The sequence below is a fragment of the Homalodisca vitripennis genome, chromosome 1 (assembly GCF_021130785.1).
Source record: "Homalodisca vitripennis isolate AUS2020 chromosome 1, UT_GWSS_2.1, whole genome shotgun sequence".
Taxonomy (NCBI): Eukaryota; Metazoa; Arthropoda; class Insecta; order Hemiptera; family Cicadellidae; genus Homalodisca; species Homalodisca vitripennis.
This window is the reverse complement of record NC_060207.1, coordinates 191,007,164-191,079,252: the sequence shown is the minus strand read 5'-3', so window position 1 is coordinate 191,079,252 and position 72,089 is coordinate 191,007,164. Positions and strand designations below refer to the sequence as shown.

At 33.3% G+C, this 72,089-nt stretch overlaps 3 protein-coding genes across 9 annotated transcripts; 1 reads left to right on the top strand and 2 right to left on the bottom strand.

Moving 5' to 3' along the window:
• Positions 1 to 13,353: 13,353 nt before the first annotated feature.
• LOC124352954 (protein UXT-like) lies at positions 13,354 to 25,356 on the bottom strand. 3 transcript variants are annotated; one of them, XM_046802699.1, is made up of 3 exons: positions 25,112 to 25,345; positions 16,789 to 18,635; positions 13,354 to 13,850 (listed from the first exon to the last, which is right to left on the bottom strand). In XM_046802699.1, exons 2-3 carry the CDS (start codon positions 16,805 to 16,807, stop codon positions 13,372 to 13,374), a joined length of 498 nt encoding a protein of 165 aa, XP_046658655.1. In that variant the 5' UTR covers positions 16,808 to 18,635; positions 25,112 to 25,345; the 3' UTR covers positions 13,354 to 13,371. The 3 variants fall into 3 exon arrangements, with proteins under 3 accessions (XP_046658655.1, XP_046658656.1, XP_046658654.1); XM_046802700.1 differs by lacking the exon at positions 16,789 to 18,635 and having other exon boundaries at positions 25,112 to 25,344; XM_046802698.1 differs by lacking the exon at positions 13,354 to 13,850 and having other exon boundaries at positions 16,936 to 18,635; positions 25,112 to 25,356.
• A 4,935-nt stretch (positions 25,357 to 30,291) lies between these two features.
• On the top strand, positions 30,292 to 70,898 carry LOC124352951 (palmitoyltransferase ZDHHC16B-like). Of its 4 annotated transcripts, XM_046802692.1 has the most exons (11): positions 30,292 to 30,467; positions 34,847 to 34,957; positions 35,069 to 35,179; positions 35,290 to 35,437; positions 35,795 to 35,986; positions 36,315 to 36,432; positions 37,238 to 37,440; positions 41,711 to 41,816; positions 42,606 to 42,727; positions 54,340 to 54,410; positions 67,993 to 70,898. In XM_046802692.1, exons 1-11 carry the CDS (start codon positions 30,445 to 30,447, stop codon positions 68,108 to 68,110), a joined length of 1,323 nt encoding a protein of 440 aa, XP_046658648.1. In that variant the 5' UTR covers positions 30,292 to 30,444; the 3' UTR covers positions 68,111 to 70,898. The 4 variants fall into 4 exon arrangements, with proteins under 4 accessions (XP_046658648.1, XP_046658650.1, XP_046658649.1 ...); XM_046802694.1 differs by lacking the exon at positions 34,847 to 34,957; XM_046802693.1 differs by lacking the exon at positions 35,069 to 35,179.
• LOC124352952 lies at positions 54,270 to 60,788 on the bottom strand. Of its 2 annotated transcripts, XM_046802697.1 has the most exons (3): positions 60,702 to 60,788; positions 59,129 to 59,413; positions 54,270 to 56,543 (listed from the first exon to the last, which is right to left on the bottom strand). In XM_046802697.1, the coding sequence occupies exons 2-3, from the start codon at positions 59,132 to 59,134 to the stop codon at positions 56,064 to 56,066; spliced, it is 486 nt and encodes a 161-aa protein (XP_046658653.1). In that variant the 5' UTR covers positions 59,135 to 59,413; positions 60,702 to 60,788; the 3' UTR covers positions 54,270 to 56,063. The 2 variants fall into 2 exon arrangements, with proteins under 2 accessions (XP_046658653.1, XP_046658652.1); XM_046802696.1 differs by lacking the exon at positions 60,702 to 60,788 and having other exon boundaries at positions 59,129 to 59,644.
• Positions 70,899 to 72,089: the final 1,191 nt, after the last annotated feature.

Below are 72,089 nucleotides of genomic sequence, written 5' to 3'. Positions count from 1 at the left end.
TTCTTTTACTTTATCCTTAAGAGCCATTTGGCCTGATCTGAATTATTTGAAACTGGTAATGCATCTTTCTTTAGTATGAAGTGACTTTACCAGGTACACTTATTATCACTGGGAGAAAAATCTTCTAATATATATTACATATATTATTAATCAACACTTTTTCGGGACTTTGTATTTGCAAGGCAAAATTGTCAGTGATTCCTACTTTTGCTTACATGGAAAAAACAACCATTTCAGCAACAGAAAATGTTTTAACCTTATAATTACATGAAAACATCTCATGCAATGTTTCAAAAGAGAAATCATTGACAGAACTGGGCTTACACAAATTAATTCCTACGACATTCAGGCTTAATCAATGTATGAACAGTAATCTTTTTGTGACATCAATTAATGTAGTGTGGGATAGTGTAACCAGTAATGAATTCAGTATACCAAACCTCAATGGTTTTCCAAATCGAACTGTTCACAATTTTGAACCTTGGGAACTGACAATCCTCATAGCTTTTTCCAAATCACTCTGGTGTTTCTTTGGCACTTTATGTGGAGCAGATCATAAATTAATTGAATATTCATCCCCAACTGAAGTGTATTACACCATTAAATAACCATACAAAGTAGAAACTGTATATTTTTAAAGGTATCAACAAAGAATGTAAACAATAACAGAAAAACATGTGTTTACAATGATACTTTATGAACTATATGTTGTCCTCCTCTGAAGACTAGTGGATAGTCTCGGCTCTCTAACTGAGAGATCACGGGTTCGAATTCTGCAGAGGTCCAATGTAATAATAACAAAAAACCAGTGCACTTTGAAGCCGGCATAGCTGACGCTGAGGCTTAAATGAGATAAAAAAATACAAAAAAAAGAACTATATGTCACAACATTTTTTAATTAACTTGATCTCTTTAATGTGACCATTTCCTCCAACAAATCAGGCTTCCTTCTAAAAGTCAATATTCCAACAGTTCAGCAATTAACCAAGAGCACATGAAAAACAAAACTGTAAGTAACTTAAATCAACAACATTGTCCATTTATATAAAATTATTGTTGAAACCGTGCCTAAGTTTAGTGGTGATCATGAAAAAGGTTAAATAAAGTAACAACGAGCTTTTATTAAAGTTCTGACTATTATTTTTAGACATATTAGACACTGTTTTTTGTATTATCAGTTTGCATATTCAGATGGTCGGGTGTCTGATGCAGTCACCCACCTTGTCAATACATCATTGGCTTCTGGACTGTTTCCGAGTAGCTGGAAGTGGAGTGTGGTTATAAACACTACATAAATCCTCTCATCCTACATCACTACCCCAGTTTCATCCAATATCCACTCTTCCAGTAATCTAGAAAACATTGGAAAAGGTAGTAGTCGAGAAGGTAGCTTTTTTCTTGATTCAAAATTTACTTCCTAAAAGATAAGTATGTTTCAGATAGAGATTCAGCACTGACTGATGTGGCTAATAAGTTTACTCTGTTAAGGATGTCTTGTAAGTATAATGACTGCATTAGAGTATTCACAGGCTTTTGATTCAGTGAATGCTGACCAGCTGCTAACACGCTACAGCTGCTGAATTGGAGTGTCCAATCTGTACTTTTTACATTAATTTATTGTGCTCTGCCAATTTTTTGAAACAGCTTGACTCTGGAAATTTCAAGTACCCTTACAAGGCTCCCAAATAAGTGCTATAGGATTGGTTATAACCTCAAAAATATTGATCACACTAACAAATATTACACAATTGCTCAAGTTCATCATTAAGCAGTGCTGCTTGATTCAAAATGTTTCGATTGTACATAACAAAGACCTAATTATTTTGAATATTAACTTATTCATATAAGTGAGTGAAGTACACAACACAGTAGTATGTTTCAACTGCAAGTGAGGGTTTGAATTTGGAAATAAACATGTTTCTTTTTTTAGCCCAATGAATACAATGCCTTACTGTTCTCTCTAAGACAAGTATCAAATTAATGTAAAACTTTTCTATTTATTGTAATTGTATATGTAATTGTAATTATATAAAGTCAAAGTCGAAATCTCATTATTTACAATTTTTATAGAGATATGTATTGGCATCAGAAATACAGTGTTAAAGTAACAAATAAAAAACAAAATATAAGTTAAATTTAGCAATCTTGAGTCTAAGATGGTCATTTGCCCTATGTAAATATTCTTCCAGCTTGTAGAATGGCCTGTTCACCAACCAAAATTCAGTGCCATTTTCAGGTTCTTTCCCTTTTGAGTGTTAATCTTGTTGAGTTGGCTGCAGGTTGTAAAGTTTGCGTCCCATGTATGATGGCTTCCTCCCATACAGTGATAGATGGTATGCTGGTAGGATGTAGTTATCAGCATATCGAGTGTTGTACTGGTATACATCTATTCCCCAAGGGAATTCATTTCTATCAGCAAAAATAATCATTTCCTGGATGTAGATGACCACTACTGTCAAGAACGAAAATGCTTTTATGAGTTTTTATTACTTTCTTCCCCCATATAGCAATGCTGTACCTCAGATGAGGCTTAAAAAGGGCATAATAAGTTGTCTTTGCAATTCTTATATCACTGATATGGTGAATTCTTTTGATGACAAAGAGGCTGGTGTATAATTTCTTGCTAAGATTGTCGAGATACTGAGTCCATGAGAGTTCTGCCAATTGTCACGCCAAAAGTTTTGCCTTGGTTGTATGTCAACTTCTGGAAGAGCTGCAATTTCATCTCGTCTTATACTGAATACCAGTTGTTTGCTCTTGGTCATATTGACTACTAGGTCATTTGAGTGGCAGTACTGGTACGCTATATTTGAGTCAATTGCTAGATGTTTTGTAGAGTTCCCACTAAGCCGAAGAGTAGTATCGAGTAGTATCGTCAGCATACATTAAAGTAGAGCAGTAGTTATTTAGAAGATAAGGCATGTTATTACTAAATTGACATTGACATTTTGGAGTGTGCCATCACTAATAGGAAGGCAACAAATATTTGAAAAGAAATAGCTCTGGAATTTAATTAATAAAAAACCTGATGGATAGTCAAAATTTTAATGGCAAGACTTTCCAATTTATATTTAGGAAAACTTAGACAGATGAAATTAAGTCCTGTCTACAGAGTTATTTCCTGTGGACTAACCTTGAGAACATATCAGTGCATCTGATACAACAACACACACAGGGTACAACAGGGCCCCCCAACTGGGTTACAGGTCAACTTCCTTGTAAGGTATGATACTTTTGAAGAAAACCTCAATCATCCATCAGTCATCCACAACCTCAAAGAAAACATTAAAGCCGATATCAGCAAATCATTACAAAATTTGCCCACTGAGATTGGTTGGTACCAATTCATGAACTCGTAATGGTAGTATAAGATACAACCCTACTGAGTAAATTGTGGACTTCCTGGATATAATCAATGCAGGAATTTCACCATATAATCTATATGTAAAAGTTGGAGCTTGATTGATGCTGCTAGAGAATCTGGTACCTCCTAAGCCATGTAACAGTAAGACTACAGATTAAATTTCTGTACAAGAAACAACAATATTGAAATTTATCGAAGCAACAATATTCATTGAATATGGTCAAAGTAAATAGCTTTATTCACAAATTCAATTATTTATCACCAATTTTGGTAAAATATTCCAATTCCCTATCCAACAAAAGATTTGCTATTACAATAAATAAATTCAAAGATTATCATTTAAAATGGTCAGTATTGATTTCAGGAAAGATGACTTCCCCCATGGCCTGTTGTCTGTGCTCACTCAATTGTAAACTCTTTGACAATTTAACAATTATTCAGCCTTAGGGTCAAACTTGGAGATGAAATATTGAATGATGATTACCCAGAAAGAGTGTATCATCAGGACTTACTTTTATCTGAGCAAAGACAGATACATCAGCTAGTCCTCATACATTTCTTCACTTTGTGGAGTCTCTATTATTTGCATTCTATATCAGGTTTATTTTTACGTTTACGTTCTCAAAGCTACTTAAAAATACTCAATACCATGTTTCCTCATATAGTAATCTCTCAGTTGACGATCTTTCCTGATCTATTGAATTCTATAATTACTAGATCTATTCTTGATATTCATTTCATACCATGTCACTTTTCTGACCTTGTAGTCAAAAAATGGAAACGATTAATATATAATTAATATTTAATGTATATTTTCATTTTTTTAATGTTTAAACAATGCTTTACCAGCTTACTTGTTCTTTTTTCTCAAATCTCTACAAGGCACTGGGTGCACACCTGGGTATTATCATATAAGATGATAATATATGCTATACTCTCTATCTGTTCTTGTATTGTTACTTTTGTGAAATCAAGCTTTCTGTTTTGTAACAATTTGTTCTAAAATATATGGTTTTGTTGTTTTGGTTTTGGTAATGTTACAAGTATTGTTTTTTGTTTGTGTGACATTTAAATGTGTCATATAATGCCTAGAACTACACAACTTGACAGGAACAAGTTTAAAGAAAACAGACTCACTACTGTACAAGAGGCTACTGATATTGGTTCAACTTCAGTAGACGTTTACTTTGTAAGTGTAGCCCTGGTGGAGGTGATTGGCCTAATACAAATCAACCAAAATAGCGACTTAGATGTCAACAGAGCAGTTTTAGAATGTTCACAGAACTAAAGACACCTTAAAATAAATACTAAAAGAAAAGGGAAGCCAAATACGAAGAGACAGCTGCTCAGTACGGTGCTGGACTAATTTAATGTGACAAATAAATAAATAAAATAAATTGTACGAGGTTTTACACCTGTGACCAACTGTTTTTTTTTTTTTCTAAATGTACATGAACATTGCATTTTTAACATGGGAAGTACAGGGACTACAAGATTCCCTTAAATAAGTCTTATTAATAATGACAATACTATTACTGTACTGCCAAATTTATTAGTTTATATACATTTCATTTTTTTTATCTGTTTGCCACCTTCTTGTTTCAGTTAGACAGTCTAATCTGTCTTGTTTAGCTAAACTATGAGCAAAAAATTATTTAATTAAAAATTCTAATCTCTTTTTAGTGATTGACCACTTTGAAGAATGTTACTTATACCTACTATTCCTTTAAAAGTCATCATTAGTGTAATGAGATTTGAGATTTATTGCATAAGAAAAATGTTAAACCTCTAACCATTCTTATTTTTGGTCGTAACGTTATGAAAGGTGTCTTATTTTAAAGATATGATCATTCCACATACAAGTGCCTTTTAGTTATTCTTGTAAGGTGTATACTTATGAATACATCAAATATAAAACACAAAAACTTTGTAATCTTTTCCTGAATGAACAATAACTTTTTTTATTAAAAAGTGTTTTGATGTGTATCACTAAAATGAGACATCTTACATAATTCTACATTTAAAAATAAGGGTTTAAAAGAGTTTTTTTAAGGACTTAGAATCAAGAGGCCTGCCAGTACAACCATCTCTAACTGAATCTCTTATCCTAACAAGACAAGAGTTTACATTTAAATGGCTTTGTGACTTGTGGCTTTTGCTGAATCACCATTACAAAGCTACAGGAGGTGTTAAAGTACAGCTAGATTACTTACCTACACCTTTATGTTTGTTTGTTTTGTGTATTTTCCTCAGGAGGGTTAACTTCTGGAAGGGTTATACCTTCTAGATGAACCTACACTTAGTAAAGCAAAACTGATATGTCACTTAAATTTTTGGGAAACCCAATGGATGTTCAGAGGTGCCACATCACTAACTGTAAATGTCAGATATTGGAGTGGAAGGATGTATTCATAGGTGTATGTATTCATACTGCGGAGGATGACTGTTGGAGTGCATGGAGCTCCCTTAGTACAATATGCAGATGATACAACCATTAGTGACTCTGGTTTAGATTTCTTAGATTTAAAATGTAAATTTCAAACATCATTTGAACAGTCAAAACACTGGTTTTCTGTCAATGACATGTTAATAAATGATACCAAGACCGAATAAATAACATTTACATTCAAAAACCATTTATCAGATGTAGACATTGACCTATTTAAACCTGTAAAACTGCTTGGTATCCACTTAGATAGATAGCAAACTCTGTTGGGACGATCATATCAGTTATCTTTGTATAAACTGTCCAGAGTTACTTACCTTTTAAGGAAGTTGAAGGATTGTGTGAATCTGGAGGTTTTTGTCGTGACATACTTTGGTATTTTTCATAATGATTTAAAATATGGCATACGCCTTTGGGGTGATTCATGTTCAACTAAAAGGGTCTTTATTTGGCAAAATAAGGCTCTTAGAATAATAAGTGGATTATCCCATTTAGACTCATGCAACAACTCAAGAACAACTTTTCAAAAATTTAATATTATGACTCTTGCCTGTATCTATATTAACTGTAACTTGAACTATGTTAAAGCAAATATTGGCAATTTTAATGATGTCAATTCAATTCATGACCACAATACTAGACAAAATCTAAATCTTGTTAAACTAGTGCAGTCATTGAAGCGAAAAATACGATCTTACCTCCGAATTTTTTTGCTGTGAACCGATTTGCATGAAATTTTTGAAATTAGGCTCATCTTACCCTTAACTTCAAAAGTGAAAATGATCTGAACTCCGCCTATTATTTTTAAGGGGTGTAAAACAACCCCTTAATGGAAAAAATCGACATTGAGCCATTTTATCGCTAGAAAACATGTTTAATAGTAAGTGGTGAAATTTTAAAAGTGTTTTATAACACAATTACCCTAATATTAAAATCATTTTCAACCCCTTGAACATCTTACAACCCTTGCAAACAACCCCTAAATTGAAAAAGTCACACAAAAATACTTTGGTATGATATAAAAAGATGTAAGTATAGAGTTAGTAATATTTTATATTTTCTATAATAAATTATCAAATTTTTTAACCCCCTTTCAATCCCTTGAAAACTACCCCTTGATAAAAAAAAATTGTTAAAAATTTTTTTTTATAAAATGAAAAGGATTTAAATATTATTCCACACTCTCGAAAATGATTATCATATTCTTATAAGCTTTTTCTACCCTTAAAACTACCCCTAAATTAAAAACAGTAAATATATATGATTACATATTATTTTAAAAATAATTTAATTTAGAGTAAAAAATTGCCATTTATTGGATAAAATATTTACAAATTATACAAAAATTCACTCAAATGTGTTATATATATATATAAGAAAGTTGGTCATGTATTCATGCCTACGTTTCCAAAATATATGAGCCATATTATGTATATATATATACACATTACAATAGTTTTGGGTCTCTATTATACTGCGTACTTTCACATTGCTCCAAATATTCACAGTCGGAAATTTTCAGTTTACTAAGTAGAAAAAACATATGATTAGTTTTTTGACCATAACTCCTTCAATTTTCATGCTATCACAATTTATTAAAAAACCATTGTAAAGGCAATTAAGAGAGCTACAACATCCTATTGCAATATATAGTAAAAAACCTTTTTCTCAAACGGTGAAGGGTTAAAGGGCTTAAGAGAGGCTGTGATTGCGCTGCCACGCGCTCTTTAAACAATCATATTTCCGTCAATTTTTGTTTTACAGAAACATCAAAAAATCCAAATTGTTTGTCAGAAAATATACCTACATGTTTCAATACCTACACTTTTATTCGTATATGTCGTCATTTTTGAGATATTATGAAAAAAATGTGGTTTTTTAAAAATTTGAAATCTTTTTTTTAATCGTGACTTTTTTGAAAAATATGTGTCCTGAAAGCAGCCAAACTGATACAATCTATTAAACTCTTCATAATAAAGTTGATTCTAGGCGGAATACGATTAATTTTAATTTTGATGGAAATGGCACTTATGAAACCCATTGATTTAAAAGAAAAAAAACATTAGATGCTCCTCTTATTTGCAATACAGCTCACTTATTTTACATGCAAAAGACTTTTAATAGTGCTCATTTTAAAGCTTATTTCAAGCACTATAAAACTCTTTTTTATTAGAATGCCTAAAATGCATCTGCTCGCCGCTAGATGGCATTGACCACATCGATTAAATTTCAGACAAAATAAAAAACTGCTTTGGTTTTTAATATCTAGCTTAATATTGCACTTAGAATACTTTATAAAAAACAAAATTGTTCATTGTTTTACCTGCTACAATTGTGTTATTTATATAAAGTTTTCGATAAAACGTATATTTTTTGGAGATATTTGCAAAAAAACCTATGAAAAACGTGAAACAATTGCGAATTTTCAATTTGCCAATAACTTGAAAAGTATTGGATTTTTCGAAAAACGTTATAAGATGATTTTTTGCTTAAAATTAGGCCTTCTATCGATATCCGAGGTTATTTTGAAAAAAATGAATTCACTCTCCTGAGAAGGGGTGGCAACCACCCCCAGGGTGGTTGCGGAGTTTAAAATCATTTTCACTTTTGAAGTTAAGGGTAAGATGAACCTAATTCCAAAAATTTTTATGCAATTCGGTTTCACAGTAAAAAAAATTCGGACCAACAATGCTTCAATGACTGCACTAAAACCCAGTACTAGAGACTGAATATGTGTTTAAATAGTTTTAAGTATCAACAAGTTCTACTGTACAATAAACTGCCAATTTCCATTAGGTCACTTCCTAGCAATAAGTTTAGTTATAATATAGCTAAATGGCTTACGAGTTGAGCATTTTATAATATTGAAGAGTATATGAACTGTGATACGTATGTTTGAGTTGACAACTTAATTTTGTCTGTTACTTCATGACGATGCCTATTCTAACTTGTTTACTCAATTGAAATTAAAGTTCTTGATTCCTGATTAGTGTTAAAGGCTGTTATTAGCCTGAACATGAGGTAAATGTTGTCCCCTGCCCGCTTTGACTGGAAAGGCTGGAACAGAGCTGGCCTTCCCTTCTTCCAAAGTGACATTACTGATATATATATATATATATATATATATATATATATATATATATATAATTTCAATAAACATTGAATCACAAAAAGTACTTGCTCCGCCGGGAATCGAACCCGGATCTCTCACTTGCCGGGTGAATGTGCTGCCATTACACCACAGAGCGCTTACTTTTTCGATTCAATTATTCAATTATAGACTAGTAGACTATATATATATAGTCTACCATCCCTCCTCCTTGGCAAACACAATGATCCTTTTAGGACTAAGTACAATAAAAGGTCTCTCAGCTTCTCTTTCTAAGTGAGCAAATAGTATGTAATTGATTATGGATTAGATTTTAAATTATTAACATCTATGATTAAGTTAACTCACATTTTGTGTTATATATGACAAATAAATACTCAATAATAGTACTTTTGTATAAAGAACACTGAAATGTAAAAAGTTGGACTGTATGAAAAGGTATATTGCTTATTTTTGACTAATTTAAATTTTCATAATTAGTTTAGCTATATAAAATAGCCATGACAGTTATTGGCAAAGAGTTGAAATACTGCCCAATCAGATTCATGGGTAATGCTCCAGATAACTCCTACTGGCGATTTTCCACCAACTATCATGTAGGCATTACAATAAGATGCTCTATGTCCAGTCTTTCTCTCTCACTGGGTTTCATCCAATTCAACTGTTTATTAGAACAGAGTGTCTATTAAATTCAATATTAAATATTATTATAGACTGACCTTTGAAAATTAATTCTATTGCAATATTTTGATTTCCAGATCTCCAGGATTTGGAACAATGCCTAAAGTTAGATCAGTTTTCATTACAGCAAGTAGGCTTAATAGTATCAATGCACACAAAAGATAAAAATTAGTTCTTATCATTTAAACAAAGAAACATCAATTTCTAGTCTTGAAACATAATAAAGCTTTTAAATTAAGATATAAAATGATTTGTTGATAAAAACAATTATGGACTTTTAAAGTATGACTTAGTGATCCACATTGATGGAAGGTTTACTAAGCACAGAGTGGCTTCTAACTTCTTCTCTCCATCAGTAAAAGATGATTGTAACAAACCACAACTAGCTGTCATTCACTTTAATCTGACAATCTAACCATTACATAAGTGGAATTATGAGTCAACCCCTAAGTTTATTCTTGTACTACCACAATGTTCAATATATTCAACTTCTAGAGCATTATTACTGTTGATTAAAGAAAAACATTATATCTTCAATATTTTTACTCTATTATACTACCTACTTGTAATAGACAATGAAACGGGACAAACAATGGAAAGTTGGCAGGCCTTTGTTTAGCACTAGTCAAGCAGGGCTTACCAGATCAACTACAAAACACTCAATTAGGCCCAGTATTAAAATGTCAGCTGACAGCGTCAAAGCTTAATCCCCCCACTAGTTTTATAAGCTTCAAACTACACATGATAAAACTACACACTCATTCATTATGTTCTATTCCGATGTTAATTACTTATATCCTACTTTAGTTCCACCCAATTATTGGGGTACCTGTGAAGCTATCTCTAAATATTTGCACTGTGTATTTTTTGACTTTGTTTTATTTTCAACTTGCAGCTATTCCTCAACAAAAAAGCGCCCTTGAAAAATTAATAGCACTTAATCTTCTTACAGAATTAGCACAGTGCAAATATGCTATTGTGGCAACCCTGATACTAACATTCAAACTCTACTGTGATTGCTGGTGAATATGAACTGACCTTTGCCTCTATATCACATTCTGAGTGGTTTTCACAATTTTTTATTACATATGATTATAGAAAGATAGTTTTCAGGATAAGTATACAACTTTAAAGAAATAAATAAAAATCTCTAAATGGTAATAGTTTTGTTTAACATCTTGCTTCTGTAGATTGCTCTTCACAATCAGATCGAAATAATTCAAGAATTCAACTGTATGAGCGATGATGACTCAATGCTGTGTGAACCAGAAGACCTGGATGTTAAAAAGGGTACAATGACCACTATTAATTGAATGGTCATTGTACAAATGAATATGTTGTGGTCTATTATATATTATGTAATTTATTAATTATACTGAGGTTTTATTACTGATCTTGGTCATCTTCTATTAAACCACTTAACAACGTAATTTGATTTTTTATTGCTTTGAAAGTGAATATCCCATTTTAATTTTCATGTAGACTTATACATTTGTGAGATAACAACATTGGCACAGTCAAGATGTACATATTATACTGTATAACTAACTTAAGGTGCTTTTTAAGAAGTAGGGACAACTTTGAAACAATAACTGTAGAAGACACAAAAAATAAGCAAAATAGTTCAAACAAAAACATGTTATATTTTGTTTTGTGTACTCTCTGTGTGTTTTTCTTTAAACATGTATAACTCTAATATGATTTGCTGTTGCAAGTTTGCATTAATTTATCTTTTATGTCATTTAAATATTCAATTACCTGTAAAATCTTGAAAATGGTGGCCATTTAACAATTTAAATGCCAAATGCTACAAAAGTTGATTTAACTTAATAAAGCATTTTTCAAGATATATACAGAGGTAATGTTTTTTACTTTATTTATGATCAGATACATATCAATGCATTTTCTCAGTTGTTATCATAATACATTAAGTACAAAACTTATTTTATTGATAAACTAATATTCGAGTCACTTTACAATTTTGTGTTTTTAATTTATTTTCATGAATTTGGCATGACAATTTTAAAAGGCCACGTATTTAAATATTGTTTTTAATTTTTAGCAGTAATTTAGTTAAGTAAGATAAATATTCCTGCCAAATTACATCATTACAACTTAAACTAGTGTAGCATTGTGAATGTATTACGGAAAAAACACAAAACTAACCATAAACAATGTATGTTCCCAAGTATTTGTTTGCATATTTTCATCTTCTATCATTTCCTAAAATTGTGCCAATCTCTTTTGAAACACCCTGTATATATATAAAGTAGGAATATTTTAAAAGGCACAACAGATATGATTTTTTAAATGATAAAATTCCAAAATCTCTTCTAAAACTATTTGTATACTGTTTATTACTTGTTCTATAAGACAATTAAACCACTTATTTCGGCACAGAAATAACAAACTCGGATACAAACTAATGTAATTATCCTTCCAGCTCGTGGGGCCACTACAGATGGCTAGAGGTATTCTGTGTGTCAGCTCGGCCACTCAACTCTCACGGTTTTCTCATTCACTCTGTCAGGTCACCACGTGTTCCCCCTGTATACCACAGTTATAAAACTCAATCCTTATCCAGTTGCGACTGGAGAGAGCTGCAATCTCTCAACCAATTTAGGAACTACTTTAATATTTATCTATTTGCAGCACAAACCATAGTACACATCTCTAGAATTTTTTTTATTAGATTATAAGTTCCACTTTCGCTGCTGTATTGTATCCTATTTATTACAATACTTTTGAATTTGGTGGAACCAAACCGCAAAATATGTAAACGCATTCATGTTCTGTTGATATTTTAATACATAATATGACAACATTATGTATTTCTGTGTGTGGTCTTTAGACAATTAATATCAACATTTTCGTACATTTACGAAAAAATAATAATCTATCAAAACAGTACTAAGCTAATGAACTTTGTTAAGTGTTAAAAAACTGAATTTAAATCCCAGTCATATAAGAAGGTAAAGGTCAATAATACGACCATTTAAATAAGAGTCGAAGTGATGTTAATGGTTTGCAATCGCCAAGTGGAGATGTAGATCCCAGGTGGCCATTAGGTGACATGATAACTACCTGTAATTCCTTCTGAGTTGAGCGAGAGATCAGTATGGTCATACTTAATGGACTATTGAGTGCAAATGGTTAAGCAACGTTACACTGTCCTGGAAAGCAGATGTAAAAATACAAGATGGCGAAATGTTCATGTGACTCTCAGCTGTAGAAAACAAAGGGACTAGAATCAAGCAGCTCTTTGTAAATCAAAATGTTATATGAACTGTGTCTATTATATTAACGTGTGCAGTATAGTAAGTGTCAAACCAGACATTTGTCACATCAACTGAAAATCATATAATGACACTACAGTAACATTACAATCAACTGATTATTTATCAGTCATTGGCCACTAGTAGAGTTAAACTGCATTCATTGCACCTCTGTACACTACAACTAAACATAAGTCAAACAGAGTAACTCAATGGTCACAATAATTAACAAGTTTAAAATGTTTCTAGCTAAATTTCAAGGATGTTTGAAATTGAATTTTAAACGTACACATTACGAAATTAGAGAATTACAAGCTATATGCTGTGAGTTTTGTGGGCTAACATAATAATAATAATAATAATAATAATGAAACAGAGCAATAATTGTATTGAATTTCAAACAGCTGCTACGATTCCACAGTCCAAACTATTTTAACTATAGGTTTGGGAAGCAATAAATAAATAATAACACAACAAATCCATTAAAGAATAAATTTCATTTTATATTCTGTAACTCTTGAATACCGTGTAATACTAATTTTATATGGGCTTTTGTGTTAGCACTTTGATCCCTTAAAATGTCTACTTTTCTGTTTAACAGGTTTATCCGCCTTTTAATAACAATAAGCGCTTCATTAAGCGTATACTCTACAAAATAACCCAGTCCAATATCAATCAAAATCTTAGAAGTATCAGGTACACATGCTTGCATATAAAAATTACATCCAATATCCACTTGTGTTTTAAGGCCATCTTTACCGAGACCATTCTCTTCAATAGTCTGGATTAAATTTTCCAACTGAATAAACTCTGCAATTTCACCATAAGTCCGGTCAAGGTCTTCAGCAGTTTTCTTCAGTTGCTCCTTCAACACATCATTTATAAAAGCTTCATACTTTAAAACCTTTTGTGGGATTGATATTTCCATCTTCAAATGCTTCTTTCTCAGCAAAGATAATGAAAATTCTTGAGACCCTGAAAAAGACAATAATATTACAGTCACATGTCATTTCATAACAACACACAAATTAATAATAAAATAAACTTTATTCTTTAGCTGTCTATGACAATAGAATAATTCAAATTGAAGCAAACTTGAAAACTTTCTTCCAGAGTCAAAAAGATTTTGTTCAGAGGCTGATTACTAAGCTACAAATAGTCCAATAAAATTCCATGTGCTGAGAAAATGGGTATTAAAAATTTGAGTCTTAAATGTTACTATATTATGAGACATTGCAAGCCTGGCCATTAGGCTTTATTATTTACTGTTAATATAAAGAGTTCTCAATTAGCAATTTTAATATTAACTGTTATTGCAAGAAACTAATCTTATATACTCAAAACGTTTAAAAAATATATCTCTATAAGTGCATTAAGAACAGTTTATTTGTCACAACTCTGCCTTGCAATGACATATCTCGTACTTTAGTATTGGAATAAGGCAATAGAATAATAAATACAAGTGCAGTTTATCTAACTGTATAAACAATTAAACACTTTGATTAAATCCATCGATAAAACTCCTTAGCACTTTACAGTTTATAAGGAATTCATTCACTATAATTGTTAATCTGTCAATTGTCAATAATTGTTAATCTGATAGATTACTTTTTTTATTGGCACTGAAAAGTGCACACAGAAAGACATAAGCTTAGTTTTATGAGGGAAGATAAAAATTCATTACTACCTATCCATCCAAACCATCATGTAAAATTCTTGTGTCTAAATGGTAGCGAAGAAATATAAAGGAAGCATAATATAACAAAATGTTATATAAATATAATTAAGAAAATATAAACGAAAATCTATCTGTGATATTTTGCCGCGGAGGCATGTTTTGACATGTTAATTCACCAAATTCTACAACATGGGATAGGTGGACACGTCACCTGGCCTTGTACAGGAATACTTATAAATTATAAGGAACCAAGCGAGCATGAAATGAATCTGTTGAGGATGAATTAAGTGAAGAAATGGTCAAAGGATGGATATATAGTGATGTGACACCATGTTCCTGCACACTCTGAAAAACAAACATGCCACTCTTTGCTCTGCCATGCCACATTGTATCTCATTAGTTAAGATTATGAAGGAAACAGCATTTTTACGGACATTTGCCATTGTTCAGTGAAACAAAATATTGATTTTTTTGTTTCACTGAACAATGGCAAATGTCCGGAAAAATCATGTTTCCTTTACAATCCTTCCATCGTCAAAAATAAACTTCAAAAAAAGAATAGTTAAGATTGTTTACAATGCCCTGTTTGTACTCTAAGTGCAGTGTTTTGTCTATTGTTCCTGCTATCATTCACCTTCAAGAATATGCACTTACTTTCCTTTGATAACTTACTTTTGCTTCAAATATTATCCCCAATAAATATTTTACCTGTGGGTTTCAGTTCCTAATGAGTTAAATTTTAAACTATTTGCTTATCGATTGTAATAAAGCACAAAAGTTAATATGCAGGTGGCACCAACCTTGAGAATTTAGCTAGAGAATTGTAAATCTTGATATAGCCTACATAAAAATTAAAAAAAAAATAATAATAATTATTGTATATCAAACAAAAGCCTACATTCTCAGAGAAAAGATAACATTATATTTATTGCCAAAACTTTTTCCCAAAAGACAATATTCTATGTGTTATAACATTTTTATAAGTAAATTTATACATTTTAAACTTTTATTTTTTAATTTTATTGGATCAATAAGGTGCAATACAAAATATTACTCATACAATAAAAAACAGATGGTTAGTTATTTTATACATATTTATAAATTTATGAGTAATAAATAAAACACTATTTCTATTGGCATTGTAAAAAGCACTGGGGGTTTTTTTTTAATTTGGTTTAATTACTTTTAGGATTTAATATAGCTTATTATAATTTTATAATTTCATAAAATATTTTATGATGTCCTACTTATATATCACATCTTTGGCTACACTGAATAATACTAAAAAGTCTTTGGTTAGAGACAGCGCAACTCAAAAGGTAGATTTATAAATAATTATTTATTTCATTTATTTCTCTGAGTCAAACTATTTTTTATATACCAACCAAATTTTTTTATTACATGCTAAAGAAACATGAATATACTTTTAAACAAAAAATTACATATTCCAGAGCAGTTCCAAAAAATCTTTGCAAAAGACCCTTCAGCATGGGAAAATAGATGGCTGTTCTAGGATGAATATACAGGGTGGCACAAAAAGTCACTGGACAGTTGGTTAAAAGAAGAAAAAAATAACAGCATAATCATTTGGCGTACTTGGACCATATTTTTTTGAAGAAACAGTGACAGGAGATAAATATTTGGATATGCTTCAGAATTACGTGGTACAGGATTCATGACGTTTGCAGAAAACTTTCAAGAACTTTACTTTCAACACGATGGTGCTCCACCACATTACGCCACTGCCGTTCACATTATTTAAACGAACGTTTCCAAAGAAAAGTTATTAGTCGAAGGGCAGATATTGACATGCCCCCACGTTCACCAGATATCACACCAATGGATTTTTTTCCTATGGGGAGTAGTCAAAACTCTGTTTATTCTCGAAAGCCTCATACTATTGACGAACTGAAAGACTACATACATGACGCATTTTATGATTTGGACTATGATCCCACACTATGCCGTAGAGTATGTAACAGTATTCTAGAAATACTTCAAAGATGTATTAATGAAGATGGAAAACAATTTGAATATAAAAAATAATTGTAAGTATTGTTTGTAATAAAAAATAATTTCAAATAAATCTAGTCTTGTTTTAACTAACTGTCCAGTGACTTTTGCGCCACCCTTTACTATGTAATAATGATGTACTTTTGGAACTGAAAGTATACATTATAGGCATGTCCCTTAAATAAATTATTACAAAAATATACTATATTTAGAAGGGCTTACCATTTTCATTAAAACACATTGTTATCACGTTTTTTTTGGTTTCATACCATTTGTATAGTCCTTGAGAGCGTCTTTGAAACTCAGTGACATTAGTGTAAAAAAAGCCAAACGTTATGCTTAAACATTATTTCAACAGTGCAGTTAATACTGTATTTTTTGCTATTTAAGATTACTTTTTCTTTAAATAATTTAAAATTGAATTCTGTCTTTTTGAAGTTAAGCCATTTGTTTTTACTGTATTGGAGGTATTTTTGTAGGAATCTCTAACTAATTCCAATTGGATTTCATGTGGTAGCTCATTAAAAACCTCCAATTTAATACCTGGTGGGCATTTTACGGATGTGTCGTTTGAAGATGATGTGCCAGGTTTATTTTCATGTTGGAATGTTTGCATGATTTCAGATCTTATGTCTTCTGGTAATTCATTTAAAACAGATTCATCTATTTCTCCAAATGATATATGCTCTTGTTTGGAATCATTAGACCTGTTAAAATCACTATTTTGATCATTATCGCCAGTAACAATATTTTCAATAGTACTTCCAACACTGGTATCAGTTATGGTTAAATCCTTACTGCTTGATTCGTCAAGAGACTTTTTTCTTAAAAATTGGAGCATTGAACTTTTTACTGGTAACTCTTCTTGAAACTTTGTGAATGCCAATCCTATAAGTGTTAAATGAAAAGGTTTCGTATGATCAACAAGCTTTTTAAACAATCCAAGAGCAGCTTCAAGTATATGATCCTTAGCGATATTTGATCTAAATATAGATGGATTTATTGGACATTGTTTACTTTCTCTCTGTCTACAATATTCTTCATGGGAAGAATATTTACGCACAGCAACACGTATTGTAGTGGGAAAGCGTCCATCTTCTTCTAATAAAACCATGCCCCGATCTATTAAAGATTTTAATCTATTACGGACCTCCTCCATTGAACCAATCATTTTTGAAGCTTCTTCCAAGCCAATAACTTGTTGTTTACCACTCTCCTTGACATCTGTGTCATCGACACCGAAACACGCTCCTTTTATCCAGCGTGCCACACTTTTATCAAAGTGTTTCTCTAATACTTTGAGAGAACAGTTCTGGACGTCATGTATTGATACGATACCCAATGCATCTAACACATCACTTGTTTTCCTTCCAATTCCTGGTATCTTTCGTGCATGGCTCAAATTTGAAACGAGTAGTGTAGCTGAGCATGGAAACACAATAGTTTGTTGGTCGGGCTTGTGGGTAGATCCAACCAATTTTGCCAACAATTTGTTATGCCCTACACCAGCACAACATGTCATACCCAATTCTTCTCTTATTCTCGCTCTTATTTCACTAGCAATATTTGATCCAATAACAAGCCTCTCTCTACAACCACATGCACAGATATTTTCTATTTCATTTTTGTATATGTGTCCTACCACACTATAACTATGATTGTCTTTAGACGCCAATTTTGATGAAACCAAATCTGAAATGTCCACAAAGTTCTCATCCAAACCCAACTTTTCGACTTTGGTACTGAACTGTCGTACAATATCAGTCACTTTTGATGACATCAATCTATAGTCATGTAAATCCTCTCCATTAATAATGATGAGCTTAGGACATAGAGCAAGTGCCTCTGTAATCAACATACATTTTTTAATTCCATACTCTCTGGCTACATAATTACTTGTGATTACATAATGTTGCTGTTTTATCCCAACTGGTTTGTCGGTAAGCTCTGGATTTTTCAACATTTCCACCTGAGCATAAAAACAGTCTAAATCAATATGAATTATTGTTCTCTTGTGTTTATACTTGCTGTCATGTTGAAGATCGTCACAACTTCTAAATTCATCCATCCTGCAAAAAAAGTATGTGTAAGTCGAAAAGTTTGGATGCAAATATGTATATTGTTAAAATATGTTTTTAACAAATTTAAATGACATTTTGGAATTTGAGGCTGTTTTCCCAACTCATTTGGAATACAAAACTTAAATTACCAGCAAGAAACGAGGATTGAAATTTAAGAAAAAGCAATTTTATCTAATGCTATTATTGAAGCGTTTGATATTTAAAGAACATGTAACTACAAAATAAATTTGTCATCAAATTAAACCCCTTACTAATCAGGCCTTTAAACTTAAAAACAAAAGAAATTTAAAGAGAAAAAAGTTTTCAAGCTCAGTGTTTGTGACCAACACATCAGCATAGTTACAGATACGATCACTCACTTTGACTGCTCGCAAACATAAAATAAGTTATAACACTTCCCAGAAAGCTAGATTTTTCTCTATTTTTTTACTTTCTCCCTCATACATGAGTGAGAACCTATTATGAATCTCCAAAATAACTCAATTTTTTAATGGAAATGTTTGTTTTGGGATCATCCAAATAAAATGATTTTCAAATAAGTGTCTCTTCTTATACCAGCATTGGCCACGACAAAGTGAACAAATCCTTTTGACTATTGGTATCTGGATATTTTTTTTTTTTTTGGAGTTAACACATGAGGGGTCACACCCATGGCATTTTGCCACAATTTTCGAAATTTTGTACAGTAGTATTATTATGATTAACAATATCAGCAACTTGGGAACTCGTCTTATCTTTTCTCATACATTTTTCACAAGATCTTGAAATCTATTAGTCTTTTACTCATTTTGCTCTAAAAATAATTTAAAATTTTATAATTCTTTGCACTGAATTCGGCATTCCCAGATACAAATATTTACATTTTGGAATAAAATCACTTACTTATATATAATAAATGGTACTTTGGGATTATACCGACCACACCAGTATGAAGAACACAAAAATAGAAATTTATAGAAACAAACATGATAGAACGAAAAAAACAACTCTTCAATTACAAAATTACAAACTTACAAGCATTTCCAGGTATTGTGATCGGTATTGTTGTCGCTGTTATCTTATCTTTCTCGAGAATCCTAATTACGGCAGGCCGCGCGGCATCACGTGATTTGCACGGTACATAATTACCTTTCCATTACAATTCAATTTATATTTCTGATTAGCCCCTCTAGAATTTGATATTTTACTGATAGGTACTATCTCGAGGGATGTTTTTCTTTCGTCGACATTCCTTCGGTGCTGCCCCGCGCTGATGGCCGGAGGCACTCGCATTTTGGGTGGCGGAATGTGATCAAGAATAAAAACAAGTTTTGAGTGTTTTTTAAATAAAGAGTTTAGTTTGGTAAATGTTTGTTTTTGTTGAATTTTTGTGTTTGGAGAAATGTAGAGGTAAAACACGGAAGTACAACAAAGCGATGCACCAGCTGAACGGGCGGCGAGACTCTGCAATCACGTTATCTACTAGACGCTCGACTTTGACCTCTGTCTGAGAATGGGGAGGGGTTTGCGATAAGACAATTCCTGTTTTATATTGACGAAATATTGTTCTACGCTAATCTAGTAATCAGTAGAAACGAAATGTGAAATAACGATTCATGTCTGGGTGTGGTCGGTATAATCCCAAAGTACCTAATAAATTCAAGTTCCATTTGCATGCTGTTGTTTTGTTAGACACTATTTAAAAGTACAAACAAATTTTGTATTTACAAGCTTTTAAAAAGTAAACATGGCAATTCGCTTATGTGCGACCTCCCACATAGTCTAAATTTTATGGTACTTGTAATATGTTTATTATTGACATAGTTATTAAAATATTCACACGAATTTTTACAAGATTTCTTTTTGATGCATGATAAAAAAAACCAAGTATGAGCAAATTGCCATCAAGCGACCTATCACACCCAGGAAGGGGGTAGGACCTCTTGACCGTTAAAAAAGATTGCACAGTAAAACAAATTAGTTAAAGTAAATTCTTGATTATCCATAGAATAAACAAGCACGTATTCCGCTAATAATAATAAACACATATCACAAATAATCCGCTAAAATGCTGATAGTGGCTATAAAATTAACGTGGATCCTAAGACAATACGGAATTGCTAAAACCAGATTAGGCCTATATTGCAATAAAAGAGTAATCAGAATTACACACATGTTATTTACTTTATGTACAATTGCACTTCAAAACCTCCACTTTACTTTCCCTCAAAACAATACCTTATTCTCTTTCTACAATTTTTTCCGTTAAGTGTTCAAAGCCCAAGATCATTTGCGTCAAAGTTCAGTTATTCAACGATGTTATCCACATTAACACCATTACTGACAGATTTTGCTTCTTTTTATTACAGAGAGTGCACCTTTTTCCTCTTAAAAATTTTCTTCATCTGGTAAAATATTCTGTCAGGACTTCAATAAAGTAGGTTGTTTGACAAACCCCAAGAAGAGCACTCTATTTAGCTGCTGACCATGTATCTGACTAAGGTGAAAAAGATTAAAACTGCCTTATAAATAGGAACTTGTCTCAAATACATATATATTTTACTTCATCAGCTTAAATTTGAGTATCTCAAAGCTAAAACAACGATTAGCCTATATCTTTACTCTTGTGTACTGTAAGAGGAACATCTCACTGATTAAATATAACACTAAATAATGTTCCGAGCGGAATATATCGTGCTATCTCAGAACATGCGAATGTTGAGTTTAACTCCATTTCAGTGCAGCGTCTAAAACTTGACACTTTCACAAACTTGACTCTTGTAATCTGGTGTCCACGAAATCCAAATATGTTTGAAGAAATCCAAATTTGGCGACGAAGACATTCAAAACAAACCTTTGCATCATTTCTGAATCAGAGACACCTAGATTACAAAATACTTTGTCCAGTTTACCCAGCAGTGATCCAGTGCAATCTAGATGAAGGTATGTTGTCATTGTCTCATCAGGTGCACTTAATTAAGAACACTTCAATGTTTTAGATGTCATCCTAAGAACTGTGGACCAACTGAGTTTTCTAAACATAACGTGGCTATGGTGGGAAGAGTTGATTTAATGTGAATGTTGAGTTAAGCTCCATGTCACCATTCAACACCATCCTGAGAGCAGATTACTCATTTCTATCATCAAATCGGCCCGCACGAGAGGGAGCGTACTGAAGTTATTATTTATCTTCAGCAAGTGCAGGATTATCAGCAAACAATGTTACTCTGTTAAAAATTATTAATTCTGTTTATGTTGATTCTGCCAACAATGAACATTTAGGGAATATACCTTTGAATATTAGAGCATCCTCGGGATTTATCAAAAGCTTATTAGATCTTTTTGCTGAATACTTTTCATGTGTATTATCATCTTCAAACGCTTCTACGTACCATAAGGGCAGCACTACAGTATACTAAACATTTCTAAGTGTGTGTTAAAACAAGAAGATGTGGATGCTAAACTCCTTGCTCTTGATCCCTATAACGTGAACCGGTCTGGATGAGATTCCTCCTTCCACATTGAAACACTGTCATGCTACTTTTTCTCCCCAGCTAACAATGTTTTTTAATACGTTTCTCGACCTCAGAATTTTCATTACAGTTGAGTTGTCAGACTTGAGTTCAGTTGTGTTGTGTCCATTCAAAAATCTGGTTGTATCAATGACATGAAGAATTATAGACTCATAACCATTCAGCTAGCACTTGGAAAAGTTTTCAAAAGCCTTATACAGGATCAGTTATCTTTCTTCTTCCAGAGGGATTTTACTAAGGAACAGCATCGGTTTCTCCCCAGAAGGGCATTATTACAAACCTCATGCTCTTTGAAAGCTACATATATTCAGCTTTTGCAAAGACCTCTCAAGTTGACATAGATTTCGTGAAGGCTTGACTGTATCAACCTTCTTGAAAAATTGCAGTATTATGGAATTAATGGATGGCTTTCTCAAATGGTTCTCTTATTACGTTTTTGACAAATTTATATGGTCAGGTATAATTTTATGCTAGAAATATTGCTCAGTATATCAGCTTAAAAAATAAAATAAAAAAATACTAAGTTAGAGCTTGTTTTGCCTGAGTTACAATGTGTTTTTGTAAATGCGCGTTTGTAAAAGTATCAAATTGAGGCTGGCCATAGAGCATCCATTTTCTCATAACAAATCAGATGGCTCTGAGCATTATCATAGCTTTTAGAGATCCATAGATCCTTTGCATTTGAATATCATTTATTTTTATTTATTTGGCCTTAAAAGGGTTAATATATTTAAAACCTGGTAACAATTATTTGTAAATAACTATAAGGTAATTACATTGTTTTAGTATCCAAAAGTTGAAGTATTTATAATTGATCATTTGTGTTGTTGATTCAATTGTAGTTATGGGCACTTGTTATTCTACAGCCACAATCAATAGTTACATTTAAAAAATTATATTATTATAAAGTAACATTATAATTAATAAACCTAACACGTCTGCAGTATAGTAAGCAGCCAATACTACAATCTATCAGGGTACCAAAATAACAATTAGAAATACCCAAGCTATCAGATACAAAAACATCTTAACCCTTCGTACGCTGAAAGCAATTTGTATAAAATTGCTCTAATGCTCAATAAAAAAAAATAATAAATTTTTAATTTTTTTAAAGTTATATATTTTTTTAGGTTTATTGGTCTTGCAACTGCTGAAAACCCATGATAGTTTTTGTATTGCTTTTATTTTATTTACATATGAGTACATCATATACATGTAAATATACACGCAATATATAAAGTCCAATAAACATTTCTGAAAGTAGCAAAAGTTAGCACAACAGTAATTCATATTATTTATAGAACATTAGTGGATAATGAAGGGAACAAATCCATGACAAATATAAAATATATAAAGAACACAAAATGGTACCAAAATAAAAAAGGCGCACTAATATTGGACTTGTGTGTGGTAAATCTCAAAACACTCATCTGGGTGGAGGGCAGACTTGGCCTCACATGTTTTACATAGATGTATAGTTTATCACATTATCAATATGGATAACCTCGCATAATAGACAGCTAAAGCAGTATAGCAGGTTATAAACAATAAACAACAGTACATAGCGGCCGCCGGCAGCTGACTGTCACGCACGAGTATTTCCGCTTAGAGCGTACAGCTTGCTCACTGGCGATGGCGCGGACTGACAAAGCAAACAAAAGCTTCCGTTGTGATTGGTTCCAGCTGTTTTGATGAGTCACGCTTCACATCACGTAATATTAGATCACCAAATATTCACTCTCAAGCATTCTGGCGGCAATTTGTAGAACTAACGTAAATATATTGCGTTGTCAGGGGATTCCGCGATCTATTCCGCTTAGAACGTTTCGAGTTAGATTTACTCGGCGGAATATTCCGCTTACAGCGTACAAAGGGTTAATTATAGTTAATTACAATATTAACTATATTGATTAACAATATTGTTGTAAATTAATTTAAACAAAGCAAAAACATTTATATGGTAGCCTATTTGAGTAACAGCTGCAAGTACAATGGCAATGTACATGTGTTATTTGTCTCACAAGCTGTCTGCATAATGACTCCAATGCATGGTCACAGAGTATAATGCAAACTCAAAAATAACTTTGAAAAAAGGAATACAACACCAAGTATTATTAATTTTTGTTTAATCCTTCATGGTTTGTGACCATCTAATATACTAGGAGTAGGGTACAATAAGCAGATCCGGTTTTTTATATCGAAGAATGTAATCATCGATACCTAATATTCGCATCTCAAATACTCTGACTATCAATCGATATAAAAGTATCTAGAGTTTTAATCATAACCATCAATATAATCCATCGATACTGATTAATTATTTTGAACAATTAACTTAAATTATCTATATCAACAGATGTAAACACTTTCAAATAATGCACGTAAGGTAATATTTCAATTTTACATAAGTAAGATTTGATTATTAAAAATGACAGTCAATTTTAGAAAACTACACAACATTGCTTTGAAAGATGATAAGACATGTTTTTCTTGGCTTCAACATGTTGGACCCGTACCAAAAACCCCATTATGTTAAATTTGTGGTAAAGAAACAACTGTAACTGTGAGAGGAGCAAATATGGTTGTCTTCAGTTTTCCTAATTTTGGTTATAATAATTTGTTTGATCACTGTAAATATTAAATTCATATTTTAATTTAAAACATATGGTTGTTATTGAGGACTATAGATACTACCTATTATATCAATTGATAGTCTAGGAAGTACTAGAGATGCGAATATTAGGTATCGATGATTACATTCTTCCATATAAAAAACCAGGTTGCTTATCATACCCTACCCTAATTTTAGGTAGCCTAATGAGGCTAAAGTAAATATAATCCAAACTAAGTAATATAGGGATTTAATATACTTCATAAATAGCTACAAAAGATTAAGGCTTGTTTAAAATTGTGTACGGATTTAAATCGAAAAGCTAACCTTACATAGCCTACCTGTCAAAAACGTCAGAGCAATTTGGGAGACTTTAATTCGGAACTCACATACACTTGACAATAACTGTTTATAAAACAATAAATTTGTTTTTCTAATTATTATGATAGCACTTCACAAAACTATATCTCCCATTTATGTTTTTGGTTTGTCAGGTCTGATACTAATTTACTTGAATCAGTGTCAAAAACATCACCTTAGTACCACAAAAAAGTCAAAACACTGAAACATGGTACATGGTACTCTATGACTGTCCAATGTCCATGCCCATATGGTTACAGTCCAATTCTCCACTCCTTTCACCATAGAGTAAGCCTGACGCCAGTATCAAACTAGAGAACATAGAGTAAGTTCAACAATAAAGGATTAGTCGGCAATCAGAAACAATATCAAAGTTACTTACCTAAGAGTTTAGTTTGTATTTGTTTTTTTTTTTTTTTTTAAGAATACATGTAATGCAGTTAATGTTTTTTTGGAATATTGTTTTAAAAATGAATAATTAAAATAGGAGATTTAGATAGTTTTGTAACCATCCTAAATAAAAAAGGTTGATATAAATTTTTCCAGTATAAAAAGGGATGATAGCTTCAACAACATAGGCCTATAACGTAGTAATAATGGGAAGGGCTGGTTCAATGTGAATGTTGTGTTTAGCTCCAGTTCACCTTCTCTGAAGCTTCTGTGTTTTAAACTGATTTAGCGTCTTGAATCTGGCGCTATTACAGACTTGACTTCTGGAATCTGAAGTCATGTTATTCTGAAGAGGTACAAAAATAGTCGGTGACGAAGAATCTAAAAATGAACTCTTAAGGTTGGGACTTTGGGACACACATAACCGCACCGTGCCCGATACGTGAGTCGGCCGAGTGTCGGTGCGGGCTCGGCTCGGTTTTACCGTGAGGCCACACATGTCCGTATGCAGTGAGAGCGCAACAATCTCACTGTTTGTACTAGAGCATGAGAGCATGTTTCTTTTGAATTCGAAGAGACATATACTTAAAAAATATTCGGAAGATTAAGTATTGCTTGAGACAATTATTAATTTCATTGTTGTTATGTTTATTAATCGCTGTGGTGAATGAAACATTGCAATGCTACAGTAAAGCTTTTGTACAATCAGCTAGTATGTAAAATTTGTAAATATTTACAAATATTGTTGTAGTATTTGTATTTGTAATTTGTAATATTTGTATATTATCTTGGTTATATGTTTTATCCCTATAATTCTTGTTCATTGTGTTTCATTGCAGTGAATTTTCGGTCAAATACACTATAAACAGTATATTTGGTGTTTTTTTGTATTTAAAAACCCAAGAGCTATAGTGTGATGCCAGAGAGTTTGCCATGTTGCAAGCCCGTTTATAATAAATTTGTAAAACATAGTAAATATTTGTAAAATATATAGGCTACTGGGAACATACAAAAACAGATTTTATAAAATGTTTATCTTTTATAGCTCCGAGGACCAATAATTTATTGCCAGAATTTGTCAAAAATAGTAGAAACATAAATATATTTTCTAAAAAAAATTATAGTATGGTTGATCGGTCAAAATGATATTGAGTACGGTATATGTTTTAAAATAATAAATTGAGTGTATGATTAGTCTTGTCTACTAAGTTATAATAATATTTAAATAGACACGTTAGAGTATTATAAAATAATTATTTATAATATAATATTAAATGTTACATGTGTAAAGCTTAATATTTGAATTGTAAATCATGCATAAATCCTTTTTGTTTTTAATACAGCACACTAGTTATACTAAATTTAAAACTTTGAAACGTAATAGTACATTATTTACTACATAAGCTACAATAACTCATTTTTATCATTCATTCTTGCTCGATTCCGCTATTTTTTTATTTTTTACCCTTTTTGTATATAGTATCCCCAACACAGGCACAGCCTCTTATGGAGTACCTAAATTTCCCTTATTTTGTAAATCTATTGGCCTAATTATTAGTTAAAAAAAAAAGAAAGACAAATCTAAAAGGATGTAACCTACTTTTTATATTTTATTACTCAAAGTACATAAATTAGAAATAAAGCAAGTGGAAAACATTTTTTTTTGTATTTGTTATTTACTGCTATTGTAAATACGTTATGTCATAGTATTATTTATTATTAAGCACTGGCAATAATATTTAAAATTGTAATATTAAGTTTTGTTATTATGGGGAAATAAATGATTTATTATTATTATTATTATTTATTTTTAACATAGGGTTTTCTTGCTTGAAAATCTTATTGTAAATAAAATATTTTTTTATTTTTACTTTATTGAAGTGATAAGAATAAAATAATAAAAATGTCATAGAAACATTCTAAATATGACCCTTACAAAATACCGGAATAAATTTATCAAGTAACTTTAATACATCAAAGAAAAATAGATTTTTGCGCAAATAATTACGTTTGTCATTTTTTTAATTAATGAAAAATGTTTATAGATTTTTCATAATTCGAATTTAGTTTGTTTTAAAATCACTTAATGTACAACATGGTTTTCAAATTTGTTGTAATAAGAAAATATGCACAATAAGATAATATGAATAGTTTACTCTAAGGTAAGAAAATGTAATACTTTTATCGATAAATATGATTTTGTACGCGAACACAGGATGTAGAGTTAGTAGGCTATACTAATTACAATTAAATAAAATAGAACGTGTAGACTACTTAAATAGTTTTAAAAAGAAGAACGCAACAGTAAACAACATATGATGCCGCTCGTAGACCGCACCGTGCCCGTCAAAATTCAAACTCTACATATCGGTGACGGTGCGGGCACAGTGCGGCCACGACGGTCTGGTGTCGGTGGCGGACATGTGTGGACTTGCAGGTTGAATACTGCGCTGCAATTCTTTCACCGTATGACGGCCAACAATCGGCCGACTCACGAGTCGGGCGCGGTGCGGATATGTGTGTCCCCGACCTTTGTGTGTAGAAAACTCGATTGCTCCACCATATTTGGAAATCGCTTCTAAACATTGTAGTGCACTCATTTGTGCACCTGCTGAGACAATCAGAATACATTTTGCTTGAATTACACTGTAATTTGTAGGCTAGGTCTATTGTCAAAACGATGTAATGAGTTCATTTTGACCTTCTTCGTTGCCAACATTTATTTGGGTCTCTTCAGACGAACATGATTTCAGATTCCAGGACTGAAATTTATGACAGGTTCAGATTCCAGGAGTGAGGTCTTTAACAGGGTCAGATTCCAAACGCAGCAAAAGAGGAAGGTTGACTGGTGCTAAAATCAACAGTCCCAATCAATGACATGTTTTAACTGATTTATGACTTAAATTACATTATTTATAAAGAAAATGGGATGTGGTTATATAAAAATGCCCATACAATTATTTATTTTAATTAGAAACATATAATTCCCTCTATTAATTATTGTAAAAATCCATATTCTCCAACATTTTTTCTTTGGATCTGGTTCAAACTTAAAAAAAATGGAGATTTCGATTAGAAGTTTGCGGAATACTTTTGGAGGAATGTCCAGAAGAATTATTTGTTTTTAAATGGAAGTGGCCTCAAGAACAGAACTTAAAGTATGACTCTTCTAAGTTTGGGGAGAACGTTCGTTAAAATGGAGAAAAAATTATCCTTTTATTTATTTATTTCCTTCCAACGGTCAAAAACCAATTTACATTTGTTAACTTATAATAGGATTAAATCATTCTTAAACAAAAGGGCCAAACCAAACATGCAACTGGACTCTAAATCAGATCTAGGCATAATTAACGTATAATTAATTGTAATAAGAGAGTATAAATTATATTAAAAATTAGTGAAAGTATATAATAAATTAGTGATAATATTAACTTAAATACACTACTGTAAGATGTGTCCTTTTAATGACATAGTACAATTCTTTAAATCTTAAGATTTTTTTATTGTGTTTTTATATATCAAATTTGCCTCTTACTTCTGAACCAAGTATTTGCAGTCAATGTGCTCTGAAATTAGCAACCATAATGGAATAGCCCTTTTCATAGTTTTCATATTTTAATATACATTTTGGAATGTTTTTTGACGAAGCGAGAGAAGAATGGATGGGGATGGAAGAATTAGAAACAGCGTTGTTTGTGAGATACAGTTGTAGATGTTCAAGGATATCGTGTCGGATACCATTTCCAGTATCCTAATCCGAGTTAATGATAGGTGTTCGAGATTTACAGGTAATGTGTTCCGGGGTTAGCAACTATGATGGAATCGTCCTTTTTATAGTGGTTCGTAGTTTAAAACGAGTTTTGGAATCTTTTTTAAGTGACCAAAGTGAGAGAAGAATGGATCAATTCTCGTAATTGCAGTGCTCAAAAATGCAGCGAACTTTCATGGACAAGCTTACTTACACTTGTTCATATTAAAATTTGAGTTTCAATTGAGCATTAAATTTATTTGATATGATCCTGTCACGAAAACTCCCTTCGCCGCCATCTATATATAAACGGCATCTTTAGACTATTATTATCGCACTCCCATCTTAGACATCTGCGCCTACGTCTCCTCCAATTATCATTTTAGACAATGGTTCAATACATAACCTACATAACTCAAATATTTTGTGACCAGGTGCAACGGAGTTACCACATTCAACCAACTACAAAGTACAGCCAAATACATGTTTATGTAAGACATACCCTAATCCAAAATTTGGTCTAAAAAACCACTCCTTCTTAGATCAACTAATTCAAAAGAGTTAAATTCGTTTTAGGTAATATCTCGTGTTATTGCCTTTATCAAGTGGAGTTGTCTTCAACTAAGTAATAATAATTTGTTTTGTGTTCAAAATAAATTGTATTCAAGCCAAATTGAATAAATTCTGAACAATAATTTCTATAGTAATCTCTCGAAATCGCGCATATTATTTCAGCGTTCCAACTCCTCTGAAATGTGCACTAAAAGTCTTTACAACTGAAAGCACTTTGTTTTTTTGCTCAGGATAGTATGACAGACGACTGACGATTTCTCTTTTAACTCTGTGGTCACGGCAGTTAAGCTTGTGTTTTAAGACGCTGAGGCTTAAAAGAGATAAAAAAGAGCTTCATCTACTTACCTTCCCATTCCAACATTTACATAGGTTGAAGGTTATGTTTAGTACTAGCCTACTAGTGTACTGCTAAATTTACAGGCACACACAAGGCACTAATAGATGTAACTGCTCATTGACATTTGACTGACAGTAGAAACTGGTGTTCGTTGCTGAACTGTCAGTTTAATTATACTATGTTTGGAAATAATTATCAGATCCTTGTTATGTTATGTAAATTGTAAAAAATTGGCACTTTTGGATAAATATCATCTTCAGGTCAAGATGAAGATCTTTAATAGTATTTGGTGAGTTTATCGACATATCTTTCACTAAATTCTATTGTTGATTTTCAAATAAGTATCGTAGATAGCCATATTTTTTCTACGTAAAATAATAATAGTGATCTTAGAGAAGTTTGCTCCAAAAGAACAATTTTTTGTTATTCAATTTGATTTTTGATTTATTAACAGAAAACTTCATTTACAATTGAGATTACAGGATGATGCAGGACTGTGAACACAACAAAACCAATGATAATAATATAGCAACAATTGATAATAATTAATAAATAAAAAATACCTAACAGTAATAAAGAGCAACAGAGATAGGTGACAGCAAAATAACTACAAACAACTCTAAAACAATATAAATGTAAATCTATGATAAGGAGAGAGTTATTTCTTGTTGAGATCATGAAGGATAGTATTGAATTTCTATTGTATCCGTTTTGGGACTTGTCCTTTTCTTATTATATGTCAAAGACCTCCCTTTTGCCTTCTCTATACCGAAAACAATACTCTTTGCTGATGACACTACACTAGTTGTCAAGAATAAAGACACTAATGAACTTAACTCTAGTCTAAAAATAAAGGGTAGGGTACGATAAGCGGACCCGGTTTTTTATATCGAAGAATGTAATCATCAATACCTGTATTCGCATCTCAAATCCTAGATTATCAATCGATATAAAAGTATCTAGAGTCCTCAATAACAATCATATGTTTTAAATTAAAATATGAATTTAATATTTACAGTGATCAAACAAATTATTATAACCAAAATTAGGAAAACTGAAGACAACCATATTTGCTTCTTTCAAAGTACAGTTGTTTCTTTCCCACACATTTCACACAATGGGTTTTTCGGTACGAGTCCAACATGTTGAAGCCACGAAAAACATGTTGAAGCCACGAAAAACATGTCATCACCTTTCAAAACAATGTTGTGTAGTTTTCTAAAATTGACTGCCATTTTTAATAATCAAATGTTACTTAAATGTAAAATTGAAATATTACCTTACATGTATTATTTGAAAGTGTTTACAGCTGTTGATATAGATTATAGTTAATCGTTCAAAATAATTAATCAGTATCGATGGTTATGATTACGTAATTTCGTTTGCCAATTTCGATATAAAAACCGGGTCCGCTTATCGTACCCTACCCAAAATTAACATCATTAGAAGCTCAAAATTGGTTTACTATAATTGGGCTCTTATTAAATAACAATAAGAGAAACACTACACTTAACACTACAAAGCTCTGATGTCGAAGTGAAATTTGAACACATTAAGAATGTTATCGGTGAAATATTTAGGTGTGGTAGTCGATCAAAATCTGAAATGAAGGGATGATGATTTGTCATACTTGGCTGGCAAATTAAGCTCTGCCTGTTTTACTATCAAAGTTATTGCAGAGTCAGACAACTATGATACTGTCATCAGCAGAGCATATTTGGCTAAACTGACCTGCCATATCTAAAATTCGGAAAAGATTCCTAGCCCCGGCATATCAATCTCCTCAGCCCCAAGGACATCAGAGAACAGGAGCCCTGAAATCTGACCGGCTTCTGTAAAAGTCTCAGATTCTGAGGATACAAATATAAGTTAGGGAGGCGCAAAGATCCTTTTAGGACAAAGTGCGGGGACAATTGTCTCTTTCCCTCACAAACAAAAATGTTCATAAAAAAAATTTGAACACTTCCTCCAATATTTGAATATCTAGTTTTTCTAAAAAATAATGTAATAATATTTCTCAATAATTGTACTGGTTACTTACTCATTGCGCTTTACTGATTACCAGTATCCAATACATAGACTTAACTATACAAAAAAGTAGCTCATTACTCCGCTATGAAACTTTTCAATGCCCTTCCAATCCTGACTGATAATTTTATTCACATGTTCACTTCATGTATTTCTTAACACATGTAAAGCTAATAAATATATAAAATAAATAAATTTACACTTGAAACTGGTATTTCTGTGGTTCTGGAAGAAGTCGACATAGGGAAGACAGCATTGCCCAACTTCATAAGTCTTGGGATAGGAACATGTTGTAGGTAGTTCATTTGGTGAGCATTTGATGAAGAGGTCTTGGGATCTTGTGTTGAGCGGGATTTTGAACTGTATGAGGGATAATAACTTGGAGCAGTCCACCTCGCTGATAAATGTCCTGTAGAGAAAGCAAATGTCTGCAATCTCATTATGAAAGTGGAGAGGATCAAGGACTTATTGAGAATTGTTAATATTTATAGTACTAGCTGTTTCCGGTGGCTTCGCACGCTTTTCGTAAGCTTTGCCCGTGTATGTGCACTTCTGGATCAAGTGAATTATATTTCCAACGACAATGTAGAGTTTGTATTGTTGCCACGATCAAGAAAATCTGTCAAAAGTGTATGTTTATAGCCATTGTCTACGTACATGTACTTTATTATAAAGTGGTCTAACACTCAAGCTTTAAGTTCAACCAGAAATGTATTTTGAAGACAAATATACATCAAAGCTTAACGCCTTCAAATAGTTTTTAGCTATTTAATATACGTAACTATCTCGTAATCGCAGTTTATAGTGTGCAGGCGCTTTAAAAACTTTTAACATATGCAGTACCGTCTGGTGGCGAGATACATGAATAGGCATAGTATATAAACCTTCTCCGTCAAAAAATACATATACATTTTCATTATGATCGGTCAAATAGTTTACGATTCTATAAAGGACAAACACACAAACATTCATTTTTATATATATAGATAAGTCATGCCCATTGATATATAGTTAACCGATACTAACTAATTTGAACAATAACTGAATCATATGTACCAACATTAAACACATTTTCAGATCATAAACACATTTTTTTGTAAACTTGATCATATAAATAAAAATAAACTATAGTTATCTTTAGAAAACAAAATGAATTTGAGAGATGATTAGCTGTATTTTTCTTGGTTTCAAATGTTTGTTTTCTTTATTATGTAATTAAATAATGTCCTATTACCTGTCCTAATTGTTTATTTATGACCTTTATTATTTATGACATGCAATTATATTTATTCAATTATTTGTTTTAATTTTAAACATATTACTTTTATTTAGTATTTTAGATGTGTTGCTGATATCGATTGATAGTTTTGTTATTTAATATATTAAAGTACCAATGAATATTCTAAAAATTGAAGCTATTTATCATACTCTGCCCCTTCTATGATACCTTTTTACTATGGTATGATAAACGAGAGGGTATCAAAAATTTACCAGACTAGGCCTTTTAATTTTTCTTTTGTTACTTGGACTATTATTGCCTAATATCCCCTTTGCAATAAGCTCCATTTGAGTTGATACAATGAACCCAGTGTTTTTTTTCTTGACGGGAAAGTGTAAAAAAAACGGCTTTTCCGGAAAACTGTTGAGAACTTTCTGTGTTTTTTTTTTTTGTTCGTCTTCAACACTGTAAAAACGGTGACCTTTCATATGCATTTTCAATTTTGGGAAGAGAGGAAAGACAAAAATCACAGCTAAATCAGGTGAATAGGCAGTATGTGAAACGGTAGCCATGTTGTTTTAATGGAAGCGTGAGCTGGAGCGTTGTCATGATGCAACAGCAAGTTTTTGTCTTTCCACAAATCAGGCCTTTTTTGACGCACATTTTCCCTCAAATGCCTCAAAATGTCACAATGTCACTGATGTCTCTACAAAAGCCCTCTGTGCATATGTTTCTTTGAGAAATATTTGTAGAAATAGGGTATCCTGTAGCAGGAGAGTTTGTGTTTTGTTTTGTAAGAGATGCTGAACACATATCTCTATGTCTCAACTAAAAACTTGCTGTTGTGAAATAACAGGCTCGATAAAACTGGAGATGACTAATTTTTGAAATAGTCCTGAGAGACATAATGAGTAAAGTTTAAAACAATACTGGGACCCAAGAAATAATAATTGCATAACACTCAATGATTTAAAGCACCAAGATGAAACAAAGAGGGGTCTAGTTTAGTGGATAAGAGCTCACACATCCCAGGACAGGATTGTATAAAACACTTTCTTAGGATAGTTGAAGAAATTATGATTAATTTAAATTAGTCTAAAAGATTTTGGTATATTTATTTATTTTTAATTGATTATACAACTGGTAAAACGGACAATCAAAGAAAATATGTTTTAAAAACTTGGTAGAGTGGTATGAGACGAAAGAAATGATACATGTCAAGTAAAATATAATGGGAGCAAGCAAAAAACTGTTAGCAAAGTAAATTAGAGAACAATACTATTAAAATAACAATATTTGAGAATCATTGGTGATGAATACATTTTCAGTTTCAATAATAAAAAAAAGTAGTTTTGATATTCTTTCAATTTGCTCTTAAAATTGATATTGACCTGTAATCAGTGGTTCTCTGTTTGTTTTAGGTCAAAATGTGTCAACCACTGGATTTACTTAAAGCTATGTTTTTTCTCCTTATTTTGCAATACACATCTGGATCAAAGCTATGCCGAAGATGTTATAGAACCAACGATCTGGTGATAAATAAATTCTCAGTTTCAATAATGAAAAATGTAGTTTTGATATTTTTTCAATTAGCTCTTAAAATTGATATTGAACTGTAATCAGTTGTTCTCTGTTTGTTTTAGGTCAAAGTGTGTCAACTACTGGATTTACTTAAAGTTATGTTTTTTCACTTTATTTTGCAATTTACATCTGGATCAAAGCTATGCCGATGATGTTATGGAACTAACGATCTGGTGATGAATTAATTCACAGTTTCAATAATGAAAAAATAGTTTTGATATTTTTTCAATTTGCTCTTAAAATTGATATTAAACTGTAATCAGTTGTTCTCTGTTTGTTTTAGGTCAAAGTGTGTCGACTACTGGATTTACTTAAAGTTATGTTTTTTCTCCTTATTTTGCAATGTACATCTGGACCAAAGCTATGCCGCAGATGTTGTTATGGAACCAATGATCTGGTTTGTTGACAACTTCACAAAATGTTTGGGTCCAGTGAGTAATAAACACTATTGCTATATAGTAATTATGTTATTATAGATAAGCTCCTAAGTTGTTGAATGTTGCTGTTTATAATAATTGGCGACAAATATTAGAGGCAACAGTTTTAACCAACCTACCGTAGCAAAATTTGTTTAAACATTCGTAACTTTGCTCTTAAATTGGTAGTTTTTTAGGGTATCTTATTTGACACAAACCTCCATTTCCAGATCTTTTCTATCCTCCTCCATCAAAATAGAAAGCTAGAGCTCCCTCCTCCTGTTTGAAAGCGAGAGTTCTAAATTTCAGTAGAATAGATTTTATTTTATTTGTGCATTGATAGTAACCAAAAGTTTCATGTTTTTGGTCCAGTTGTTCGTGGCTTGTGTGGTGACATTGATGTCTGCAGTCATTGTCATCAGTTACTGGATTGGACTACCGTACTGGTGGGAACGAAACTGCTACGTCACCGTGGGTCTGCTGGTAGTCGGTCACTGGCTTCTCGTCAACACGTTGTTCCATTATTACATGGGAGTCGTAACACCTCCTGGCTACCCACCTCAGGTAAAACCTCATTTGTAGACTATGCATTGCAGCTAATGACTGTAAAAATGCTTTTACCTTAGAATTGGTGACTGTAGGACATCCAGCGAAAAAGTCATATTTGTTCAAGCGCTATTGCTGGATATCCGCAAACATAATGTTCAAAAACTAATACATACCCCTAAAGTAACTTTTTGTATAAGTTTTCTTAATCTGTGTGGTTCATTTAATAAAAATAAATCAAATTTACTTCATTAGCTTTAATTATGTGTATCTTCATACTGGTTGGTTCAGTCACTGTGTCAGAAAAATGGAATCAGCCAGTGACCAGTTTGACATACTTGTACAGGACTCTCTGATCCCAGAAGCTGTGAGTATTTGCAAGAAGTGTATCGCCCCCAAGCCACCTAGAACTCATCATTGCTCTGTCTGCAATCGCTGTGTCCTCAAGATGGACCATCATTGTCGTATCCTTTTATGCTGCAGTTGATTATAGCTTTGTGATAAGGTTATCATCGTTTTGAGTATGGATTCTGTAGTATGACAACTTCAAAACTTAAAAAGAATGAAGATTATTTCAGTTGATGAAATAATTAATTTAGAAGGTCTCTTTCTATCAGCAGTTTTTTTTACTCCATATAAAAATCTTTGAAACACAGTTCACCACTTAAATTTTCAGCATGTATCTTTTTAGCAAATTTACAAATAAAAAAACTGATTCGCTTAAAACTTTCTGTTGTGTAAAAAGTTTGTTTCAAACTTAAAAACAAACTACAAAATCTAGTGAAATATTTGCTAAAACTTTTGTTTATGTCCTGAGCACATTCAGTTTTAAATATGTTTAAAATACTCTATTGTTAAAAAAGGCCTTTTTCAAAAACATGTACCCAAATTTTACTTAACAAAATTTTCAAAAACTTCCAAAAACTACTTTTGTGCTAGAAGAAAGAAGAAAGTAAGAGAATCCAGTCATGTATCTAAAGTCTTTGTATTACAAAAATATAATTGTTTTAACATTATTATATTTTATATTTTGAAAATCACTAGGCAGGCTGCATTCTAGAAAAAGCCATGTATTTTAAGAGCAGCACTTACAATTTTTAGATTATTGTGGTATACAGTTTCTCAACGTTAGGGATCAGAATTTTTTTAAATTTACTCTGATATGTTTTGATAAGTTTTATTGTATTTTGTATTACGACACAAATGAATACCTTATAGAATATGTTAATATGCCAAAATCAAAAACTATTTGCCTTAACATTCCTTCAGCATGGCTGAATAACTGTGTGGGTCATTACAATCACCGCTATTTCTACATGTACATGATTTTTATAGTTGCGAGCACTTTATTCATCATGGTTTTTGGCTTTGAGCTAGCCTACACAGAGGTGTGGCTTGGCGAGAGAGAGGGAGATGACGAAGAACTAGTCGGGCATCCTGTGCGCTTCAACAACTCAGGCTCTGAGCCAGTTGTGAGTATATCTGAAGGTGTACTATAGTTGCCATCTTAACTAACTATCACAAGGGAGGAGGTATTATTCAGAACTTCTAAATATTTAACCCTCCCCATGCCGTAGACGGATATATTAGAATGGTAGACTTTGACCAAAAGGCCAATACAGTTATATCCGATATTATAAATTATTTATCTTGGAGAGTTTTTTAGTTCACAAAAGGCCTTCGAAATGCCCAGTGCATGCTCCGTGCTTATCGCAGTTGCCAAGGAAGTATTTATAAATGACTTTCACTCTGCAGTAGGGGGAGGCAAGCACCCTTTGTCTAACTCCGACCACCTGCTCGTCAGTTATGCATCTCATACGAAGCCAAAACCCACATATATCTATGGCGTGTATTACTGCTTTCCCAGTTATCACAAGTGCGTACGCGTCTACTGCGTGTCTCGATATTATTCTTCATCGTGTGACAGTGTTGTAATTAGTTTGAAATATTTGTCTTGTTTTATAGTAAAATGTAATCAAACTTTTCAGTTTTATTAAATTTTATAATGAATAGGCGCGTAAGGGCGTAGCTCGGAGGGATTTTTGAAGTAAGAATAGGACTATACTCATCCCAGGGACACACTAACTAAGAATGTCCATGTAAAATTTCAGTACAATCGGTGAAATAGTTTATGCATAAAAGAAAAACAAACAAAAAAAGCCACTTTCGTATTTATAATATTAATAGCATATTTTGTGGCTTCGCACTCAATTTTGTAGGTTTTACACCTATTTAATTGAGCAATTTGAGTGAATTATATTTCCGACGTCAATGTTGAGTTTGCCTTCTTGCCATGATCAAGAAAATATGTTAAAAAGTGTGTATTTATGGCCATTGTCATTCACTCTGGTTAAAGTATTTTTGGTTCCATAGTTGATTTAGCATTTTTCCCCAGTCAAGAAAATATATATACATACATAGGTCTGAGAAGCCTACTTCTGTCAAAAGGCAATTAAGATGGTTTTTATAACAGTCTTTGAATGTATAGTCAAAGTTAGATAATAACTTTGTCTTTTATATGTAATACTTAATATTTGCTATTTACTTACTATTTACCTGGTTATTTCTTTACAAACTGAACAATATTTTAAATATTTTAGAACATTCAGAGCTGGAATTGGTACATTAGTTCAATAGTATAGTTCAGCGAACATTCATCTAGCCTAGTTCTTGCTGACTTTTTCAAAAGGATTCTTTGGAGCCAAATTCTGACCATATTATGTTTTAGGGCATTTTTTAACGAAGATGAGTACTTACCTTTAATTGCTTTTATCTAAAAACTGCATGAAAACCAATGGTTACTCCTTAAAGAATTGACACACTATAAATTAATGTAAACAAATTGGAAATAGTGGAGAAATTAATTAAACATATTGTTGTGCTGTCATACAACAATGTTTACATAGAACAGTTAACTATGTTTAACAGGCTCTAATAATTAATTTCACAACTTTAGAGACTAAGATGGGATTTTTTGCTACTTTAACCCTATAAGTGGCGGTCATTTGTGGTCTCAGTGGCAGGCCGTTTTCGGGTAAATTGCTCTGATCGTTAAACGTATTTTTAGAAAATATTGTCTATGTGATAACCTAGCAACATTATATATTTTTGTTTTCCTTATGAACTATAGAATAAGAATAAATATAATATTTGGTTCCTTACCTTTATTTTCAGATGAATATCATTGTAGATGTGTAAAAATTTTCTTTTAGAAAAAATAATTTTTAAGTTCTACTGTCCGTCACTTTGAAACTACTGGAGCTAAAAAATAATGTCAAATTCACAGAATATACACAATTTTATTCTAAACAAATTACTTCCTATACATCTTTTTCTATTTACAAGAACAAAAAAGTTAGATGGGAAAAACTAAATCTATGTACAAAGTGGTTTTTTTTTACTCCGAGTCACTAGAAAGAAGGGGCTTGTCTTTTCCTCCCAGTAGTGTAGGGCCTATAATAGTGGCTTAGTTTATCATGGCACAGTATATTTCGTAAATATAAAACAGGAATTGTCTTATCGCAAACCCCTCCTCATCCTCAGACAGAGGTCAAAGTCGAGCGGTCTAGTAGATAACGTGACTACAGAATCTCGCCGCCCGTTTCAGCTGGTGCACCCGCATTCTTGTACTTTCGTGCCGAAGTGTCTGTCGAGTGCATCGCTTTGTTGTACTTCCGTGTTTTACTGTGTGTGTAATAAATTAGTGATGGGTGACACTATGAGAATTTGGGATTTACCCAGGAGCGAAGAGGGGGCCATTCGTTTTTTACAAGATCATGACTAGTTGCCTAAATCTAAAATATGCGTGGCGGCCGGCAGTTGTGGCTGAAGGCGGAAATCCATTACACTCACTCATCCTTGATATTGCTGCATTCTGGGCGTCACAGGAAACCCATTAACAATTAATAATCGTTGTAAGTTTGTAATTTTGTAATTGAAGAGTTGCTTTTCGTTCTATAATGTTTTTTTCTATAAATGTATATGTTTGTGTTCCTCATACTGGTGTGGTCGGTATAATCCGAAAGTACCCCAACATTTTCCATGACGAATGAATAACCTAAACATTTACCGATAACACAAACAACGCGATAACCAATAATATACTGACAATAACAGTACGCAAAGTCGCCAAACAAAACAGTGATGAGACGAGTAGACAGCTGTTCTCTTGTCTGCTGCCAGGTCAAACGAAAACTGTTGGATTTATTTAAGTCAGCAAACATTAGTAACATGAATACACACTATACTATATGATATGTATAGGAAATTTCATAGAGAATACGATAGTTGAAACTAGGCCTAAAAATAATGGACGGTTGCGGAGCAACAGACTTAAATGTGAAGCGATGGCTGTGACAGCGCTTGCCACTTATAGGGTTAAGGACCAGTGGGGTGTAGCCCAGAGAGGTTTTTGAAATAAGAATAGGCCTATATTCATACACAAGGACCGTAAGGATGTTCATGTAAAATTTCAATACAATTGATTGAATTTTACGTGTAAAAGCAAAACAAAGGCACTTTCGCATTTATAATATTATTAGGATTAGGATGACAACACATTTTAAATATAATTGTTTATAAATAATTAAACCCTATATCTTGCAACCACAAAAGCTTATACAGGGAGGGCCATTTTTACTGTGTAACAAGCTACATTAAAACATTAATATAAACTGAGTTTTCATCCATACCCTCTAGTATTGAGCTATTTTAACTTCAAAAAGTGTTTAAAAATGATGGAAAGAAATAATTATCTGAAAACGTTAGATAGATTGAAAGTTTTAGATCATGCACAGAAGCAACAATTAAATTAATATCTGATCTAAAATTTGAAGTTCCGGTCTTAAAAATTGTTTTATGTAAAATATCGTATAAATAAATAAATCTTTATTTGTCGTTCGAATTCTTACAATCATTGACAATGTCATATTGCAGCCTAGGGCATGGTCAAAATAAAACAATTTTATCAAAATAATTTAAACTTAAACTAACATTCAAAAAAGAAAAAAACAGTGCTTTAATAGCATAAATTAGTCAGTGAAGGTTAATTTAAAATAAACTAGGCCTAGATATATAAATTAAATAGTAAATAAACAATTGTCAAAATTTACATATAAAAATTATTATATATCTAAAATGTAATGTTTTTTAATTCTAAAAACTCGTTTAAACTATAGAAAGGGTGTTTCAAAAGCCAACTATAAAAAAGCTTAGTGAAGGTTTTATGTGGATACTTATTTACCAGAGGTTCCAAAAAATTATAGATTTTCAGCGATGTTACATGTGACTATTTAAGGTTTTACTGAGGCGGTGATAACCAATTGCAATTGTTTTTAGTTCTTGTATTGTATGAATGAATTTCGTTATTAAATTTTAAAATAATCGGATTTTTTAGAATATAGTTAATTAAATCAAATATATATAGATTGATAACCGTTTGAATCTCTAACAGAATAAAAAGTGGTTTACAATGTTCCAACGGTTGAGAATTAGTCATTACTCTAATAGTTTTTTTTTTTGAAGAATTAAGATGTCTTCAGTTCCTGAGCAGTTGCCCCAAAATATCAAACCATATCGAAAAACTGCTTGGAAATACGCAAAATAGGCAGTCCTCACACCAGTATTAGGCAAAATATGTGTCTATAAGACTCACCGATAAAATTAATGTGGTTATAACAAATGTAATTTATGAAAGAGTCCAACCTATTGTTAAATGGCAGTAATTTACTCCTGACATTCCAGGTAGAATGGGATGAAGAGATGGAGAGCAGATCTCCCCCTGCGAGTCAGTCACCGGAGGTGATGTGGCGTCGACGGTCTATCATCTTTATGGCCTTCATTTGCAGTGGTAAACCAAGTATTTATGTCACTAAAACGGGATTATAATAAAAATAGTGTACATCAATACAGTTATAAGAATTAGTTTTAAGAAATTTTGAATTTTTATCAGTGCACGCCTAATTCTATTTCAAACCTTTGTGAGCTTTTTTTAGATTTTTATATTGATACAAGAACAGTCTATAAATTAAACACATCTTACTCTAGAGGTATTTAATGATGTGAAAGTTGCAAAGCATTATGAGATATAGAGCACAGTATCTCACTCGTGGCACATCCATATCCTGTCTCAGCAGCTACTAGGTAGTTGTTCTAGCCAAAGTCTTTTATCTCTCCAAGCGTTTTTATCAGTATCGAAATGATAACTGAATAGAAAGGAAAAAAACAAGCCACAACACTCTATCGGGCACAGCAGAAACTGCATTGAGGTGTTTCTATGAATCTGCTAGATTGCATGTGGTTTTTGGTGAAGAATTATAACCCGTTAAAAAATACAGGAAATTATTTAGAGACGTAACAAATCTCGCAGTGTGATCGGCATTACCACTGCTAGTACAATGTGTGCTCTTATGTAATTATTGGGATTACAATTCAAAAGGTACCAACCTGCTTGCATTAGTAAATTGAGTTTGTCATGTGTGTATGGATTTTGTCCTACATGAAAGTTCTAGAGTAGATGAATCAAATTCTTTACAACCTAATATTTGTTTTACAATTGATTTCTTTTAGATTGTAGAATATGAGTTAATTCTCCATAAAAATTTGTTATCCTGTTTCAACTAGTTCCGTATTATTTCAGGTGCTTTTGTCGCCCTGGGTTGCCTTTCCAGTTGGCACGCAAATCTGATAGCTCGTGGAGAGACAAGTATAGAAGCTCACATCAACAAGTCAGAGACCAAGAGACTGGCTAAACTGAACAAGGTAGTGTTAAGTTACTAAATGAGCTTTCATTGATGTTACCAACTCGTTTGTGTATCTGATAGCTTGTGGAGAGAAAAGTTTAAAATTTGAACATCAACAAGTTAGTGATGGAGGAAACAATTTCGTAAGCAATGGAAAGCTTACCTAATACATCCACTTTTGATGTAGCCAGCTAGCTAGGTCTTTGTCACTTGTTTACTTGCTGGTAATATTAGACTATACAAGAAATTTTAAACCCTTTGCAGGCCAAATATTATTTGCCCAATTTTCCTAAAAAGCCACACCAAGTTTTAAAAATAAAAGTATTGATATCTCTAAAGCTAATATGTATTTTAAGTTTGTCATTGAATAAGGATTAAAAAAGACAGAAAACAAAATATTTATATAATTATTTAATACTTATTTGTTATATATGAATTATTCTTTGTATCATTATCTAGTAAGTTTAGATATATTTGCAACATGTGCACCTCACCCCATATGACGTAATGTGTTGGCTGTTTTAATCGTATGATTTTGAATAAACGGCATTGGCTACTCGAGATCACCTGACCCCCTTCTCCTTTGGTCACTGCCTCGTTCCGAGCATTCCTTGAGCCGGTAGTCAGTCAACTCCCAGTCTCGCTTGCCACACCACCCCTTGTGTGGCCGTGTTTTTAAGAAATGTAAAAGTGTTCTTTATTTTCGATTCACCCGCCCCGGCATAAGTTCTGTTATTTAGAACAAACATAACAAATGGCGACGAGGTCGGTTAAATTTACATACCGGGCAATGCAACTGTTCGATTCTGCCGCGTAGTGTAAATTTCGGGACAACACGTGTGGTAAATGTCGGATGACGAAGTGGATTTAGCGCCGTTACTACACAATATCGAACTGCCGGGCAACACAAAAATGTCGGGAATAATCGGCGGAATCGGTGAATACGATCAAAATAGTGAGACGTGGTCGTCTTATATCGAGCGCTTTCGAACTATTCATCGAGTGCAACAATATTAAGGAGGAGAAAAAAGGTTAGCACGTTATTAACTGTTGCCGGTGTAAAAACGTACAGTCTATTACGGGATTTATGCACGCCCAATAAGCCGTCTACAAAAAGTTTTGACGCATTAGTATCTTTGATTCAAGATCACTTGTATCCAAAACCATCGTTCATAGCCGAGAGGTACAAGTTCAGCAAGAGGATTCAGCACGAAGGCGAATCAGCAGCAGACTACATCGCCCAGTTAAGAAAGATGTCCACCCATTGTGATTTGGGGCAGTTTTAAACGATTACGATATAACGATCGTTTAGTCTCTGGAATTAGAAATGAAGCAACAAAACAAAAACTACTGTTAGGAGAATCCAGCTTGACATTTGACCAAGCAGTTAAAATCATCACGTCAGCAGAAGCCGCTGAGAAGAATGCAGCAGCCTTGGCGATCAAACGGAAGCCGCAACGCCGAGCGACTACAAAAGATGACAGCTCAATCACCGCAGTGTAACAGCTGGGAGCAGAGCATCGGCGGGTGCCGGCGGCGCTACCACACCTGGAAGTCACCACCACAACCCCAAAAGCAGCGCTTCGCACGACTACAAAGTGCAGTGTTCGTGTTGTGGTAATGTGGGCCATTTGCGCCATCAGTGTCGATTGTTTGGTGTTACGTGTAACGCGTGTGGAAAAAAGAATCACATTGCTAAGGTTTGTCGATCAAAGGGTAAGCCCCAAAACCAACAATCTAAGTTTAAAAACACTTTAAAAATAAAAATGATAGTAGACATAATTATGTAGAAGAAGTATGTAGTCAAAACACTGATAGTAATGTTGAACCTGAAAGCTATGAGGAAGATATTTCAAATTTATTTAAAATGAATGAAAGGGAAGTTGAGCACATTAAAGTTAGTCCGGTTAAATTAGAATTAATAGTTAAGGGTAAGCCAATCTATTTTGAGGCTGATACAGGCGCGTCAGTAGGCGTGTGCAGCGAGAAAATTTTACAAAGAAAACCTTTATAGTTGTAAATTATTGCCCACTGACTTATCTCTAAGTTCGTATACGAATGAACCTATAGTTCCGTTAGGGAAAATTGAAGTGGATGTTCAATATCAAGGAGTTAGCAAATTTCTTGAATTGTTTGTAATCAAGAAAGGAGCTCACCCTCTCATAGGACGAAATTGGCTTCAAAGTCTCGGTTGTGGAAATATCTTTCAAAAATAAAATATTTGGCATAAGCAATAAAGACAGTAATTCGGATGTTACGAGTAAACATTGCATGGAATTAACTAAAGATTTGATCAAAGAATTTCCGGAAGTTTTCAGTGACAAATTAGGTCAATACAAAGGTGAACCAGTTACATTAAAGTTAAAACCTGACGCCACACCAAGGTATTTTAAGCCACGGTCCATTCCCTTTTCACTTAAAACTAAAGTCGAAAAAGAACTAGAAAGGTTAACTGAGGAAAAAGTACTTGTTCCAGTAAAAAGTAGTGACTGGGCACTCCCATTGTTCCAGTAATAAAACCAGACGGAGGAATACGCATTTGCGGAGATTTAAAAGTTACCTTAAATCCATGTTTAGAAGTTGAAAAGTACCCTATCCCCAGAATAGATGAAATGTTTACTTGTTTACAGAAAGGCGAGAAATTCGGTAAAATAGATTTATGCCAAGCTTATATGCAGCTAGAGTTAGATGAAGAATCTAAGAAATTATGTACCCATAAAGGGTTATTCAGTTATCAAAGAATGCCGTTTCGGAATTTCTTCCGCAACGAGTATATTTCAGTACAGAATCAAACAGTGTTTACAAGACTTGTCCAATGTTGTTGTATTTTTAGACGATATATTGATTACAGATTGTAAACGATGATCTACACTATCAAAAACTTAGGGGAAGTTTGCAAGCGCCTAAGCGAAAATGGTCTCACAGTAAAAAAAGAATAAATGCACATTTTTGCACCTAAAGTGGAGTATTTAGGTTTCTGTATTCACAAAGAAGGGTTGCACACACTTCCGAATCTAAGGTAGAAGCAATTAGGAATGCTCCCCATACCTAAAACAGAGACAGAGGTCAAAGCTTTAGTAGGTCTAATTAATTACTACTCAAAGTTCATACCACATTGTTCCACATACTAAGTCCCCATGTACAGTCTTCTTAAGAAGGACACACCTTTTAATTTTGATAAGAATTGTATCGCAGCTTTTGACAAAGTAAAAGAGTTACTTTCAAACGCACCAATTTTGGCGCATTATGACACTAATTTGCCTTTGAAGTTAGCCGTAGATGCTAGTTCAGTTGGCTTGGGAGCCGTCCTAAGTGTTATCTCACCAGGTGGTATAGAGAAACCAATAGCCTATCAGTCACGCACACTCTCACAAGCTGAGCGGAACTATTCACAGATAGAGAAAGAAGCTCTGGCTATCGTATTTGCAGTCAAAAAGTTTAATCAATACTTGTACTGTCGGAAATTTATTTTGTACACTGATCACAAACCTCTTTTAAGTATCTTTGGAAATAAAAAAGGGTTTACTTATCTTTGCTGCCGGCCGTATGCAAAGATATGCTTTGTTCCTGTCCGGTTACGAATTTGACATTCAATACGTAAAAGACGGAACTAAATAATGCAGATATGTTATCTAGATTGCCTTTAAGTGTCAATCACAAACAATGCTACTGATGAGTTTGCGTTGGCAAGGTACATATTTACATTGTATTGAAGAAAGCTCATTACCTTTGACTTTTGAACATGTAAATCAGATACACAGAAAGATCCAGTTTTAAGAAAAGTGTATGGCTACATTATACACGGTTGGCCTAATGTCATTTCTGAGGGAAGCGAAGAGCTTACTTCGTATTTCCAGAGACAGAACGAATCTGACAGTTGAATTTGGAGTAATTATGTGGGGTTTGTGCTATCTTGTACTACTTAACGGGACTGGGTGAATGAAACGACTTTTTATGGATACAATAACGGCCGCGGGGCGTAACGCTGACCGGAGCAATCGAGGTGAAGGAGATGACTGAGGGTATTTGCGGCGGGTGGCAGGTTAAGGAGGGGGAGCGTCATCCCTTGGCCAATAGGATTTATTCTACGATCACTTTTACCAACATATTACATACACCACAATAATATACCACAGATATCACATCCCTCCCTTCTTAGTTAGAAACACAATTTTGTTACATTAAAAAAAACAATTACATAAATTCTTAAGCACTTAACCTATAATACCCTTTTTTAATACAAAATGAGAAGAATATTGTTATATCAACTATTGGAATAATTAATAATAATAAAATATTGGAATAATTATAATAATAAAATATTGGAATAAAACACATTATTAAATTCATTATCCGTAATACACTTCTAAACTACTACTATTACAAATCTAGCCTTGTAATTGGCTTTCGCTCTCGTTGAGGATACCTGCGAACAGGAGTGGAACGAGCAAGTGGTGAACGTTGAGTAATAGGACTGGAGTAGGTAGTGTGAGTATGAGAAGCGTTGGGTGACATAGCTGTACTGGGGCGGACAGAAATAGAATGCCGCGGCGCATCAGCTGTGCGGTTACTGCCTACTGGACTATCGTCTGCACAGTCAGAGCGCGCTGTCTGCTGGCTCTCAGCTGTTATTACCTCAGCTGTTTGATCTGTCACTGGAGCAGTGTCGACTGCTATCAGCTGGTCAACATGACGCTTGTAAACAATACCAGACGCTAACCTCACTAAATACATTGTTGCACCTAGTTGTTTTACTACACATCCTTCTACCCATCGCTCTTGAGATCTACTGTAATCTCTTACTAACACAGTTTGGTTAATTGGTAAAATACGTGTTTTACTACCTCTAGCATAGAACTTTTGTTTACCTTGTTTTTCTTCAACAACCCTAGATACATTAGGTCTTAAAATGTCTAATCGGGTTCTAAGTGGTCTACCAAACATTAACATTGCTGGTGATTCATTTGTAGTCATATGAATTGAATTTCTATAGTCAAATAATATCCTACTTAAAGCTACTTGAATATTTACATTTTCTCTGAAAGCACATTTCAGTTTAGACTTGGGCATAAGCCACTGAGTTTTTCTGCTTGGCCATTACTTCTAGGGTAAAACGGGGCACTAGTTGTATGTTTGATACCATTGTGTTTGAGGAAATTGTTTAAATCAATTGAACTGTACGGTGGGACCGTTGTCACTATGCAAAGTGACTGGTATTCCGAACCTTTGAAAACAACTCACGAAAATGACTAATAGTCTGACCTAGCGGAAGTTGAACTTGTCTCAAAAACTTCCAACCATTTTGTGTACGCATCTATGACAATTAAATACAATTTATTCTTATAATAGAAAATGATCTGCGTGTATTCTCTCGAATGGTTTACTAGGATAGTGCCAATGGTGGTAACTCACTTTTACTTGGATTCGGTCTTTCAAGAAGACAGGATGAACAACTGTTAGCAAGATTTTCAATATCTTTATCCAGATTTTGGATACCACAGATAAGCTCCTAGCTACTGCTTTCATTTTTGTTATACCGAGATGAGAAGCATGGAGCTCGTTTAAAACATAATTACGTAAACTATTTGGAATTATTACTTTGTAACCCCACATCAAGATACTCTGCTCAACAGCTATTTCCTCTCTCCTTACAAAGAAACGGGTACAATTCTATATTGTCTTTAGGAATATGGCTTGGCCATCCATACATAGCATAGCCTAACACTTTTCTTAGTATTGGGTCTTTCTGGGTTTCAACTTTTTACTTGTTCACATGATACTGGCAAAGAACTCTCTTTTACAAAATGTAAATAGGTCCCTAACCCTAGCAATTCAGAACTGTCTTCTGATTTTGACACTTTCAACGGTAATCTACTCAGACCATCTGCGCTGTTGTCATCTGATTTAACATATTTTATGTCAAAGTTATAACCACTGAGGTACAAAGAGTAACGTTGAAGTCTACTTGCTGCGAACACTGGCAAACCCTTTTTAGGTCCAAAAATACTGACTAATGGTTTATGATCACTTCTTAACGTAAAGTGTCGTCCATACAAATACTGGTGAAAAACGTTTAACACCAAAGACGCATGGACAATGCCTCTTTTGTCAATTTGAGAGTAGTTACGTTCTGCTTGATTTAACGTACGTGAAGCATAGCTTACCGGTCTTTTCCTGTCCATTGCTATCTACAATACTTAATACAGCACCTATACCGTATGCACTAGCATCGGTCGTTAGTATTACTGGAGCTTGCGGATCATAGTGTGCTAACACTGGAGCTGTACACAATAGCTCCTTGATTTGTTGCTTAAAGGATTTTACACATTCTTTATCAAAGGAAAATTCTACATCTTTTCTTAACAGATTGTACAATGGTCTTAGAACTGTTGATATATTTGGGTACAAACTTGCCATAGTAGTTGACTAACCCTACAAAGGATTTTACTTCTGTTACATTCTTAGGTTCTGGAGCCTCTACAATAGCTTTTATTTTGGCTTCCGAGGTGTGCAGTCCGGTTTTGTCAATTGTAAAATCCCAGGAACTCTATTTTCAGAAGCAAAGAATTTACACTTGTCTTGTTTTACTGTAAAACCGACCCTTCGAAGTCGTTCACAAACTTCTCTTAGTCTACTAAAATGAGTCTCATCATTTGGACGGAAATGGATGATATCGTCCAAAAAAACACTTCACACCTTGTAAGCCTTTGTAGAGTTTGCTCTATTACTTTTTTCAAAATTCCTACTGCACTAGCTATTCCATAAGGAAGTCTTTTATAGGCAAACAACCCCTTGTGAGTTGAAATTGTACATAATTTCTGTGAAAAAACTCATCTAGTCTCAATTGCATATATGCTTGACTCAAATCAATTTTTGCTGAACAATTCACCCTTTTGCATTTCTGCGAAAAGATCCTCTACTCTAGGTATTGGATAACGATCTATCTCTAGCTGAGAATTTAAATAACGAAAGTCGCCACAAAATTCTAATGCTGCTGCCATTCTTTCTTTGGTACTGGAACTATAGGAGATCCATACTCTGAAACTACTTACAGGCATCAAAACATTAGCGTTTACTAGACGCTCTAAACTCTTGCTCTACCTTAGCTTTTTAATGTGAAAGGCAATGGTCTAGGACTAGTATATTTGGGGTTTACTATTTTCCTTCAGCACCAGTCTGATAGGATCACGATTACACTGACCTAACTCTTTAGAGAACACTTCTGGATACTCTGAAACTAACTTCTTTACTAAGTTATTATATTTTACATCATTGTCATTTTAGCTACAAATAACTACTTCTTTATTCTTGAAAGAAATTACAACCCCTAACTCCTTGATCCAATCTCTTCCCATGAGTGGATGTGCACCATTTTTAATTACAAATAAACTCAGGACTTTATTTTGACTTTCATACTTAACATTTACTTCTAATCTACCTATTGGAAGTATGGGTACATTAGTGTAAGAACTAAGCTTTACATCAGTAGGTAACAAGTTAAGGAACTTTAGATTCTCGTGATAAAAGGATTCACTGATTACGCTTACAGAAAGCACCTGTGTCAATTTCAAAAGATACTACTTTATTTTCAACAGTTACTTTAGTTTTCAAGGGATCAACTCTACTAGAGACTGTGGCTAATTCAAACAAATTACCAATACACTCTACTACATCTGTTTCATCGTCATTATTGTCTAGTACACTTTTGACAAAATGATTTTTACCCTTATTGAAATTACCCTTATTGCTGTAATGAGAATAATTGTTGCCGGACTTACCCCTAGCCTGGGATCGGCATACCTTCTTTAAATGATTTGTTTTGCCGCATTTATGGCAAACACAACCGTAATATTTACACTGCTTACTGAAGTGACCTACGGTGCCACAACAGTTACACTTCACTACACTAGTGCTGCTGGACCGATGTGCGTGTGTGGTACTCGGCGTGGCTTGGTGACGCGAAGCGTTGTCTCTCCCGCTCGGCGCTGACTCAGGTCTGTTGTAGTGACGCTTAGCCGATGACGTTGCTAGCCGATGGACGCTGCGAACGGAGCTGGTGTCATGGCCGCCTGACGCCAACGATGCCGCGCTTTTCTCTGCCATCTCGATCTGCGATGTCAGTTGAACCGCCTTGTCGAAGGTCAAATTAAGCTTCTGACAAAAGTCTTTGTTTTAGTAGATTCTGAACGGATTCCACAAATAAGACGATCTCTCAAATAGTCATTTAGACTAGCACCGAACTCACAGTATTTAGATAAGTTTTTTAATTGAGCAATGTACTGAGCTACACTTTCACCGTCATGTTGGTTACGTAAACTGAACTTATATCTTTCACTTATAAAAGATGGAGTCGGATATAAATGGTCCTTAATTAGCTTCACTAAAATCATCGTACGATTTTGTAGAAGGCTTATCGGGTGTACACAAATCCCTTAATAGCTTGAACGTTTTTACTCCTACCACTGTCAGCAAGGTACTCACTTTCTTAGAACGATCGATATCATTACAACTTAAAAATAGTTCAAACCTCTCTATGTACGAGTCCCACGTTTCTTCATTGGAGTCGAACTCACCCACGCTACCAATAATTCCCGTCATTTTCCTTGGTGCAATGTCACTGAATAACGAACTAATATCGAATTCGTAACATTCACTTCCCTTCCTCCTAGGCTGAAACACTCACTTTGTTTACTGACGCCATTGAGATGCATGCGGTCGCTAACCCAATCGACGCTTACACGGTGCAGATCGCAATTGTAACAATAACTGCCGAACTGACCACTAAACACTCCGATTTTCTCGTCGCCACTTTGTGCTATCTTGTACTACTTAACGGGACTGGGTGAATGAAACGACCTTTTTATGGATACAATAACGGCCGCGGGCGTAACGCTGACCGGAGCATCGAGGTGAAGGAGATGACTGAGGTATTTGCGGCGGGGGTGGCAGGTTAAGGAGGGGGAGCGTCATCCCTTGGCCAATAGGATTTATTCTACGATCACTTTTACCAACATATTACATACACCACAATAATATACCACAGATATCACAGGGTTTTATAAAGTAGTCGTACCAGTAACTTTAAGGGATTATGTACTTAAAGAGCTTCATTCTAGTCATTTTAGGTATTGTGAAAATGAAATCGGTAGCACGCAGCTACAATCTGGTGGAACGGTATTGATGAACAGATCACAAATATGGCTAAACAGTTGTTCTTCCTGTCTCCGGGAACGGAACAACCCGTCAAAGAGTCAATTACATGTTTGGCACTATCCTTCCGCTCCCTGGGAACGTATTCATGTGGACTACCTAGGACCTTTTAAAAATAAAATGTATTTAATCGTCATTGATGCTCACTCAAAATGGTTAGAAGTAGGCGAAGTTAGTTCAACTTCCGCTAAAACTAGCTATAAGTTTTCTAAGAGAGCTATTTAGTCGCTTTGGTCTACCTTTTAATTTACATTCTGACAATGGACCACCCTTTAACCTTCATCGGAGTTCAAACAGTTCATGGAAATGAACGGTATAAAACATACTTTCAGTCCTGTGTATCATCCAAAAAAGTAATGGCCCAAGCAGTAAACAGCGTGAAATTTGCTAAAGACAAATTAAAGCGAGCATTTCATGACAATGCGTAGCCTTGAGTAGGATATTATTTGACTACCATAACTCTGTACATAGTACTACCAATGAAACACCAAGCAAGTTAATGTTTGGCAGGAAACTGCGCACCCTGGTTGGATCTATTGAGACCAAACATTACCCAGTTTGTAAATAAGAAACAAGAGGAGAGCAAAAAACTAGTTTTAATAAAAATATTACTAGGGTAGTTTATCCAGGTCAAACTGTATTAATGCGAGATTACAGGTCAAACAACAAATGGTTGCAAGGTATTTTAAATAAACAAATCAGTCCTGTTATGTATGAAATAGAGTTAAATTCTGGCATTGTAACGAAACGTCACATAGATCAACTGATCGGTCCTGAGTGACAGTTCGCTAGACAGAGACTCGAGTGCAGTGTAGCAGAAAACTGTACCGAGAAACGTGACAACCCCTACTTCCGCAAGCGCAGACGTAGACTTGGCAGCGCCGCAATACCAATCGCAGTGTAACTCTCCCCCTGCACATGACGTAAATTGATCGCCAGTTGGCATGGCAACCACTACGGCGAGTGGTGGAAGGTCATTCTCTTCCCCCTCTACCCGCACCGTACTACACCCGTATCAGCGCGCGTAAAATCAGCTGTTCTTGACAGCACCTGTCAAAGTCGGATGCGACGCTATCCTGAGCGCACTAGAAAACCTGTAAATAAACTTGACTTATAATAAAGATGTACTTATTTCAGTAATGGTTGTGTATTATGTTATATTATGTGTTTTTCTTTTTATTATATTGTGGTTTTATCAAGCGTTTATTTGAATTTAAACTTGTTTAGTGTTTACTTTTTGTCAACTTGTTGTTAATTATAGAATCATGTCAGATCAGTACTTTATCAATTATTACTTTAAGTATCAAGAGGAAGCATTCAAAGTATTGAAGGACAATTAATTTTTAAATTTGATTTGTTTTGTAATTTCTGAATTTAATAGGGAGGAAATTGTTATACATGAATATTCTTTGTATCATTATCTAGTAAGTTTAGATATATTTGCAACATGTGCACCTCACCCCATATGACGTAATGTGTCGGGCTGTTTTAAAATCGTATGATTTTGAATAAACGGCATTGGCTACTCGAGATCACCTGACCCCCCTCTCCTTTGGTCACTGCCTCGTCCGAGCATTCCTTGAGCCGGTAGTCAGTCAACTCCCAGTCTCGCTTGCCACACCACCCCTCGTGTGGCCGTGTTTTAAGAAATGTAAAAGTGTTCTTTATTTCGATTCACCCGCCCCCCGGCATAAGTACTGTTATTTAGAACAAACATAACATTATTTAACTTAAATACAAAATTTAAAAATTGAAACAAATTTGCCTAAAATGAAACTTTGTTTTTTTTTATGAAAAGTTTGTATAAAGTGCAGTTTTTTTCCCTCACAGTTTTTTATATAAAATTAAATTACAAGTCTTGTCTTTAACCATTAAACAACTTTAGTATGGTACTCTTCGAAGCACGTGTCTGGGTGTAGAGAGGGATTTTCCCGCACAAGTTTTGCAGTTATATTTACAAGGCTCCGATATATTTATAGGTTGATGTCGTATCATAAGTTTCCACAAAAATAAATTATACTACAATATAAACGAGATGACTACGTCGTAGCAACAGCAGGCAGCACAAGGGATGTGCGGTGCCGACCGACCGACTGAGACTAAGCAGTGAGTGTGCGTGAGGGGATGTCTGCGGCTCTGACGGTGACACACAAACAATAGACCGCACGCCATTTTCTCTACGCTTTAGTTCCTTTGACCTCGACACGGCACCAGTATCCCAGCAAGCCTTATTTTGACATCAACTTGTATTGTCACATTCGCGTTTACAAATTTTTAACTCCATTTAAATAAAATTAAACAATTAATGTGCATTTGCGTCCATTGACGTCTGTGGCTGTTATAACATATTCAGCCATGACGTCCATAGACGTTAGTGGCTCACCAAAGGTTAATTCATGGAAATATGTATTTTTGTTACAGATTTACATTAACCCATACAATTTTGGAAGGGATAAAAATTGGAGAAAGTTTCTTGGTTTGGAAAGAGGAAGGTAAGATTTACTTACATAAGTTAAATAATTTAAAGTTTAACCATTGCTTTAGTCTAAAACATTGTAGTGCACTGAATTGTGCAACTGATGAGATAGTGTTCAGTGTATCTCTTCATCTGGATTACTTTTGAATTTGTAACAGTGTTTCATCTAAGATGCTGCACTAAATGGAAGTTAAAATGGAACTAAAGTCAATATTCAATTGAATCAACACTTCCCATCATAACTGTTATGTGTAATAAATAGATAATTAATAATAGTTTAACCCCATTAACAACTGAAATAACATAATATGCCTCATTGTATGGACCTTTATATGAGTTAGAGACAAAAAGTTAATTTACATGTATTGAACAAAGTTAAAACTTACAAATCTATTTTCACTCAGAATTCTCTCCTTCTGCAACAACACACTTGCCCCAATGTTCATACAGCTGTTCAAAACACTTTTGGAAATCATTTTGTGAAAGTCTTTAATTGTTTTCGTTGCCAATTCCTTGAGAGCCGCAGCATCTGCAAATTGTTTTCCCTTCAACAATGTTTTCAACTGCGGGAACAGGAAGAAATCGGCTGGCACCAGGACAGGCAAGTAGGTGGATGTTCTAGCGTGGTAACACTGTTCTTCACTAGATAATTATGTGCCAACAAAGACTGATGTGCAGGGCGTTGTCATGAAGCAAAATATAATTCAATGCATGTACAAATGAAGAAGGATGCTGTGGACACTACCATGTGGTAAATTTACCTCAAATGCAATTCATCAATTGTTACTCTCCTGTTAGATCATATAGCTTGCAATGTTTTCTTCAATGGTTGCAGTTGAATGTAGTCTTCTTTAAAGCTTATACAATCTTCACGGAAGTGTTTGTGCCATTCATAGAGTTGACTCATCAACACTTTATCTCTGTAAGCATGAATTAACAATTCAAGAGTGCCACTAGGTAACTTTTGACGCAAAGCACATAATTTAATGTTTGGTTGCTGTTCACTAATCTCCATTTAAAAAAATTGAGAATATTAACTTGCAGACACAAAACAACACTCTCCACAAGTAAACAATTGCAACTGAGCGATACCATCACTACAGATATTCTATATCCAGAAGTAGTACCAACTGCTGGTTATATATTTTCATCAATTCCGGGAACTGTTTGTCTCTACCTCGTATAATCTTAGTGTGTAATAAAACAACACAATTGATAAGGTAGTAGTGGCAATTGTAGCAGTCTTTTTTTAGTGTTTCTTATAATAGTGAATACTGGTAATAAACTTGTTTGTTCAGTATTATTGTTTTATTGAGAGTATGGACATATTTATTACAATGGTACTAGATAGTGTGCATTTATAAACAAGTATATTTTTATTACGAAATTGTAAGAAAAAGATATATTGCTGAAATATTAATTTTGAAAAACGATTGTAATACTTGTTTTTGTGTGCAAACTTTCACACTGAAGATAATAGTGCCAAAATTGAAAAAATTGTATGTTGAATACAACTTTACGTACAGGTGTTTCACCAATTGTAGGTGAAAGTTTATTATTTGATACTGTACAGTTTTGGTGTACAGCAAAAAATGTTGCTCACACAAATTTTTTGACTAACTCCTCAAAGTTTAAATCTTGAATAATCAGTTTTAAATCAGTGTACAAGTTAAGAATAACAGTAATAATACTCAATCAAAAACACAAGAAACGATAGTGACAAGCCGATGATGTGTAAAACAAACACAGGATGTAGTTTTGTCAAAGTCAACTGCTCTGGTTGATTGAACACTTTGACGTCTTTTTCTACAAGAAGTTCCTTCCTACTGAAGTTCTTGCTAGTGAGCTTACGTCCCCAATAGGCCCACAGACCGTGGTCAATAAATCGCTGAGTTGTTCTCATGAACAATTCGTAGAAAGGGAAGTGCTTCCTGAATGCAAATGATGTGTAAGCTTCTCTTGTCGATTCACGCATTACTCTGAACTCCCTCAGGTCTTGCTTTTCGTCCAACCCGTCGATCTCTAGTGCGACCCAGTCCCCCCATCGCTGAGCAACAAATGTTATTTTGTAATCGCTGCTGATGTGATCTTCGATGTCTTGCGGTTCTATTTTTCTGTACTTGTTTTCAAATTGGAGATGCCAGGGGTTCTGAAAAATATTTGAGTGTAAAGTTTGGTTTATTTTATAGAACTAAAATGTTGCTATTAAAGCAGCCAGCACAAAAATAATTCAATAATATTTGAGGTGGTTTTTTGGTGTTGTCATATTGCTGCTGACCATATTAAGACAGATCAATAATTCTTCATTCACGTAAAATAGTGAATGGTGAGGGGTGTAGAGGAGGGATTCAAAAGCAACAGCCGCTAATTAGACTATTTTGGTGCCAGCTGCTCTAGTAACAATTACTTTTGTCGTGCAAAATAAAATAAAAACATTTAAATTATTTTTCAAAGTAATTAGTTAGCTGTAAACTTGCATTATTATAAAAATATTTAGAAATTCAGTTAGCTCAATTATTTAAGGCACTAATTATATTGATATTAAAACAATTTTATTTATGTATTTAACAATAGTTTTTGTATGATGCAATGATATATAATTAATAATCATTATATGCATATTAAAAACTTATTCATATAACAAGGCAATAGCAGCTCTACTGAATAGTTACTAAACTTAAATATAGTAAAAACCTAAAATAAACTTAAATATAATAGGTTTGTAATTTGTGTTTCTTGCTGTATAAAATAATTTGTTAGATATTTTTCATGGGTTTACTTAATATTTTCTCCAACTAATTGTAAGTTTTATTTTATTTTTTTAAAGACTTTGATACTATACTAGATGTGTGAAAAATAAACTGCTTCTAACAGTATTTTATTTTATTTTAATACAAGAAAATTACTAGCACAAATAAACATTAAAAAGATAATAATGATTTATATGATTATATGATTTTCAATCAGTATGCATTTGTTCATTCTAAAATATGTCAGTTTGGAAATAATTTCTCTCATTATTGTAATTATTCAGTTTTTTTATATGATTATACCAATAAATTCTCCCGTGCATTTATTTTTCTCCCGTAGTGTCATGTATTTTCTCAATAAAAACTCATATGTAACAATACTTGTTTCGTGTGAAAGAACCAAAATATTTAAATTATCACTTTAACTGCTACACTGCCCTGATTGGGTCGGCACAGTTTTTGTTTAGAACAAGCCGCCAAACCTGAGCAGGTTGGTGAAAACCATATGATATTTTTGATGTTTTTGTTTTATAGCATCTCCATAGATTATATCTTAAGATTCACATCTTAAGACTAAACACAGACAAGTTAATATTGAGTTTAAAGTTATTTCTAAGCTTATATGCTTATATGCTGTTTAAAAGTGTAAATTTTCACTGTCCTATCGGGTTGGAAATTTTGTTTAGTAGATTTAATTTTGTGCAATAAGAAAACTTGTTTTGAATTATTAATGTACTGTAGCATAATCATGTATAGATTTGTTTGTAGCACATTTTTTGTATATTTCATATTAATATAATGAAATTAGGGATTTTAATAGGTAGATGATAAAAATAAAATTTTGAAAGAATCAGGGCATTACATTCCATTAACAGTATACTACAATAGGTACTACTTAAAATTAAGCCTGGCTCTGATGGGGAACATACTTTTATCTAACAATATTTTTCCTAGGTGTTCTTTCTTCTTTAAAAATCCTATTCAAACGAGATAAAAGGGAATTGATTTTTAAAGACTCCCCTGGTGTTGAATATTGGGTTATTGTTAAATCTTCATTTTTTTATAGGACAGTTATTGTATAAAATACTTTTAGACCAAAAGCCATAGAAATTTGAGGAAGATGAACTAGGCCCATCCACTACTAAAGTCCAGTGAACATTTTCATTTCATTATAGTTAGTGAGCTGCCATTTGTGTAAGCTATTGCTATGTCTCAAACTTGCACTAGAAATGTCCTGACGTGCATTTCTCATTGTTTGAAGGACCATACAATTCAGGAATAAATTTAGTAATACGGAATATCTGGGAAAACATATATGGTGGCAGTTAACGTGTTACATTTCAAGCCAGTTGGTTAGAAGTACAATTCAAAAAAATAATCATCATTAATCCATAAAACTATTAAAGAAATTATTTAAGAAAACCTTTTTTATATTAAGGCATTAGTAGCTTTACTCAATAGGTACTAAACATAAGTACAGTAATTAAACTTGTGAAAAAATTCCTAGGAGCATATCTCCTCAGCCCCAAGGACATTAGAGAACAGGAGCCTTCGAATCTGATTGGCTTCTGTAAAAGCCTCAGATTTCAAGGGCATAAACATAAATAAGGGAGGCGCAAAGGTACTCTTAGGATTAAGTGCGAAGACAACCGTCTCTTTCCTAGAAAAAAAACTAAAAGTACAAAGTAATTTATACTTTTTAATTTTATATTCGAATCAAATTATTATATAATGTTATAATGTATACAATTGTAATTTGAAAGATATCATACAAATTATTTATATGTTTATTTTAATACTATACTTATAATGTATTTATCGAACATTTGTATTCTCCCTATTTCCCCCTTCGTTTCCTTCATTATACCCTTCTGAAAAAAAGTTGTCACTTCAAAAGTATGTATACTAGGAAAATTTACAAACATTTTCGTCGTCATAATATGGTTAAATTTGACATTTAAAAGAGTGTGTCTCCTCAACTTACGTCCATGTTAAAGTAGAACTTGGAGAGGTTAGTTCGACGTGGGAGATATGCAGGTTGGGTCCAGTAGTAGCCTCCCTCCACCAGCTGCTGCAGGGTGTCTACTCTCGGGGAGTAGAGGGGGAAGAGTGAGACGAGTCACAATAGAGCTGTTTAGAGCCGTCGTGAACAATAGCGTGAACAGGAACCAGCATATAATAATCAGTCTCAGCTGATAAGTAGAAGTGTGCTGGTACGACGTTGAGATTGTCAATATCCCAAATATTATCAGAGCACTGTCTATCAGACCTGAAGGAAAATAACCATCTGAAGTATGTACTAACGATTAGTATTTCAATATCTCTTTGGCATCCTAGAAGGGATTTTTTTATTCTTTTATTTTTTATTACACAAGTATGTAAATTGTCAATATATGAATTAGTATGCATTTTTGGAGTTTTAGAGGACAACTTTTGATGATTTATTAGACTATTATGACTAAGCAAATAAAAATCTTATTTGTGGCAAGTACCATACTTCCACCCCTTTTAATTATGTGTTCCACAATAATGTCACATTTTTGTTTTATAATAGATCTGTTTTATATTTTTAGGAAACATTTAAAAATTACATAGTGTTACTCAGTCATGTCAATCTGAGTAAAAATAAAATTTGTAGGAATATGTGCTGTCTGGTAGCATTTTTATTTTTTTGTTGGTATTTATTGGATTATTTATTACATGATTCAACAAATTTGTAGCAATATACTCTCCATTTTATACTTGGTGTTAGTCAAAGCTAGTTACTAAATAATTTAGTATAATCTAATTACAACAAAATATACATAATTTTGCAACGTTAAAATCATGTTATATTATTTATTTATTTTTGTTCATTTAATACGCTTTGAAACTCTGAAGGCTCAGCATTTTCCCAACATAACATCATAATTTACTGTCAACTTGTGCAAATAGTAAAAAAGCATGATTTGGGAAGATACTATTCGAGTGTAAGGTGAAGGAGTCTAATGGAATCTCCCATATTTTGTGTACATCAACGCTATTGTGTTGGTTGTTGCAGCAGTGGAAGTTTGGTTATTTTATATTAACTTTGTTTTGTTTTTTGGGGTGAATATTTTACTACCTGTATTCTGTACAATCGACAGACAACATAAATTTTCCAACTAAAGCACTTTTTCTGGCACTTTTGATATTATTAGTTACACTAGAGATAAACAGGATTATTCCGAACATTTGGCCACTGATTATGTTGTATTACTGAACTATGGGAAATATCCGGAAAAAATCCTGTTTCCTTCACAATCCTTCCACTGTCAAAAACAAACTTCAAACCAAGGACAAGAAATAACTCATCCAATTGAGGCATGGCAAACGTAAGTGTTTGAACTGCCATCTGTGGATTGAGAGGTTCAGGCAGTAAATGTTTGAACGGTAATAATCAAAGTTACGTGGCGCAGCCCTAGCGTCAGCCCTCAGAACTAACTGAAGTTATCATCTGGACCTCAGCACACCTTGTCCGTATGAATCATTTATCTCCTGTGTAACTAGTACAACCAAAGATAGTGCTAATAACTTACTTGGTCTACTCTCAGCCTGGGTAGATAGACTACTACGTCCTGCCCAAAATACAAAACTAACTGTCACAAAAGTTACAGAAGTTGTCATCTGGACCTCAGCACACCTTGTCCGTATGAATCATTTATCTCCTGTGTAACTAGTACAACCAAAGCTAGTGCTAATAACTTACTTGGTCTACTCTCAGCCTGGGTAGATAGACTACTACGTCCTGCCCAAAATACAAAACTAACTGTCACAAAAGTTACAGAAGTTGTCATCTGGACCTCAGTACACCTTGTCCGTATGAATCATTTATCTCCTGTGTAACTAGTACAACCAAAGCTAGTGCTAATAACTTACTTGGTCTACTCTCAGCCTGGGTAGATAGACTACTACGTCCTGCCCAAAATACAAAACTAACTGTCACAAAAGTTACAGAAGTTGTCATCTGGACCTCAGCACACCTTGTCCGTATGAATCATTTATCTCCTGTGTAACTAGTACAACCAAAGCTAGTGCTAATAACTTACTTGGTCTACTCTCAGCCTGGGTAGATAGACTACTACGTCCTGCCCAAAATACAAAACTAACTGTCACAAAAGTTACAGAAGTTGTCATCTGGACCTCAGCACACCTTGTCCGTATGAATCATTTATCTCCTGTGTAACTAGTACAACCAAAGCTAGTGCTAATAACTTACTTGGTCTACTCTCAGCCTGGGTAGATAGACTACTACGTCCTGCCCAAAATACAAAACTAACTGTCACAAAAGTTACAGAAGTTGTCATCTGGACCTCAGCACACCTTGTCCGTATGAATCATTTATCTCCTGTGTAACTAGTACAACCAAAGCTAGTGCTAATAACTTACTTGGTCTACTCTCAGCCTGGGTAGATAGACTACTGCGTCCTGCCCAAAATACAAAACTAACTGTCACAAAAGTTACAGAAGTTGTCATCTGGACCTCAGCACACCTTGTCCGTATGAATCATTTATCTCCTGTGTAACTAATACAACCAAAGCTAGTGCTAATAACTTACTTGGTCTACTCTCAGCCTGGGTAGATAGACTACTGCGTCCTGCCCAAAATACAAAACTAACTGTCACAAAAGTTACAGAAGTTGTCATCTGGACCTCAGCACACCTTGTCCGTATGAATCATTTATCTCCTGTGTAACTAGTACAACCAAAGCTAGTGCTAATAACTTACTTGGTCTACTCTCAGCCTGGATAGATAGACTACTACGTCCTGCCCAAAATACAAAACTAACTGTCACAAAAGTTACAGAAGTTGTCATCTGGACCTCAGCACACCTTGTCCGTATGAATCATTTATCTCCTGTGTAACTAGTACAACCAAAGCTAGTGCTAATAACTTACTTGGTCTACTCTCAGCCTGGGTAGATAGACTACTGCGTCCTGCCCAAAATACAAAACTAACTGTCACAAAAGTTACAGAAGTTGTCATCTGGACCTCAGCACACCTTGTCCGTATGAATCATTTATCTCCTGTGTAACTAGTACAACCAAAGCTAGTGCTAATAACTTACTTGGTCTACTCTCAGCCTGGGTAGATAGACTACTACGTCCTGCCCAAAATACAAAACTAACTGTCACAAAAGTTACAGAAGTTGTAAGCCAGACATCAGCTTTGAAGATTCCAACCAGGCTATGCCATCGTTCTCTCAGTTGGTAGGGCCGCCGGGCGATGAAAGTCACATAAATCTGAAATACCATTTAACTTTCATAAAATGGAAATACAATTGACAATTCCTTTTAATATTCTTTATGACTCTAAGAATTACAGAGAGTTTTTTGTTTTCAGTATCACGAAAAAAAAAAACTAATGTTTTTATACATCTTTAAAAATTGACATTCCGTAGATATGTAGTGCTGTAGCTGATAGTAGTTACATTTTAAAATGGGTATTGGTTTTGGGATCTTAGAATCATAATATGTGAAATACGAAGATTCTGGAAATTCTGTCTTGAGGGTGATTACTTCATATTCACAAGTAAATTTAAAAGCAAAGCAGAACGTTTTTGACTGACTTGATAACTGATTAACTCTATCAATGTTAAAGACAGAGATTATTTGAAGAGATTTAAAGCTTGATTAAAAAAAAGATCAAAGATTGTTGAATGTTTCATATTGGCACAAGAATATCTTTGAGAAAAAAAATCATTTAGGCTGGACAAAGATTTTACCTCACATTCATATTTATAAAAATTAAAATGTTCAAAGAAGTTTCGTTCAACATACAATTTTTCAGATGTTAACTTTATTTTTGCTCTAAAGAAAATGGCCTTGATGTATACTGCTGATACTTGCCCTATTCAGTGGAGGGCCGAAGTCTAAGATATCAAACGATAGACTTGTCTGCCAGATGTTGCAGAACGCTATATCGGCCAGACTTTCTCGCAGGGGTTGTAAGATGCCTCCCACTATGGTCCCATTGTCCAACCTCATGCCCCACCCCCCTGGGTCAGGCAGATCTATCACCCTCCATGTGAAGTTCAAATACGTTGACATCTCCTTGAAAAGATTCATTTCCACCCCATCGTATTCAACTGAAAATAATAATTAATGACAATAGTTAATGACATAGTTTAAATTATTCAGAAGTTAGGAGTACGCCACATTATACCACATGTCATTAGGCTAGATTTGTTACTAAGTCACTTTTTAAAATGTTATATGAATTTACTCAGTTAGAGTGATCACAAATTTATTTATTGTGTTTATTTTCGTTGTCATCATGGTTACCTATAATATTAATGTAAAACTTTTGTAACGCTCAGCAAAATCCCATTAACCCTCCGAGTGGTGAAAGACGCTGCAGCGTCTATTAAATCTCGTTCACGAGTGGCAAAGACGCTCTAGCGTCTATTAACGCAAGCCTCTATTGTTCCAGTATTTCCGATGTTATGCCGTGACATAAACGCTATATATTAGGTATGGTTAGAAAGACCAGATTCTAAACTTTAATTTGATATAGTATTTAGATATGCCGGTACTAATGGAACTCTTACAAACGGTTCATCCACCTACTGTACTACCTCCTGGACCAAGTGTAGGTCTTCTTCACGGGATTGCTTATTTACCAGACTTTGTGCAGTGTGTGTACACACCAAAAAAGGGGGTAAAAGTCACTTCTGGTGCCCAACTTGTAATTTTGGGGTTCATAGGGAGTGTTTCCCTTACCTGGAACATTATTGGAAGCCTCTCAAACCAGGAAGAATGATGAGGAATGAGGTTGGCTCTGATACAGACTAAAATGCAGTAAAAAACGTGTACATAAAAGTTTTGATCAGCAAATAGTGCGTTGTTTTTAGGAATAATACATATAACGGATACATATTTTTGTTCAGAATTAAATTTTAAACAAAATGGCTATTTTGGATTTGTGTTAAAAAATTAAGTTTAGGAACATTTACTCAGCCTAATATAAAACAAAAAAATTTGAATTTTTATTTTTGGAATTCAACCCATTGGTTTTTACACCAATCCAAGGTAAGTGTTTTCATATTATTACCATTCTACTCTGTGTGTTATGAAGTTTAAATCGATGTATGATATGTCATACTTATATAATATATAGGATTTTATATAAATTTCCTTTTGCGAACATACAAAATCAGTAAAAATGTCCCGCCACTTGGAGAAAAAAGTACCGCCACTCGGAGGGTTAAGTGATATGAACCATAAATGTTGCTTGTATAGGAACTTCATGCAAAATTTTGTCCACAGCGTATTTTATTCGTTCGATATTGTGCAGACAGATAGAAATAAAGCTTTTACAGCCCCTCGAGTGATAGGCTTCACTAATTTAAAAATCTAGTGAAACGTATGCACACAGTCTTAATTGCTCAAAATAATTTATTCTGTTAAAATGCACACTTAAAACACATAGACTTGAATCGACTTTTACTTCTGGCAACTGTAAAACCTGCTTTGTTGCATAGTAATAAAATAATTTTCAAGACTAATTCCTTTTCATTAACAATGTAATTTAACTGATTTTTGTTAAAACAAAAGTCTCACTGTTATAACGAGTCAAATAAGTATTTTGGGCTCAAGAGCTAACAGTACTGATGACCATCTTGATTATGGTCCCATAAGAATAATTAAACTTCAAGCAATTTTACACCCTCATTTTTAGTTGTAGAATGATGGGGGGGGGTGTCTCATTTAAAAGATATAACTAATACATACCATTTTTATTGGTTACGTATACAAAAAACTTTTTTAAACTTTTTTGTACTTCATCATTGAACTATTTTGAAATAAATAAATACATATTAAACGTATATATAGAACAAGATAAACTAAGAAGTGTATGGATTCATATTATTAATATCTTTAAAATAAGATATCTCACATAATTATTTGAAAAATAAGGGTGTAAAAGTGTCGGAAGTTTAACGTTGTTAATTAAATAAAAAAAAAATTGAATATGTTTTATTACAATGAAGATAATCATATTGTAGGCTTAATACGTATTACTAGAAATGCACTTAAATTTGGAAAAACCTAAAAGAACAATAATGTGTTAGTAAGGTTTGACTTACCTGAATTATTCTCATCTACAATTGAAAATGGAGGAAAGTGAAATGTAGCAACATTTATCAATTTTTCTTGAATGTTGGAGGTGGAGAATTCAGTGTTTGTATGACATATATTTTTATGATTTTTAGAAATAGAAGAATTGGTTGAAGTAACGTGTGATGATTTCTCAATTACTCTTTTGTCTTCCAAAGAAATAAACACAACATTGACATGTTGCTGCAGCTCAGAAATGCAACTGTCCACTTTAGTCGAGTTTGTCTTAAAATATAATTGTACTAGAATAGTAGTCAACAGTTGTTTTGGAAGTTTCATATGGTTTTCTAAAAGAATTTCACAGACATCAGTTTCAGGGATATCAAAAGTAATCAAACAGGTAACATCATTCGGAATGGATTTTAAACTATTGTAGGTGGATGTCATCTTATTTTGTTCCCCGCACTTTTTTAATACCGAGTCTAATAATTCGTATGACTCTGTGGAATCCCAGATAAAAGCAGAATGCGAGGGTTCCAGTAGTGGGAGAAGTGTTGCTTCTAAACATTCTTGTATTCTGTTCTCGATGGACAAGTTTACTCCTAAGAAATGAAGTTCTTTTGGTAAAATAATGATTAAAAAAATACACTTAGTTGTAAAGGTCATGGTTGTTTTGAAGCAATAGTATTAAATGCATGTTACAAAAACTAAAATGACCGGTGGACCTTTAAACTATCTCGGTGTGACAGTTGGTACAGGTAAATTGTAAATACACTGAAATAATTTCCATCCATCTTTTATCAGCCTGATTACGATAGCTATCAGTAAACAAGAGTGTGATGTAGATAGTCACAGTCATGTATTTGTTTTCCCATTGGTCTCTTATTAGAGGTTATATTCTGTTACTGTTAACATGCTATCTGTCTATAAATCAGCAAACCAAACTGTTTAAATTGTTGTTACTAGCGGGTTGGTTACAAGGTGGAGTATTTTATGTTTATTTAATTATTTATTACTGTTGCATTTGTTGTGTTATTGTTATACAACCAATTACAATAGTGGTGAGTAAACATCAAGTAGTGTTGCATGTATGATGTAATTTTTACTGTGTTATTGTACATAGATAAAAATATTTGTTGTCTTGAACATTGTGTAAAACAATTTCAAAAAGGTCAATTTAAATTAATAACTAATTCTAATTAAAGCCCAGGTTAATTATTTTATTTGTTTCTTTTGATAACTAATAAATAATTAGAATATGGCCCAAATTTTCTTACTTTACATAATTCATATTATAGAGTATAGTTTGGGTCTTTGTATAGTTTCATTAGTAGTTATCTACAAAATTATAATTAAATATTTTTTTAAAGAATTCTTGTGGAAATATGGTTTGTAAAACATAATTGACTTGTTCTCTAACAAAGTTTTACACCTAATCTATGTTTGTATCAGGTGCTAGGTTTTGAATATCTGAAAAACCACTAAGAAGTAAAAATTAATTACAAGTTTTAATTAAATCAACCGATTACAAACATTTTTTAACCTTTTTGTGAAAGTGCGCTGAATGTCATTCAGTATGAGGACAAACCCGAGTGTGCATTTAGGTCTTAACAAACCACTGGAGAGTATATCACTCAAAACTGTTAAACGTAAAATAAATTACAATAATACAAATTGACGAATGATAGCACTGCCCTAAATAACTAGGAACTAGGATTGTATTTAACAAAACTTGGCTACATGTCACAATACATCAGTAAAACAGTATTAGTTGTAGTGTTAGCCTACAATAGCTATCGGATCAAATGCTGTGCTTAATCGTTTAGTTATCCTTTGGTGCATTTATCAAAAATATAAAATATGTTACTAACCAAAAATAAGAACTAGAAAATAAATATTTTTTATTATTCTGAAGACAATTTGTCACAATTTTTAATGTCATCTGATTGTACTCAGGATGGTTACAAATATATTTATTGCGCAAATTTATTTTTGCCATCATCGTTGTCCATAAGAACAATGTAAAAATGGTTGAATTTTATTTTCATCTTTAATTTTGATTGTTTGACCTCAAAATCAATAGTTCTTCCTTGGACCAAGATAGACCTACGGGTATGTACCGAGTTTTAAATCTCCAAGGGCTTGTCTATCAATGGTTATCACATAGATGCACACATAGACGGACAGACAACAACACGGTTTTAAGAAGGACTTTTTGAGTTTTTGATAAATGATACGTTTTGTAGTTAGTAACACATTGAATTACAAGTTATGAACAACAAAAATGTAATATACTTGGAACTTGACTTACGGAACCAATGTTTCCATTGGATTATTTACCAGCAAGGCAAGGTAAATATATTCTTATTCCTGCTTTCATAGAGAGTACAATCTCTTATATTTCATGCCAAATTTGGCTTAACCGTTTTGTTTCTTAGGTAATATTTTGGATGCTTTCAGGATTGAAAGGAGATTGAAAATAGGTATTTCTGTTGAATGAAAATTTGGAAAACACTTGATTAGACAACACTGAGTGCTATGAATGACACAATACTTATGTAGTCAAACTCGGAAAGAGTTTTACAACAGACATAACAGACAACCAGACATTTTTATTGTACTAAAATAGTTTATATTGTTTACTTGTAGGGTTGCAATGGCTTTTGGTCATGTATTGATCTAACAAATATTTTATTTTTTGATATACTAGACATACTAATGACAATATAATAATTTGGCTGCAAACAGATATTTTACTGCTTTTCGCAGATCGTGGTGGCATCTGTTACTTCCGTCCAGACACAAGCCTGAGGGCGACGGCCTCACATGGGACTCTGTGTTCTCGGTGACTGAAGAAGTCTCGGTGGATCACAGCAAAGTCAGCTGAACTATCTCCAGTGTATTTATAGGGAGACTGGCGCTACCTCACACATTCCACTGCCTCCCATTCTCCTTTTGATGCTGGTGTGGTCTCATCGTGGAAAAGTTTTTCAGTACAAAATTTACGGTCCTCTCATATTTTATCTTAAAAGACAATGACATAAAATAGGTTACTATTTATACACAAAAAGCTTTTGTTGACTGACTATCCATTGCTGTACTGAGTTGCCCAAAATCATCTTTAATCAACTTGTACTAACTGCAACGACAATTTTGGCCTTACAGACAGTTTTGTTCACTTTTAATTTTGTAGATTAATTCTTCCTCCATATATCCAGTTATCTCCTTTTTGGCTGTCCTTGCAGACTCCTGTTTACCAACAAGATACCGTATTGAAATGGCTGTTTTTGGTATCCTTTTACAATCCATTTGTGGTTATGGCCAAGAAGTAAGACCGTCCAATTTTCACCACTAGTCATCAGAGGTTTAGGAGTTTTATTTAATTTAAAAGGGTTTTCATTTTAAAATTTCCTCACTATGTATAAACATTAAAATGGAAAATATGAGATACAGTTAGTGGATAATACACAATAGCAGTAGGTCTATATGTATAACAGATTATACCAAGACATTTGTTCCTGATGAGTATAGAGAGTATAAGTAATTTGCAACACTCTGTAATGCAAGGATTGTCTGGAGAGTGAGTTGCTTTAACAAATAAAAATATACATGTCACTTTTACAGCTCTATTATCATACACATTTGAAAGAGCAACTCTTGAACTATTTTTTAACATGTATAACATTTTAAGTTTATGGATCAGTTCATTTTAGAGATATTGTGCGAACAGACAGACAAACAGAAACAAAACTTTCTTAACTCTTTGAGTCATAGGCTTTGCTAACGAAGCCAGTAAGTAAAATATAATTACTATTTTCACATTGTATTTCAACTCATTTCCTTGAATTAAGTTCAGTGTGGTGATGACTCTTTGAAACTATCCAAGCGCTACGAGTTATAGGTTTTGCTAACAAAGCCAGTAAGTAAAATATAATTACTATTTTCACATTGTATTTCAACCCATTTCTCTGAATTAAAGTTCATTATGGTGGTGACTCTTTGAAACTATCCAAGCGCTACGAGTTATAGGTTTTGCTAACAAAGCCAGTAAGTAAAATATAATTACTATTTTCACATTGTATTTCAACTCATTTCCTTGAATTAAGTTCAGTATGGTGATGACTCTTTGAAACTATCCAAGCGCTACGAGTTATAGGTTTTGCTAATGAAGCCAGTAAGTAAAATATAATTACTATTTTCACATTGTATTTCAACTCATTTCCTTGAATTAAGTTCATTACTGGTGGTGACTCTTTGTAACAATAAATCCAATCCAATATTAAGAATGGATTTGTTATGGGCCGAATTCATCTGTAATATTCACTCTGGTAGTATTGTTGTACAGTAATTTATTGTTATTTAAGTAAGTGTTAAAATACATCTTCACAGATTTTAACAATTATCACCAGAAAGATAATTTAGATATTATTTCTTGATCAGATTTATGGAAAGGTAAATTAAAAAGACTTGTACACTCCAAATATTTTTGAGGCACTCTATTCGTGAAGAAACCTATCAGTAAAGAGCTGGCATTCTTTTGGCCATCTTTATTTTAACTTCATATGATCAATGTTAAATCTCAAACATTCGCAAATTGTTCTTAATGATTAAAACTGAAGATCATTTCTCTTATCTATAAGATTGACTCTGATACAGATAGTATCCAGTTGTAGTGGTGAAAAGAATCAGGTCTGATTGGATCCTATTTTGTTATTGATACAGATTAAATTTCATTGTCTACAGCAACCTTGGCAACCTGTTGCACAGTAATCATATTCATTGGGTTTCAAAATTAGAATTATCTCTGAGAAGAACGTAGTCAGGAGAAAAATTTTGGGGGGTCTAGACAGCTGATATTTTCCAGCAGTGGACAGAGAGTAAGGCCCCATTTTGTTCCTTAAAAGGTTCTTGACCCATTTCTTTGTTGAGAACGATCTTTCAGCAGTACAAGTCAGTAATACTGAATTATTTAAATAGTAATAACCGTTTAGTAAAAAAGTAATTGACAAAATTGAAAATTTGGGGAGGGTCCGGACCCCTTGGACCCCCTCACTGGCTACGTCCTTTATCTCTGAGTATTATAAAATTCCAAACATGTCCTAATTGTAATTGGTTGGATAATACATACTACTAACGCTGTGCTGCTAATGACAAACTGTTGGAAATTAGATGTAATTCCTCATCTTAATTGAAATGCAGGCATTTTAACGTTGAACATTACAACATTTTACATCATTAATTTCTGTTATACCAATTTGCAATTCCGGTTTCTCGTCACAGAGATGTTCTTGGAATTCTTGCACATTTCACTGGCATACTTATTTATTAAACACAGTCACTTTCTGGCAGTAGTTTAACATATTCTTTTATCCTTCATCAGCAAAATGGAACTTTCAAAAATTTATTGTCACTCCGTCAAACTGTTTTTAAGTCAACAAAGCATTGTTGTGAAACATAAAACATTCCTGCTTCATTATTAAAGAAGGTAGAAAGCCATTCCCATTTTATTCTAGTCATATTACTTATTATATAAAAATCTGTGATATATTTAATTATTAAATTTTACAATTTTACAAAAGTACTTTATAAAAAGATTTTGTGAAATGGTGTTGTAGAAATAAACTGTACCACTATTCTTCTTTTGTATTATTATTAATAAAAGTTTTACAGTTAATTATGTTGGTCTGATTATTTTGTTTTCCATAAAAAAGTCACAGTTGCAATATTAATTCAAATTATCCACAAGAGAATAGGTTGTACTGCGTGGCTCAAGTGATCAAGGGCTGGAAATTGACTACATAATGTCTTAGGCGAGTGAAAGTAAATTTTATATGGCTGAAACTGTGCTGTATATTCTGATTTGGTTAGATACATGAAAATGGGTCCTTGAAATATACCTCAATGATTATTAACTATGTAACACGAGAGTTTCTTTGAACTGTAACACTGCCTGCTGTGGGAATTTTGTTTGCTTGTGAATGTAGAATACATTTTTGAACATAGGTATACAGTAAAATACATTACAAAATAAAATAAACCTTTATTTATCTGAAAATTTAATTTAATAATATTTACTGCTCTACTGAAACAACTAAACCTACATTTATTTACAACAACTTAGAAAACTAAAACAATTATTGAGTGTTCTCGCTATTTACTGCCAAAATATAAACATACGGTCCAGTTTGTATTTTTTCACAAAAATATTCACAATCCTATACGTTTATGTATTTTAACAATCTTGCTTGTCAATATTCCTGTAAAACTCCTACAAGGCTAGACCCATCTGATAACCTGTGAATCTTTTTGAGCATATATGATGCTCTAGACCAGAGGTTCTCAACCTTTCAAGGCTTTGTGCCTCCCATAGTACACTGACATTTGGTCACGCCTCATCTCTACCATTATAACCGTATGTGGTCAACACAAGTAGTAAAATGTCTATTTGTAGGTTTGAGAATAGATTAGATGTGCACATTTTAGAATTAAATATTTGATACATATTTCACAAACGTTTAATATAACCTCAAATGTCTTTTTGTACCTACAGTCTTAATCTACTCTTACATTAAGTTTTTTAATTCATAAATGAAACATGGGGCAAAAAAATTTTAATGAAAAGTAGTTAATGATCCAATTATATCAGTCACTTTGTTACTTAGTGATAAGGTTGGCAATATTTGTTTTTTACATTTTTTTAAACATCTGGGTGTAACTGTGACAAAGCATATCATAGGTAACTTTCGACATCCAGTCTTGCTTGATGTTTTGAATTTAAATAAGCTAATGTTGAAAATCCAGACTCACAGAGGTATGTGGATGAAAATGCATTAACAATTTTGCAGCTTCCAAAGCAACTTGTGAGT

Bases quoted from the DNA above. Each gene is read 5' to 3' on its own strand.
- LOC124352954 (XM_046802698.1), bottom strand. From the start codon at position 18,634: ATGGATGAATTTAGAAGTTGTGACGATCTTCAACATGACAGCAAGTAT.
- LOC124352951 (XM_046802692.1), top strand. From the start codon at position 30,445: ATGAAGATCTTTAATAGTATTTG. The intron at 37,441-41,710 runs GTGAGTATATCT...CTGACATTCCAG, and splicing joins ACTCAGGCTCTGAGCCAGTT to GTAGAATGGGATGAAGAGAT. The intron at 42,728-54,339 runs GTAGTGTTAAGT...TTTTTGTTACAG, and splicing joins GACTGGCTAAACTGAACAAG to ATTTACATTAACCCATACAA.